Below are 65753 nucleotides of genomic sequence, written 5' to 3' on the forward strand. Positions count from 1 at the left end.
CAATGTGCAAACATAGCATGATTCAAAAAAATTGAAAATATGTCAAATGGTCCATCTTTACCTGTCTCATGGTCTATACATACCAAAAGAGTCAAAGCAATTAAAATTTCAAGAAACAATCTGCCTCCATTAGAAAAAATAGTTAGAAGGAAAAAAAAAACCCTGTGATGCTGCATTGCTACACCTTCATATACCTGAAAAAAGAAATAATGTTCCAATGACATGGGTTACTTGTCAAACACCTCCTTGGTTTGGTGTTTTGGTTAAGGATCTGTATCCATGGGTAAAAAGTTATGAGATCCAATCCCCTCGATGGTGCTACATCATTACATCTACATGTACAGGAAAAAAGAAAATGGGGTTCTAGTGATGTCAAAAACCTTAGTTGGATGTTATGGATCCATATCCACAGGTAAAAGGTTCTGAATTCACGAGTAATATAAGCCAATCCAATCAATAGAAAGAGGATTGAAATTTTGCAAACTGTGTGCCTACAGTGTTTGATTGCTGATATTTTTTGGGCATTTAACATCAACGGGCAGCGGGAGATGTATGGACAATGTGCAAACATAGCATGATTCAAAAAAATTGAAAATATGTCAAATGGTCCATCTTTACCTGTCTCATGGTCTATACATACCAAAAGAGTCAAAGCAATTAAAAGTTCAAGAAGCAATCTGCCTCCGTTAGAAAAAATAGTTAGAAGGAAAAAAAAACCCTGTGATGCTACATTGCTACACCTTCATATACCTGAAAAAAGAAATAATGTTCCAATGACATGGGTTACTTGTCAAACACCTCCTTGGTTTGGTGTTTTGGTTAAGGATCTGTATCCATGGGTAAAAAGTTATGAGATCCAATCCCCTCGATGGTGGTACATCATTACATCTACATGTACAGGAAAAAAGAAAATGGGGTTCTAGTGATGTCAAAAACCTTAGTTTGATGTTATGAATCCATATCCACAGGTAAAAGGTTCTGAATTCACGAGTAATATAAGCCAATCCAATCAATAGAAAGAGGATTGAAAAACAAGGGACTTCCACTCTTTGAGGAAGTTGCTTCTTCTTCTTCTTTCTTCACTGATTATTCTTTTTGGCGTGACCTTTGCATAAACTGTTTCACCAAAACATTACGAATAGGAAAGGCGTGAGGTTGCAGTCAAACTTTCTCAAACAGTAAAATTCCAACATAGTACAGTAACACCTCCTTCACAATCAACACCGTAACGTGGAAGACAAAAGTTTCTCATAATGGGAAAAACACTTCCACACTTTAGGATCATTCCCAATTAGTCTCTGAAAGTGGGAAAAAGACATCCACACTTTAGGATCCTTCCCAATTCTCTGAAAGTGGTCCCCAGATGTATGGACAATGTGCAAACATAGCATGATTCAAAAACATTGAAAATATGTCAAATGGTCCACTTTTTACCCGTCTCATGGTCTATACATACCAAAAAAATCAAAGCAATTAAAAGTTCAAGAAACAATCTACCTCCATTAGAAACAACAGTTAGAAGGAAAAAAAAAACCCTGTGATGCTGCATTGTTACACTTTCACGAAGTCAGAGCAATTAAAAGTTCAAGAAAAACCCTCTGTGTTCCTACATTGCTACACCTTCATATACAGGAAAAAAGAAATAATGTTCCAATGACATGGGTTACTTGTCAAACACCTCCTTGGTTTGGTGTTTTGGTTAAGGATCCGTATCCATGGGTAAAAAGTTATGAGTTCCAATCCCCTCGGTGGTGCTGCATCATTACATCTACATGTACAGGAAAAAAGAAAATGGGGTTCTAGTGATGTCAAACACCTTAGTTTGATGTTATGGATCCATATCCACAGGTAAAAGGTTCTGAATTCAGAAGTAATATAAGCCAATCCAATCAGTGGAAAGAGGATTGAAAAAGAAGGGATATTCAAAGGTAAAAGGTTCTGAATTCAGAAGTAATATAAGTCAATCCAAACAGTAGAAAAAGGATTGAAAAAGAAGGGATTGATCTAATAGCCTGAAAAGGCTTCACATAATGGTTGTTATTTGACACAATCTCAGCCCTCTCCTTAAACAACCCCCACATCCGAATAGAGGATTACAACCACACTGCAATTCCTTAACACCTAGACATCAATGTGTCAACTGCAAAAGGAATGTTTCTAAGTGAGTGATCAAGAGGTAAAGGAAACAGTCTTTGGCTGGTTTGCTTAGTGTCCAAGTTGGCACAACAAAGAAAGAATCATATTAATCTCCACTATTGAACAATGTCTCAAAGGAATTTCTAAGAATTCTCCAATCTAAAAACAAATAAGTGTGCGAAAAGCTAACAGTGTTATAGAACAGACATATATGAGATTCCCTTTTAACTGTGAGTAAAACTGCTATAAGATGCAAATATCAACCTTACTCATCAATCACATAGGACATTCTCAATGCTGCAACCTAGCAAAATTGCAAACAGGTTGAACGTGAGAATGGCAGCAAGTTTAAGCGGTTGGAGAAGTGATGACCCAAATTTAAATCCGGGCAGCACATTCTCCATGTTGGCACTGTTGTTTACGCATATAAGAAGCTAGATGCAAGTCCTGGAGGACTTTGGTAGAACAGACAATTCTCAGTTGCAGCTCCTAGACAAAGGTAGCACTGATTGCAAGCATATGTTGCATGGAGATTCATACTTTCTTCCATCCAAAAATCGGGACATTTGATGTTAAATGCCCAAAAAATATCAGCAATCAAACACTGTAGGCACACAGTTTGCAAAATTTTCCCCAGTCTAATTCTTCTAAGTTTTGGTCAATTTTGCTCAAAATTCGGTAGATATTTGTTACAATTACATATTTGAGTTGTGTAACCTGCATAATGCAGGTGTTCCAAGATTGTCTCAAGTGTTCAACCCATTTATGGAATCAATAATATATTTCAAACAAACGAAGATGGATTGCTAGAGTCCAGCCATAAAAGCTAAAATATTTGAAGCTTTCATTTGGAGTTGATTACATCATTTAGATTTATTATGACCAGAATCTAATGTGAGTGTCAAATGTGTAGGATGGAAAAAGTAAATGTTATGTGTATTCGCAGCAGAGCCAAAATTCTGGGAACTGTAATTTGTGTGGGTGGAGCAATGGCTATGACTTTCCTTCAAGGTCCTACTCTAGCCCAACTCTGGCCTCTATGGGGACAATCAACATCAGTTTCCAACACTAATACATTACACCGAGTGGAAACCATTCTACACGAGGGAGATTCACGCAACCAAATTAGAGGGTGTATTTACCTTATCTCAGCCGTGATAATGTTATCCACTACCATGATATTGCAGGACTCCCAACCACCTTGCATATTAAATTGATACCTAATTATAATCCTTTTCTGTGTTTAGAAGTTTGAGAGCACACAGTTGGGACGGAATGTCTCCTCTCAAATTGTTATAGGGCATGGACAAGTTCTGTAGACTTCGGCACCCACCAAGAGTGGGCGGAATAGAACCTTCGAGTTGATTCCAAGACAGGAGAAGCATCTTTAAGCGAAAAAGACTTCCCAGTTGATAGGGAATGTAGCCTTGAAAACTGTTATTTCGAAGGTCGAGCATTCTAAGAAACGAGAGATTAGCGAGAAGAGGAGGGATTGTACCTTGTAATCCCAAGCTGTTTACTTTGAGCGAAAGCACTCGCTGTGTGCGCGGACTGCAAAGGACTCCTTCCCACTCGCAGAAGGAAACATTGGGTTTCCAAATAGTGCGCAATGATTGGGATGGATAACTGGTAGTCACCGCAGACATGAATCCGAGCAGAATAGAAGAAGAACAGAGGTGGCGTTCTAATGGAAGGAGAAGGAACGGAACATATCTCCATCTCCCGCTGCCCGTTGCAGTACAATAATCTCTGCAAGTATAACAGCGACGATTACAACAGCAATATCTGCAATCCTTCTTTGCGCCGAGGTCCCAGCATGGGAACTGACATCAAATCCCTAGGGCGGTGCTCGGTTGTTTCGAAAAATTTTAACAGTTTGTTGCCATAGGTGGAGGATGCCGTGGTGAAGGTGGAATGTGTGATATCTGGAGAGGAGAATAGGGGTTTGAGCCGTAGGAGCAGGGTATTTATATGTATTTTATGAAACTTGTGATTGGTATTTGTTACACTATAATTGTTATACATCATAATGTTGTTTCAAGGTTAACAAGACAAACTGGATAGAATCATCAATGGATCTGGCTCTACTTAAACATTTGCTAGAGCTCAAGGCCTTAGGTCTGAAAGGTGTTGTCTTCGGCCAATGGACTTCTTTTCTAAACCTGTTGCAGATACCTCTTAGAAGGTAGGGCATTTTTTCAGTTACTTAGTTATTTACTTTTATTTTTGTTATCTGTTTATTAGGTTATTATTTTATTACCTGATAAAGAGAAATATCATTTATGGTAGTTATGAATATATAATTTGGAAACACGATACGACACACAGACGAATAAATGCTGCATATTGTTTTACATTGAGCTCCCAACACTCTAATGCATATTGTTTTACATTGAGCTCCCAACACCTTATTTCATTCGTAATGTTAGGTTTATGGATAAAAATTTAATTGCACTAAAAAGGAGATCATGAGAGTTCAGTCTAGTGACATTAGTGTTTTACTACACTCCAAAGGTATTTTGTTACATGAAACAACCTTCTTGAGATGTATAAGTAGTCTTGGAGAGGTTTCTGCTAATGTGTTCTACACAACTTATATGTTGCCATAGCAAACTTGTTTGTGAATGCATATTTCTAGTAAATTTTGAAGCTTTTCTACCGAAGTTGGCTATATTTGTACTTGCATTAAACATATGATAGTTATTAAATTTTACAGAATAAACTAAACTAGTCAAAACCCCATTAAAGAACCACAACCTCATTGAATTAGTCAAGGTCTGTTTCAAATTTGAAATCACACATATTCCATTAGCATCTATCTTGTTCCAACCATGAAATGACAGAGAGTGAATGAATGGCTACTTTGCTAAATATAGGATTGGGTAGCAAACCCAATGCCTCTACAACGACTTAGGTTGCCGCATGCTCAATAGCCTTGCACTTCCTGAAATCTAACCGAGAAGAAACATATATGATCCCATTGAGAATAAGATATGGACTGAATTTGGGGTCATGGGCATGCCCTTCTTGTGTAGTCTCGTAAACAGGTTGAACGTCAGAATGGCAGCAAGTTTCAGCGGTTGGAGAAGTGATGACCCAAATTTAAATCCGGGCAGCACATTCTCCATGTTGGCACTGTTGTTTACGCATATAAGAAGCTACATGCAAGTCCTCGAGGACTTTGATAGAACAGACAATTCTCAGTTGCAGCTCTAGACAAAGGTAGCACTGATTGCAAGCATATGTTGCATGGAGATTCATACTTTCTTCCATCCAAAAATCGGGACATTTGATGTTAAATGCCCAAAAAATATCAGCAAACAGTTTTTCAAACACTGTAGGCACACAGTTTGCAAAATTTTCCCCAGTCTAATTCTTCTAAGTTTTGGTCAATTTTGCTCAAAATTCGGTAGATATTTGTTACAATTACATATTTGAGTTGTGTAACCTGCATAATGCAGGTGTTCCAAGATTGTTCCAAGACTCATTACTGAGAAAAGAACCAGGTGCTCAAAGCTTCACGCAACCAAATTAGAGGGTGTATTTACCTTATCTCAGCAGTGATAATGTTATCCACTACCATGATATTGCAGGACTCCCAACCACCTTGCATATTAAATTAATACCTAATTATAATCCTTTTCTGTGTTTAGAAGTTTGAGAGCGCACAGTTGGGACGGAATGTCTCCTCTCGAATTGTTATAGGGCATGGACAAGTTCTGTAGACTTCGGCACCCACCAAGAGTGGGCGGAATAGAACCTTCGAGTTGATTCCAAGACAGGAGAAGCATCTTTAAGCGAAAAAGACTTCCCAGTTGATAGGGAATGTAGCCTTGAAAATTGTTATTTCGAAGGTCGAACATTCTAAGAAACGATAGATTAGCGAGAAGAGGAGGGATTGTACCTTGTAATCCCAAGCTGTTTACTTTGAGCGAAAGCATTCGCTGTGTGCGCGGACTGCAAAGGACTCCTTCCCACTCGCAGAAGGAAACATTGGGTTTCCAAATAGTGCGCAATGATTGGGATGGATAACTGGTAGTCACCGCAGACATGAATCCGAGCAGAATAGAAGAAGAATAGAGGTGGCGTTCTAATGGAAGGAGAAGGAACGGAACATATCTCCATCTCCCGCTGCCCGTTGCAGTACAATAATCTCTGCAAGTATAACAGCGACGAAAGGTCAGAAAATCACACACATTAGTTGAAATTTCTGCATCTATTCATAGGAGAAATAGGAAGTATATGCTAATTCAAACTTTGAAAAGAAACAGACTATGACAGAATATTAAATCGCAAGTCACGGTGCATAATAATTTGTCACCACCAATAGACTCATTACTGAGAAAAGAACCAGGTGCTCGAAGCCACACTCAGATTTTGTTAAAATGGAGTGTTGATCATGAACAGACGTCGCTCCACCATGGAAATCCAGATGCCGAGATTCATTCGAGAACGACGATGGACCGATGTGTCAGCTGGGGCAACCGACAGAGTTGCGTAACGGTAATGAACTGCGAAGAGTCTCATGGCCTTCCGTTTCATGGGCCATTGTCAGAGCCTCCCTCTCTGTGTTTTCCAGCTGGTGGAAAAAATAATATTTTTCTATAGAAAAAATAGATTAAATCAACGGCAGAAAACAACCCAATCATCTAACACACAGAATCAATGGCTCAGAATCGCACACTTCATATTTTAGGGATGTGGAATGCCTTACGGCGTAAATATATGGAAGATTATATGTGGACCAATAAGAATGTAAGAATATATCAAATTAAATACAACAATAAACGTTATGCTAACATTCTCGTGAGCGTTTCCGTAACAGACTTGCTGCTGCTATCTGGGTTGGGAGCTTGGAGTCTGAGTGGAGGAGCGCTGCGATAGCAACCAACCATCTCGCTCCTTTTCCCGTGTCATGGCGGACCAATAGACCATTTGCAGGTGCGTGAGGCTGACCTATATACATATAACAGGTGGTATCTGTGGCTTTTTACCCTCATACATGTTTCGTTCCATTTACTCTCGCCACGTCTCTACCCGGCTACACTTGCCGACAACCGGGATTCACGTCTGTAAGCCACAACCTGCATGAACTATTGCTTTGTATTCACTTTTCCTTCCGATACCCTCACAGGTGGCATCTATCTTCTATAAACTCATCTTTGTCATTTTCGGGAAGTTTTCGGCTCCGCGCACACTTGTGCGGGGAGTTTTGTTCTTACCAGCTTTGAACTCCCTCAGTGCTCTGTTTAGTTTGGTTTTTCCTGGCCCCGGGGCCGTTTTTGACAGTGTATGCATCGGTTACAACTTACTGGTTCTGTTTTGCTGAACACTATTGCGCGCTTCTCCCTCGGCTCTTGCTCGGTAGAAGGTCAGTGCTTCAAATTCCCCTTATAGTCATGTAATGAAATTGGATGCTTTTTAGTAAAATCCAGGTTGTAATGATTTTTTCAGGAGTATATAAGATATTACAGAATCCTGAGTTTATTGATAGTGCAGAAGAATACAAGCAGTAATCTAATTTCTTTTTAATATACTCCTGGTTTTTTTTGGAATTATTCATGTTACTGGGCTATCATAAAGAGATTCTATCCTGGTTATAGTTATTAGCGGAAGGTTTTCACTTCTAACACCATCCATGTCCTGGTCTATATCTTCTGAACGGTTATGGTCGTCTTTGAAAAACCTCAGAAAACATTTTATTGTATATAGACCATGCACTGATATTCGGTTGAAGATTGGCCATTGGTGGTGCATCTTCGAAATTGTTTGTTGCTGTATTGTCTGCCCGGGTGTTTCATCATGACCTGTATTTTTCTCCTGTTTGAATCTCTTCTGGTTTTTCCGTCGCCGGGCGTTTTGGCTCCGACCCATTTCCGACGCTTTGTCGTGGACTGCTTTTAATTGACAATTCAATTTTCCATCCTCCGTAGGCCGCCATTTCCTATTCTGCCTACCCCTCTGTGCATAAGGACTTCCTCAGCTGCTGCACTTGACCTTTTTTGACTATTTTTAGTCCTTGTTTATAAATCCTTTCCCGAGATCTCTAGGCTTTTTCAGTACTATCTCCTCGGTATTAGACTTGTACTTTCGGGGTTCTGCATAGATTTTTTTCAAACTCGGATAACAGTCGATATCCCGAGGTGGCTATCTTTCTAATAATGAATTTATTTGCCCTGCTTTGACTCGTGTCTTTCCTTATCCTATCGTCCTTGTTGCTGACGCCCTTTTCCTACTCTGAGATGGACATTCTTCACGTGGAATCCGACACGTCGGATCTGGTAAAAGCAGCTATGGAAGCTGAAGCTAATTATTTTGGTACTATTAAAGCATCCTACTGGTATGCCAAGCTGGTAGGGCATCTTCAATCATCCCATCTTGTTTCTGATTCGAATGCTGACTCTCTCTGCTCCCCGTCGCAAACTCAATCATCGTCCTGCTAAAATTACATCCCCCCCTGCTATATGTTTGGATGGTGTCAAACTGGCGGACCGTATTGCTAGCCTTCAATCCCGGGCCCTGATTGGAAAGTGGCACTTCCCAGACATGGATGATGGCCAGATTAGAAAATGGCTTGGAGCTCGATGGAGCCCTCTCATTGGATACACGCCCACCATTGTCCGTCTAATGCGAGACTGGTACAACTTCCATTTTTTGAAAGTTAAAGACCTTAATATCATTTGGGGCCTCCCGTGGGTGCACGGGCGGAGTTTCTTGGCCCTTCACAAATGGTATATAGGTTTCGACCCCCTCAGGAACACCCCTCAGAACAATTTCATTTGGGTCAAATTACCTGCTCTGCCTATTGAACTGTGGACGAAGGAATCCCTTTCCTTCATTGGAAATGCGATCGGAAAATTTGTTTACGTCGACCCCAGATGTCTAGGTGCTAAAGACAAAAGGGTTGCCTGGATACTGATTGAGAAAGACTATAGAGGTGGTTTTCCTGACCACATTGATCTGCTCTGGGGTAATTTATCTGCCAGTCAAAGGCTGGACTACTGGGGCGTTAATTTTAGGTGCTCCCTGTGTCATAAAACAGGACACTTAAAAGACAAATGTCCATGGATGTCGCAAGGAAAGGCATGGAAAAAAGTTTATAAGGTGAAACATAACTCCCAAGTCATGGCTATGTCTCCCAATAGCGAAGACGGAGAAAATTTCAAATTTAATTATGTATCTCCTTCAGCTCAAATACTCTCTCCGTCTTGTTATCAGAAAGTTCCAAGTACCCCGAAACTTTCGGGGGGCCTGGCCCTCAGACCTTTCCTCTCACCCAGGAACCATAAATCTTCATCCTTAACTTTAACGAGGTCGAATTCCATGGGAAATCTAAACGTTGTAAGTGGCCCTGTCTTTTCGCCCCTGCCTCCTCCCCCCGAACCATCTCACGATGTTCCTGTTGATTCACCCTCACCGGTGCCCAAAGATTTTTGCCCATCCCTAAAGGAGAATAACATCCATATTATCCCCTCGTCCTCATCGTCGCCTGTCAAATATGATCGCTCCCCTATCAAAGTTTACCCTTCTCCCTCCATTCATTACACGCCGAATCGCTCTGCCTCCAAAGGAAAATCCCCCATGTCCATCGCTTCCCCCACGGCCTCACCTTTCCCTTCTCCTTCCAACTCCATTGGCAGTGATCTTGACATGCTTCTACAGAAGGATTCTCTTCATTTGCTCCCCTTGACTATCCATAAACCCTGAAAATCTTCTTCTCCTGTCATCAGTCCTAATTCGGCAAAGAATATCACTGTTCGCCGTAAACACAACAGGGGCAGTAGACACTTTAGGGGTCGAAAAGGCACTCGAAGTCTGAATTATCAGGAATCCTCCCTTATTGATATTCCCATTTCTAATTATTCTGAATCCGGGCCTCTTAGAGCAGAATTGCCCGAGAAGAGTATCCAATGATGAATATACTTTCTATCAACATAAGGGGTCTTGGAGCTGACCCCAAGTTTATAGCTCTAAAAGATTTATTTTTCTCTTCTTCATACAAGTTGATTTTAATTCAGGAAACCATGCACGACAGACAAGATACTATCTCTTTCTTCAGGCGAATGCTTCCATCCTGGTATATGGCGGCAATGGAGGCGACTGGTCTCTCCGGAGGATTAGCAGTGCTATGGGATCCGAGGTGGATCTCTGCAAGAACTTTCCGATGCCTTGGGGGAATCTTGATTATTGCTAAATATAGAGGATGTGCTGACAGTATCCACATACTAAATGTATATGCTCCCTACAAAGACAGAGCTTCCTACTGGAACTTTTTTATTGCCTCCGGTATTATGGAGATTGAAACGCTCCTCATCGCTGGAGATCTAAATTGCACATTGGGACCGGATGAAGTTTGGGGGAAGGGGAAAAAAGCTGACTCAATTGGGGAGAAAATCAGGGAAGCAATGCTACAATATAACTTTGTAGACATTTGCCCAAAATCTTTGTCTCCCACGTGGGACAATGGAAGGTCGGGGGAAGCCTATATTGCTAAAAGGCTGGATAGATTCATCATGCATGAAAATCTGCTGGAGAAATATGGCATTCCGAGCTCTCATACCCTCCCTGTGTTCATTTCTGACCATCGGCCGATTTCTTTACAATGGATGGATCAAAATTCGCGGAAAAGTTATCCTTTCAAGTTCAACAGGTATTGGCTAGAAGATGAATCATTTAACAGCATGGTCCGCGATGTTTGGATGGCTAACAGTCCTTCTACGGAAGTTTCTCCATCAGAGAACTTGATTGGCAAAATGAGGAATCTTCGATCTAAAGTAAAAGAATGGCAGATCCAGAAAAAACAAACAAACTGTATAGAACTGCAGAAGATTGAAAAAGAATTAAAAGAATTAGCCAATGGTATGACTTCCCAATCCATTCCATGGAGCACTCGGGCACGGATTTGGGAACTTGGAAAAAAGAAACAGAGATTATTAACAATTGAAGAAATCTCATGGCGGCTTAAAAGCCGTGCCACTTGGCTAAAGGAGGGAGATAAAAACACTAAGTTCTTTCACCGTTTTGCAAGCAAAAGACGAGCTTCCAATTCTATATGGAAAATCAAGAATGAAGAGGGAGATTATTTGCACTCTCAAGAAGATATCTCCAAAGAAGCTGTCAAACACTTTAAAAAGGCATATAAACAGGATGCTAACAGGGAGATAGAAGATATTTTATGGGGCATAGAACCTTTCTCAAATATGTTTGATGAAGAGGATAATGCAAGACTATATGCTGCTGTAACGGAGGAAGAATTACTTACTGTAATGAAATCTTTTAAAAAAGACAAATGCCCTGGCCCTGATGGCTGGACCATAGACATTTTCATCCATTTCTTTGATATGATGAAAAGCGATATCTTGGGGATGGTGGAAGAAACCAGAATACAAGGGAAAATACATCATAACATTTCATCCACCTATATAGCATTGATTCCAAAAAGAAAGGACTCCCTTACATTTGCAGATTACAGGCCGATATCTTTATGCAATGCCATCTATAAAATCATATCAAAAATTATAGCTGAGAGAATCCGCGGCAATCTATCAATTCATATCTCAAAAGAACAACATGGGTTTCTAAGTGGCAGAAACATATTAGAAGCAGTGGCTATTGCTCAGGAAGCTTTACATTCAATGCAAACTAAAAATATTGGAGCTGCCATTCTTAAAATTGATCTAAAAAAAGCCTACGACTGCCTAGATTGGAGCTATCTGAGATGTTTACTTATTAAGATCGGGCTAAACGACCTGTGCACTAAATGGATCATGGCATGTGTGGAAGGAGTCAACTTTGCCATTCTCATAAATGGATATCCCACATCCTTTTTCTCGGCTGAAAGAGGTCTTCGTCAGGGATGCTCCCTGTCTCCCCTCTTATTCATTCTGGTCATGGATACCCTTAGTCTTCATCTGAAAAGAGCGGTTGCTGCGGGGAATATCGGCCCACTTTCCATATCCAGAGGTAACTCTTTTACACACAACCTTTTCGTGGATGATGTTCTACTGTTTGCTATGCTTTGTAGACAATCTTGGCATATAATGCATGAGATATTAAAATCATTTCAAAGGGCCACAGGCTTATATATCAACGAAGGAAAATCCACTTTTCACTTTGGTAAGGTTAATATGGACGAGATGGAATATATCTCTCAATTATATAACATTCAGGCAGTTTCCATCAAAGAGGGTATCAAATACTTGGGATACCATCTTAAGCCCACGGGTTACACCATTTCTGACTGGTCATGGATCATTAACAAATTTTACAAGAGAATATCAGGATGGGAATTTAAATGTTTATCTTTAGCTGGCAGAATGATACTCTCACAGTCGGTTCTTGCACAAATTTCTGTTTATTGGGCTCATCTGTATTACATTCCTTCAACTACCATTAAAAAATTAAACAGTTTAATGGCAATCTTTATCTGGGGAGGATGCAAGGAAAAGAGGAAATACCATCTTACAAAACTGGAAAACATCTCCTTCCCAAAAAAAATGGGGGGTTGGGGCATCATGAATCTTCGTCTCTTTGGCTTGGCACTATTATGCAAATCATTATGGCGAGCGGTTTTTGGAAAAAGTTTATGGAGTCAAGCTATCAGAATGAAATATCTTGGGAATGAAGATGTCTATTATTGGTACAGGAACAGATTTATGTGGTCCTCTCAAGGATCGGCTATTTGGAGAAGTTTTCAAAAGGTTCTTCCTTTCTTCTACAGGAATCTAATATGGAAATTACATACAGGAAACAACATTCTTATCGGTGTTGATGCAATCATGGGGGTAGAGATGGAACCCCCAATCGCTCCACAACTTCTCACGCTCCTACACCAAAAAGGTCTTTTCTACTGGGCACAAGTAATAAAAGGATGGAAGGATGCTATTCCTCGATGGAAATCAGATAGAGAGCTGGGCCTGGATGGAACAATGGCTGCCCAATGGAACAAGATTATTTGGACTATGAAAAATGTTGGGATTTACAAAACAGAGGACAGAGATAGCATTGTTTGGCAGGTGAAGAAAGGCCGGTCCAATGTGTTAGTGAGAGATATATATCTCTCCTTGATTGAACAGCGAAGGGAGACCTCCCGGAAACTTTTTCCATACTCTCTATGGAAGGCTGGCTGTCCTCTAAAAATAATACTGTTTTCGTGGCTAGTATATCATAATAAAAATCTTACATGGACAAATTTACAGAAAAGGAACTGGCATGGACCAGCCATATGCATAATCTGCCTATCCAATACAGAAGATAACATGCACATTTTTCTAAAATGTCCACTAACTCAGAGTTTATGGAAGCAGATGGCCTCTTATTTTGGTTTTCCTGAAACATCACATCCCTCCATAACAGATGCATATGAATGGTGGGGTTCACAGAAAATAATTTGGCGTCCCATTCCACTAATTGTCTTCTGGTTCATATGGAAGTGGAGGAACAAAAGGATTTTTCAAAACAGCAAGGAGGAATTTGGGCATATATTTGATAAGGTTATCCCCTTCTATTTTTCGATACTCCCTAACATTCCTCAACAGATGAAGCACCAAACTACAGTCTCAGACTCACATCAGCTATTCTTCCCACGGGCACACTTTGACGGAGCAGCAAAAGACGGCAAATGCGCATGTGGCGTTTATATTGGTATATCAAGTGATCTTCAATACTTCATGTTTTGGAACGGTGGCAATGGAACCAATAACAAAGCTGAGGCCATGGCACTACATGGTCTGCTTCTATTCTGCACATTCATGGACATCGGCCCTATCAATATCTATGGTGACTCCAAAATAATCATAGAACACGTGAAGGGAAATCAAACTATAAAAAATGACAGCCTTACTGGATGGCTAGGCAGGATTACTTCTCTATGGAAGCCTACACTATTCCCTATCACACATATAAAGCGTGTGCAAAATGAGCAAGCGGATGAACTATCAAAGAAGGGTATGCAGTCTCCATATGGTAAGTGGCAACTGAGTATCTCTGTAGAATCTTGTACATACGTCATTCAGCCTTTCTCTATGCCGGGTATTTAAAGTCGACAAAAATCTGGTATGCTTCATGCTCCTATTTTCTGGAAAAAAATGTCTTATGGCCAGGTGTTTCCATATTTTTGAAGTTTTTGAATATTTCTAAGATGATATGATCTCTATACAGACCTCATACTTGACTATGATCAAAGAAAGATGCAAAATTTGAAAATACCTTCAATTTAGGATACCATGTCCGGGATAAAATCTCTCTACTATCTGTATATACACGTCTTTTTTGAATATAATAGAAATACTATACAGTTTTTTCTTCTGAAAAAAAAAACAGACTTGCTGCTGCTTGGGTCTTGATAGCCGCAATGTCCAAAGCTTTCATTACAATTCTCTCCTCCTTTAAATTAAATTATTAGAATATTAGAGTGAAAAACTTTATTAATTTGAAAATTTATTCCACATAGTAAATTTTTATGAAAAAAATAATGATCACGATATTGAAATTTTCATGGTACACAAAGGCGATTACCTTTTTCTATTGTATAATTTGACAATTTGAAAGCATCCTGATCTCAGAAGGAATCGCCTGCAACTTACGACAGCCCCTAAGATCTAGATATTTGAGATCTTTGAGTTCTGCGATTTCAGATGGCAATGATTCTAAATGATGACATCCGCTGAGATCCAGAAATTTGAGATTTTTGAGATCTCTCATTATTCAAAATGCACACTGATTAGTATATAAATCAATCATCATATAAATACAAACATATTAGTTGCAAAATCAAACATATTAGTTGTAAAATCAGTGATGGGATACACAGTCATTAGTCTTTATTGAACATGCAACCTGACTTGTACGGTTATTATATAAATCAGTGATGGGATACACGTATCGTTAAATCCATACAGCGTCATCTTATCTTATCTCCCTTGCATCTTGGATTCATCCGCCGCCGGGGGTTGGCAACGCAATCCACGACTTTTGTCACTCTCACAAACAGGTTGTGCCATTACCAATCGCACGGCCAACCAAGCGCCCCCAGCCTAATAAGTCAAAAATGACTACTGGTTTTACCAATCATGAGCATTGGTATGCTTCCGCTGTCAAGTCTGTTTCGAGCGGGGAAGAAGAGCCAAGTATTTTGTATAATACTTTCAAAACTTTTGCACAGTTCAAAAGGCCAACTGATTAACATCCGCCACTTCTTCTCTGCGTCTGGAGAAATCCTGTCGGTTTGCTAGAGATTTAGAGAAAAAGAAATTCTAGGGCTTTGCCAGTCCTTTGTAGTGCTTTCAGTGTTTGTCTGTGAGAAATCGAAAGTAAATGAAATCCGATGACTCTGCCAACCGTTTCCAATCTCCAAGGAGGACGCCATCGCGCTTTTAATCTTGTATGTTAAATGCTTGAAACATCAAGTCTTTCGCTAAGATGGAGCTGTGGTATTCGGCCATCTTCAATTGCTTCTACTGCAGAAGGTTCTATGGATCAATTAGAGGTACGTGGAACAAATTAAGTGCATTTGGACCTATATATATGTACATGTAAATGCGGAATCCATATACAGATTGTCCAACTTTATAGATAATCAAGCCGAGCTTGCAGCAAATAGGTAGTGCTTAAACGCAGAAATTTTATCATCAATAACATCTTCGTTAAATCTGCAAGTACGAGGACATGTGCCCTAATGTATACAAGCCTCAGTAAATGGCAGAAGACTACGAAAACTTAGTCTAATTTTAGTTTGTTTTTCAATTCAAGTAATCACGCTCGAGCCGCTTTCATGATGGAAAGACACAGAGGAAAGACACAAATTTCACACAAACAATAATATGAGTGCTGGCTTTTGTATTGATAACTCAAAATTGGATGATTATAATGAATTCAGGGAAAGGTATTTAAATTTTTTTGTTAGTGACTGGCTCAAAATAACTTCATATGCATACAATCTAAATTTGATTTTTCTTAAAATATGACTTAACTGGAATTCACTCACACACGCCTTTTCCTAAAATATGAGTTAACTCCTTTAAATTTGATTTTTCTTAAAATATGACTTAACTCAAATTCACTCACACACGTCTTTTTCTAAAATATAGTTAACTTGAACTCGCTCGACTTGACTAATGACTCTCCAAATTTAGCCAACTCTTGCATGCAGGGTAATTACAATTTCTAACACTCCCCCTTAATTACGACCGTATGACTCAGCGTAACTCAAACATGACTCAACTATGTTTGTCAGGGTTACAATAGAAATTAACTCAATCATCACTCAAACATGCATGATGGTCTATGTCTCAACTAGGGTTACAATGATTCAAAACTTTTATAATTTTGCATTTTCTTTTTCTCTTCTTCCAAATTCTATATCCTCAAAATTGTTTCATTCTCTGTTGTGCGTTCTTGCCGTAGGTTCCATATTTCTTTACTTCTTGTTGTTGCAATGTTTCTTTGGCTTGTCTTGAATTTGATTTGAGTCGTTCTTCTACAACTTCCTCTTCAAGGATTCTTTCACTCATGGATTGTTGCCAGAACTCTTCCACTTCAAACTATGTTCTTTGCACTGCTTCTTGCGCTTCATATTTCTAATCTTCTTTCTGCCATATTTCTTGATAGCAAAATCTGATTTCTTCTTGAATCCATTGCTGAAAAATTATTTCAATTTTTTCATCTTTGTCTTTAGAAACATCCATCTCTTTCTTTTCACTTTCATTATTAGGTATTGTTTTTTTTTTCTTGTACTCTGCACAATCAAGATCAACGTTAGAAATATATTCATTATGCTCTACAGTGAGAGATTTATTCTCTTCTTCTTCCTTCTCTGCCTTCTCTACTTCTTTGGAAACCTCTGTTGTTGCAAACATGTTGTCTTCTACTTCGCTTCCAAACACAAGTGGACTTCTCTCACCAAATAACAACATATCAATAAGAGTTTTATGTTGCATTATGTGCAACCACTCATCACCAGTTAATGGTTCTTCATCAAATTTAACATCAACAATTCCAATTGTTAGATCCACCAAAACACTTGATGCTCTATTGATAGCTTTATCTATCCCAAACTCAGTTGTTGTTTGTTCATTCACACACTGCTTCATAACTTGTTGCTACAATGACAACTTCAACCTTCAATTCTATATCAAACATGGCGCTTACCATATTGCCATGATCAATCCTTGTTTCACAAATTTCATTACCATAATGTTTATCTACCCTGTGGTGGGATATTTGAGCATACGTGTGCTCATTGACAATTCCAAACCCATCAGTTGTAGTTGGATTCACCAATTCACATATCACTTTGCAGTAATCATCCACATGTGTTTCATCACAATGGGATTCACCATCATCTGCACCTTCCACGTTACAGTGGAGTCCTTGAGCATTTATATGATCTTGCTCTGCTTCAGACATAGAGGCTTTGGCTTCTCTCTCTGAAATCTTTGTTGCATCTTCTTCATCCATATGCATGTCTGCATAATGGGTTTCACTTTTATAGCCTTCACAACCATCATCCACTTTTGAGTGGGATTCTCCAAGTTTTGTTGTCCTCTCATATTCTTGTTCATCTACTCTCAGATCTGCGGCTAACGCAACAAATTGTGACACATCTTGTTGTTGCATGTCACTCCCCTTTGCACCAAATTCTTCTTCCAAGATTTTCCACGCTTCCTTGGAAGATGTAGTTTTTGCTACCTTGCACAAAAACTTATCATTCATTGTCTATTTTATAAAATTCATTGTTGATGCATCGTATACTTTATCATATCGATTATCATTCATTGTCTATTTTATAAAATTCATTGTTGATGCATCGTATACTTTATCATATGGATTATTAGACTCGTACTCAATTAACTCTTTAGCTCGAAGAAAAGTTAGCATTTTGATAACCCAATGATCAAAGTAAACATAGTAGGTGATAGTAGATCAAAGCTACACCAATCACCAATGATTTCTTCTTTATCTTTTGCTAAACTTCTTAGTTCTTCGACTATGGCCTGAACCTCTGTAAACATGACAGCAATCTTTGTCTCTTCTTTTTAATTCATTTTCTTAATCTTCTTCAATCGCGCTTTGTGACCCATGAGTGCTGTCTTTTCTTTGTCTTATAGCTACTTTCCTGATTGCATGAGGCTATCTTCCATATCGCCCCCGAAATATATATATATATATATATATGTATGTATATGATGTTTTATATATATGATGTTTAATATGCGCTTTCATAAGGCACAATCTTCACCCAAAACACTATCATGCTTGACACAATACAAAAATTTGCAAACCTATATACTTTTTCAAGTTCCTAACTAAACTCAAGTTCGATAAAATCTCTTTTTCAAAATCGTTGAACAACCACTTTTAGAATAAAGCACTTTCAAATTTTCCTTTTAAAAAACAACCCTTTCGAAATAAACTTTTTAATAAAAACTTTATAAACTTAGTTGATAAGGCCCTCTTAATATTGCCCTTCATATTTTTCTACAGAAACAAATCACTTTTCAAATTTTATAATGTAAATTACCTTTTCAACAAGCAAAATTTTAGGGGCTAATATTCTTAGGTGAGCTAATTTTCTATGTTCTTTTCCAAAAGAAAATCGTCAATTTCCATTTTTTTTAAGTGCTTCGCCGTAATTTTATAGTACAAAATTTTGTTATCCTAAAAATCTTTAGAATTTTATAGAGATTATATAAAGTCATTAGAAATTTAAATATCTTTAAAAAAATATCACCAAACCTCGGCATATTAAGAATTAAAATTTATCAAAATTTCTAAACTTTAAGATAAATTTTCATCTTTAAAATTTTCCATACTTTTTAATATATTAAAAAAATTCTTAAAAATCTTATTTAAACCACTTCAACTAAAATACCAAACTTTCACAAAGACTTAGGAATTGCCCACGTGACCTTTGACCTTTGACTTCTCGTGCTTTTCTCTTCAAAGCACTTGCTCACGTGACTTTATATTGACTTTTTACAATAGCCACCACACTCCAAGCAATCCGGCTAGGGCTGCAGCCCTATTCCTCTCTTTCGGCAGTCACGGCTGTGGTTAGATGATTACAAAGCATTCATTCTTCCATGCTATCATATCATTCATAGTTAATTAATTATCTAATTACAACCTATGCCCATGCAGTGTTTTCGCAGAATTCGAATAGCTATTGCTACCATCAGCCGATATTTGCATATTTAGTAATTGACTGAAAATACGCTATTGTAAAAATAAAAATGAAAGCGAAAGCATTATTATTGCTCGGTGGATTGTGTAGTTCCATATGATATGATGATGGGAGGATTTCTGATGATATGATGATGGGAGGATTTCTGTTTTTTTTGAAAATTTATCGATTCCAAATACTAAAACTCCATAAATCAATCAATTTCAAATACTAAAACTTCATTAAACTAAAATTAGTGATTGAAATTTCGCTTCACAATTAAATTTTTTTTTTTAACCAGAATCTGTAAGAAACTTTACACCATTTGTCAAAGGTCACATCCTTCCTGTTGCACCCATGGATTTCAAATTTCAATAACTTGTTTCTTTTTATAATTCGTACATTTTCATATATAAAGAATTTAGTAATTTCTCCTACCACCTAATATATCAAGATGACGGATCACTTTATGATCTAATCATTAACAGACCATATGTGATATTTCCTTTCAATGAGGGTGACTCTAATTGGACACGCAAGTTTCACTGACGTTTTCCATTTATTCCATTTCCACAAATCTGTTTTATAGGGCGTTGGATAAACAAATAAAGTTTGACTGGTCGCAGGTTCGTTGCTTGTATTTTTTGAATTTTCTAGTCAGTTTTTTTTAAAGACATGAAAAATTGTTGAATATTAAATTTGAATTTAATATTGGAAAATATAAAATTATAATAAGGTATATTAATAAAATTTAAAATATGATAATGTATGGTTTTTTTCAATTTACTTTAGATAAAGGGTGAGTAGTTATTTTGATTTAAAATTTAATATTTAATTTTGGCTCTAAAAAGGACTATTTCTTTTATTTGTACACTATTAATATTATCAGCTTACATCATGTCATTTGGTAAATTGAATGTAGGTGGGAGGATTTTATTCTTTTCTCCAACCACCCAAAATAATCTCAATTAACAATTGTAGTTTTGAAATTATTTAAATAATATTAATATATTAACAACTCTAGTTTTGAAATAATCTACTCTGAGTCAAAATAGGCATACAATTGAGAGGAATCTAATAATCCAACAAACTATATAGACAAACAAACTCATAGAAGACATCACTTTTGGTCAAGCGGTCCGAGCTGCAGATCGCCCATGGCTTCCGCGTCGGCGCACAAACGATGGCTCAGGCCCGAGGTCTCCCGTGAGGACCTCATTGCCAAGTATGTTCAGAGACTCGCAATAGTTATGGGCAACAATGAAGAAGCCAAGAAGGCTATTTGCTCTGTGTCCACCAGGCATTACTTCGCATTTGGATGTAAAATCCCTAAGGAGCTCCCTGAGAAGTTGAAGCCTCTACTCGGAGTGTGTTTCGTCTTTCCAGATTTGTACTTAGATCCGCAAACGAAATATTATGGAGTGGAGCACGAGATGGCGATGGCGAGGGTTTATGTACATAGTGCATGCGTCAGAGCTTTTATTTCTCCCAATGATCTGGGACACAATAAAGACTGTAGGGAGGAATCTCATAGCCTCCACAGCAGGCTGGAGGAGGGAGCTGCAATCGATGATGAACAACAACCCTGCCGAAAATATCAGCAGATCGACTTTTCTTCGGATCTGATTTATATCTATGAAGAAGGCCAAATATCATCAGACGGGTTCATCCAGCACACAAATCAAATGCTGCCTTGGTCAAATCTGAAAGCATTTACTATTTTTGGGCTTACTCTCTGCAAATCGGTAGATCTAGAGATAAAATACAAATCTGGGCTTTCTGGAAAACCTGACGGATGGAGGAAGTTGGGGCAGAAGTTGGGGCAGAGGAAATATGCAACGGAGATCTGGGCTGAGACCCTCGTCGCTGATCTGGACACGAGGAGGATTGTTCCGACAACACGCTTTCGGGGTTTTCCTTAGCCTAAGGATTGGGGTTTTCCACAGCATGAAAAATGGGGCGCTAGGACGAAGATTTGCGACATCAATGGAGCAGAGGTAGCTGTGATATATTGTTTGAGGGCAGAGCGGCACATAAAGCCACAGGATATGGCTTACCTTGGGCATGCATATGGCGATTACGGGTGGGTACCGCGAGCCTGCAAACAAATTGGCCCAGATCTACAGCAAGCTTTGGCGATTGAACATGAATGACAGGAAGCAGTGATCATCCCATCACTAGATCTTGAAGCCCCGGTAGCAGAGACGCTCGAAGGTAAACAAATTACCCTTTTTATCATATCAATGGAAGGAAACACAGTATGCATAAAAATAGGGAGCTGGGAGGAGATCAAAACCCTCAAACAGAGGATACAAGAAAGGATGGGCATTCCACCTTGCAAACAACTCTTGATCCATGCAGGAAAAGTATTGCAGGAGGAATACAAGCTAAAAGAATACAACATAGGCAGAGACTCAACTATCTACCTCAACACAAGACTCTGTGGTGGTTGCTCTGGTACAAGCTCCAAATGACTTTCTTCTTTCAAAGATGCAGTAAAAGGGAAGATGGGGCCTCAAATACAATCAGAATAGCAAGCCACGACTCCTGGTGCCTACATCGTCGAGCAAACAACTCAGAACCCTGCTCTATCGATCGCTATACCTAAGGTAAATGAAATACATGATGATTATTTATCAAAAGTAGTGATATGCAGATTTAATGGGTTTTGGCCCAAACCAGAAGCCCTAAGTCAATGGATTTACTCCATATGGACAGAAAATTGTGATATACACCTATGCTCAAAAGGTTTTTTCATTGTCAAATTCTACACGGTCAATGACAAGGAATATGCATTGAATGAGGGACCATGGTTCTGGGGTAATGCCGACCTTTTCTTAACATCATGGTTTCCGGAATTTGATCCAAACACCATGGTGGTCTCCAAAATGCTTGTGTGGGTAAAACTATATAACCTACCTCTACATTTTGGCACATTAAAGTATTAGTAGGCATTGGCAATGCTCTTGGGAAATTTTTAAAAGTAGACAATGAGCATCTTACCAAGGACATCTACAATTTCGCCTGAATCTGCGTGGAGGTTGATCTCAGTCAAGGGTTACCAGACCACATCCTCTTATTCCACAACGAAAAGCAATGGTCCTAGTCTCTTGATTATGAAAACACGGCCTTCAGATATCGCATGTGTCATTTACAAAGTGCTTGCCCACAAAATAAAAAAGACAGGAAAAGAAGACAACCACCAAAGCCAAAAGGATGGAATTTTTCATCCTCTCCGACAGATGAAATAGAAGAGGAAGAAAATGTAGAAACTACCACAAACACCACATTCCAAGAAGCAGAACACTCAGGAAATATCTTAGCTTTCAATGAACGAAGCCCCTAATTTAACTCACAAAATGAGGAGAACCAAAATTGCTCAAGTTTAGCTCCAAGGATAACCGATCCACAACAGAAAAGTGAGCAACTCATTTCAGGGAAAGAAATAGGTGGCAACAAGTGAATACACTCAATAGAAAACTCAGATTCTAACAAAGAAACCCCAACTACTACCAAAGAGGCAGAAATGTCCATTGTAACATCCACTCCCAACACTGGAGGTTCAAGATAGAAAGTGGAAAAAAAGAAAGTTAGGAAAGCATAGATAGTTTATAATTTATTGTTTTTTAAGATCCTGTACATCAGGACAAATTTATACAGCATATGCTAATTTAGCATCTACAACATGTAATTTTTCTCAATATGAATAAAATTACGATTTTTCCCTTAGAAAAAAAAACAACAACAACAACAACAACTCTAATTTTAAAATAATTTAAATAATATTATTTGAAACTATTTAAATAATAGATAGATTTTTATCATTTAAAATACACGAGAGCGCTTTTCTCTGCAACTTGATCTAGGGCTGGCGCTAGGGTTTTGACGGCAGGTATCATGATGGGACGTGTAGGGGGAAGTGCTGCCCCCTCCTACAGTGAAGTAGTCACGGAAAAAAACAAGGGTGTGGGTAAGCATAGTTTTAAGAAACCGTTGGAGAAAGCAACAGAGGTAAGAAACAAACCTCGGGAACAAGAAGGGGAGCAGTAGGAGGACACGAAGGAGAAGGAAAAAGGGGGTAGCAGTCAACAATCGACTTCCATAAGGACAACTGGGGTCTGCAAACCCAAGTCGAACATCATATCTCGGGTAATCTTAAGCGACCCAGCGCTACAAGCGCACAGGGATCATATGACAGAATATGCAGTGATATGCAAATTCATGGGGATATGGCCAACAAAGAGGGAGCTGCATGTATGGATAAGGTGCCACTAGAAGCCAAAGGGGGATATACAACTTCATCTGGGATCCAAGGACTTCTTCACAGTAGTTTTTACAAGCCTAGAGGACAAGGATAGAGTGTTCGAAGGAGGACCATACTTCTCTGCTGCAGCTGGCCTCTACATGCGGCCATGGATGATGAACTTTGTCCCGGAATGCGAGACATTTACATCGGTACTAGTATGGATCAGACTATACTCCCTTCCTCTTGACTATTGGCTACCAGAATCTTTGAAAGCAATAAGCAACAAACTGGGGCATTTTCTAAAGATCTCAGATGCGATCCTAAAAGGTAAATGCACCTCCTTCGCCTGGATATGCGTAGAAATGGATTTATTTGGAGCACTTCTGGATGAGATAATTTTAGAAGTATATGATGAAGAATGGGTGTAGGAGGTGGATTATGAGCACATCCCATTTAGATGTCGCAAATGCCATGAGCATGGGCATTTATATAGAGACTGCCCAACAAACAACATGGAGAGAAATATTAAAAATTCTAAGTGTTTTACCAAGGTTGGGGGCAAAGGGAAAGGCAGAAAGAGGCAGCAAAAGAAGATCAATGAGGAAAAACAATCGAGCCAAAACAGCTTCAAGATCCTAGAAGAAGAAGAAGGAACCAAAGAAACAACCAGGAAATGGAGAACATTATCACTGAGAAGGAAAAAGATGAAAGCATGGATGATATTATAGAAACCATGATGGAGATAAATAAGGACCATGAGATGACTCCAAGTGAGGCGGGAACGAAGGACCATGAACTGCAGGAGATTCTAGATAGGGAAAACATAGATCTGGAAAAATTTCTGACACAAGGAATGACCGAAGGAGTGGATTCCCTGCCAAAAGAGGAATATGACAGGGTTCAACAACTCTTCATATGGAGATCACAATCGAAGGGAACTGGAACCAAAAGAAATCATGAAAGCTAGGAATATAGAGGAGTCAAAATGATGGAGGAGACACAGGCACTATCTCCAAAGATCCCAAGCACGAAAAGAGGAAGGAAAAAACAGGAGGAGTTGTTAAACGAATGTGGGGAATTATTGATTATTTCAGGTAAGATGAAAGAGCTTACCAGTCACTCCTTTACTAATCTTTCTTAATGAAGCTCACAACCTAGAATATCAGAGGCATAGGAAGTAGAAGGAAACAAAGAAATCTCAGTAATAGAATAAAAGGAGAAAAACCAGATATGGTGTTTATTCAGGAGACAAAATGTTCGATGGATAAGAATAGAGAAATACATAACAAATGGCTAATCAGGTATGAGTATCTAGAGGTTAAAGCAAAAAACTCAGCGGGGGGAATTCTCACGCTGTGGGATCCACAAAAATTTGGAATCCTAGATGCTGAGGCATCTAGGAACTATCTTTCTTTGATATGTCAACCTTTAGGGGATAAGGAGACATACATGATCACAAATGTATATGGCCCTCAAAAGCAAGAAGAGAAATTCAAGCTTCTTACCTCCCTTGAGGAACTAAGAGCAAGATACCCTAATATGCCATGGATCGTAGCAGGAGATTTCAACATGATAAGATCTCTTACAGAGAAAAAAGGGGGCATCAGGCAGCTAGGCAGAGACTCCTTGGCTTTCCAGAACTTCATAATGAACATGGGGTTAGTGGACACGGAAACAATGAATGGAACCTTCACCTGGAACAACAAGAGGGGAGGGGCTTCACAAGTCGCATCGAAATTAGACAGATTTATTATCTCAGAGGAACTCTTTCTCTCAGGTCCTGCAATGACAGCTTCTATTCTTCCCTTTGGAGGTTCGGATCATTGGCCTGTACAGCTAGAAGCCACTTTCATGGGTACACCGAAAAATAGACCTTTCAGGTTTGAGAATGCCTGGCTCTCTCATCCAGAATTCAATAGTAACATTGATAAATGGTGGAAAGAGGATCTAAACATTCAAGGCACTAGAATGTTCATCCTCCAACAAAAACTCAAAAATATCAAATCCAAGCTTAAAGGGTGGAACAAAAATGAATTTGGCAATATCTTCAAAGCCAAAAGAGAAGCTGAGCAGAAACTCCAGGAAATCAATCGAATCAACATTGCAGAAGGCTTTACCGAGGAGTGGAAAAAGCTAATGCAATCCTTGCAGGAAGAATGGGAAGATCAATGCTTGCAAGAGGAGATTTTATGGAGATAGAAATCAAGGATACAGTGGATTAAAGAGGGAGAAAGAAACATGAAATTCTTTCACAAATCCACTATGGATCATAGGGCACACAACAAAATCACAAAGCTCAAAGACTCTCAGGGGAGAGAAATTTTCTCTCACAAAGACATGGAATCTCTCCTTGTACAACATTTTCTCAGTATTGCAGAGGAGCCTTTGGAGGACAGATCCAGGTTCATCAATCATTTCACTCAACACATCCCTCAGTTGTTCACCAGAGAAGATAACCATAATCTTAACAACCCAGTGTCGGTAGAGGAGGTCAGTGAGGTAATCAACGAAATTCAAAATGGAAAAGCTCCAGGCCCGGATGGTTTTAATGTAGAATTCTTCAAAGCATGTTGGAAAACAGTTAAACAAGACATCCTTGAGGTTTTGGAAGACTCAAGAATATCCAAAAAGGTTCTGAAGGCGTTCAATGCATCCTTCGTAGCTCTGATCCCAAAAAAGGAAAATGCCATGACTCCGGATGGCTTCAAACCCATAGCCCTATGTAATGTGGTGTATAAAATTATTTCCAAGGTGATAGCCAACAGACTCAAGCCACTCTTACCAGCTCTCATCTCAGAGGACCAAACAAGCTATGTGGAAGGAAGACAAATCCTCAATAATATTATCCAAGCTCATGAGGTGGTACACTCGCTCAAAAGAAACAAACAAGCTGGTATGATCATTCAATTAGATCTAGCGAAAGCCTATAACAAGCTTAGTTGGTCTTATATAAGAGCAGTTCTAAAAGCCTATGGCTTTGACCAAAACTAGATAAGATGGGTTACGGCACTAGTTACCACAACTAGTTTCTCCATCTTGCTTAATGGTGCTCTTTCAAGACTCTTCACACCCTCCAGAGGCCTAAGACAAGGGGATCCGCTCTCACCCTTCCTCTTTGTTCTCATGATGGAAGGGCTTGGTAGAGCGATTAAAATAGTTAATGCCGAAGGAAGAATATAGGTCATCAAACTCACCGTGGATGGAGCGACAAACACACATCAACAATTTGTGGATGACACAATGCTGCAGGGCTTACCCATAGTCAGGGAGGCCAGAACGATCAAACAAATTTTGAATGACTTTGCTATGGCTGCTGGCACAGAGGTGAGCCTCAGCAAATCAAAAGTTTTTTTTCTTTAATACTGACATTGCTATTCAAAGGAATATCACCAAAATTCTTGGATTTCAAAGGGACCAGCTACCTTCCAGTATTTTGGAATACCTCTCACAGATAAACCTCTCAACAAGGAAGTGTGGGAGCCAACTATAAATAAAATGCAGGACAAGATCAGAAAATTAACTTGCATATCTTTAAACTTGGCGGGGTGCCTCGTGCTCGCACAAGCTATATTGCAGGCCATTCCCATATACATGTTTTCTACTCTTCCTGCTTCTAAGGGAGTCACGCAGCAGATCAGGAGCATATAAAGGGACTTTTTATGGGGAAAAGGAGAATGAAAAAGAAATGGGCTTTAGTAGCCTGGGATAAAATCTATAAACCCAAGAGCCACGGTGGCTTGGGGCTTCATGATCCTGAAACCATCAGCAAGTTTTGGGGAGCTAAAATCTGGTGGAGATGGATCAAGGAATCGGCTACTCCCTAGGCTAAGCTTTGGAAACAAAAATATTCCAAGAATTGGTAGGAGAAAGATCACATTAGATTGTTAGGTAACATTAAGGGCTCCCATATTTGGAACCTTGCTTGGGAAAACAAAAGTATTGTTCAGCAACATAGTTTCTAGGAAATTCAAGCTGGGAATCTAGCACGATTTTGGGAGGATAACTAGCAGCAGGAACCCAACTTGTATAAGGATGAATTAGCAGCTCTCAAGAATGACACAGACAACAAAGGTCTACTTATGGTGAAAGACTTCTGGAACCAAGAAAGGAACAATGAAAAATGGAGAACTTGGAAGGATCTAGGCCATAATGAAGAGAGTCCTCTGAGAGCCCAGGCAGACTCTCTTACCCAGGAACTAGAGCATAGAAGGATTCTGGTATCCTCCTTGCCTGACCAACTAAGATGGGGAAAGAACACTGAAGGCAACTTTAATCTCAAAGAAGCAAAACAGGTAGTAACAGGATTTAACTATCCCAATCCTGATCAAGTTTGGAAGAATCTTTGGTAGAGCCCTCACTGGATGAAAATAAAATTATTTATTTGGCTAGTTCATCAAAGAAAAATCTTAACTTGGGAAAATCTCCTGAAAAAAGGCTTCACTGGACCATCCAAATGCTACCTTTGCAACTCTCAAGAGGAGACGATGGATCACCTTCTTAACCTCTGCCCTTTCACCTCCACTGTGTGGGACTGGGTGGCAACAATATTTAAACATACTGATAGGGACAGACTCAGCATCTCCAACACTTTGAGGAACTGGAGGAAAAACTTCTCGGGGAATGAAATTATTAATAGAGCCTGGACCCTGGTTCCAGGCTTTGTTATCTAGAATGTATGGAAATAACGCAACAGTTAGATCTTCAAGAACAAAGCTAGCAATCCCCAGCACATAATTGACCAAATTTTAAGGCAACTTAAAGATATAGTCAATAGCTTGCTGAGGACTCTGCCTAAGGACCCTCCTCTACCCCAAGATGTGAGTACTCTACTACATTTGGGTCTTCAATCCATAAGCCCACAAGGCATTATCAAGGGAGTGAGCCAAATAAATTCAGATACAAACATTTGGAAGCCTCCTCTTCATGGTTTCTTAAAGGTCAATATAGATGGAGCATCTAAGGGCAACCCAGGGTTAGCTGGTTTTGGAGGTGTTATAAGAGATGAAGAGGGGAAAATAAATAAAATCTTTCATGGCCACTTGGGGAAGGCCACTAATAGCATGGCGGAACTCATGGCCCTAGAGCAATGCTTGGAAATATTGGTGAATTCAGATTCACATAATACCATCATTGAAGCAGATTCAGAACTGATTATTAGAGCAGTGAAGAAAATTTGCAATGGTACAACATCGGATAAAGTGTCGAAATAGTGGAGGCTCTCCAAGTCTTTCACCGTATTCACTCCCATCTGCAAACCTTAAATACTGTAAGCTTTGTCCATGTGAAGAGAAAAACTAACATGGTAGCAGATCGTTTGGCAAACAAAGGAGTGATTAATAAGGAAAGGGACACCCAGCACGTCTGAGAGCTATTACCCCTAGGGAAACTGTTTGAGGATTGTCTCTGTCAGGCTGCCAAGATATGGAGCAATGGGAAAGGTGGAGAATAGAGGAGGAAGACCAAGGATACAGCGGCGTGAGGAACAATTCTGGAAGTGATGTAGGTTTGTCTGTTAATTAATCGTTGTATGGATCAATGGAAACACAACGATCAAATGAGGAGATTTTTCATCTCAACGATAAATGGTAATCACTGATTTTGTTGGGCAGAGGTTCTCTGGCTGATTGGTGATCGGGGTTCAGTGACCGCAGTGGGAGGGCAATGCACTGGATTGTGGACCCGTCATTTTCTCATGGTAGAAAATGTAATTATTTTGAGTTACGACTATATGTGATTTATATTTGTGTTAGACTTTTCACCCGTTTAAGGGGTTGGTTCCATTTTTTGTAAAAGGTTTAAGCCATTTCCGCTTTAGTTAGGACATGAGGACCTTTTTGGGTAAACTCAAGGTTTACCTTGTAAAATATGTAATATTCTTATTGCGGTTAATATAAAGATTCCTTCTTACTTGACAAAATAAAATTATTTAAATAATATTAATATATTTATTTTTATGTTTAATTTTTCTTTTATAATACTTCGATATATTATTAATGTCTCTGGCATTTTCAATGGATAGATAATCAAATTTCCTAAAATTACCAATTCTATTAATACTTTATTTTAACATGGATATATTATAAAAGATGTGTTATGTCAGCTTCCCCTCGGGACCACATTACATTCTTTTCGAGGGTTTCTTTTATTGATGGACAGTCTTTCGAGAAGGGTGGTACAACGGACGGACGAATGACAGCCATCTACCGAGAGGATAACTTACCCATACCACGGGACGGGGCAAGGTTGACGACGGTATGAAACCCGGTACGGGAACGAATTATACTGTTAGTGAGTCATAGCGATTTCACACGAGCACCTAAAGGTGATGGCAGCCAGTCGAGCATGCTTACGCATCCTCTCGATGGCGGCCCTCTCCTCTCCCTCTCCTTAACAGTCGAGCACCTAAAGGTGATGGCGGCCTTAACAGTCGAGCACCTAATGGTGATGGCGGCCTTAACAGGGGGAAGGGAGCGAGGCCGCTGAAGGCGGGTCTCCTCGATGAAGTTATCAGGGGGAAGGGAGCGAGGCCGCTGAAGGCGGGTCTCCTCGCGTGGTTTTATTTTTATTATTAAAAAAATTTAGGTAACAAAAATTTAGTTGCATTTATTTTATAGATGTATATAAGCTCTATATTTCATATGCATTAACGCAATGTTATTATTGTTGTTGAGGAAGGATAAAACCTTAGCATCATATTAATTTTGATAAATAATAAAATCTCATTTCATCTCGAAAGACTATTTAAAAGTGTAATAAAATGATGTTTTCCATGGGATAAGTTGTTATTGCAATTTTCAATATGAACATAATTGAGTGAAAATTTTAATAATAATAATGAGTAAAAGGGGTTCTTACCTTAGTTCTCACATGTGTATATCATAATTTTTAAATTTCTATTAAAAAAAAATACATAGCCTAATTATATAGTTTTCGAAGAATTAATAAAAGAATCATTTTCAATGAAATAAATATGAAGAGAACCCAATGAAAATTTTAATAATAAAATTTTAATAATAACGAGTAATAACATGATAACATGAAGTTGATTATAATTTTAAATTTATAAAATAAATTTAATTAATTAATTTTTAAAATATATATCTCTAAAAATTTGTTATAAGATTAAATGAGTTTATTTTTTAATAATTAATATTAATATTATAAAATATTTTAAATATAAATAAATTAAAACATTATTTTTTAATATATTTTGAGAACCCATAATTGGGTGGCAAATGGAAATGGTGAGGTTTAAGATTTGGGTGTTTAATAGCACATCTACGTGGTATTAATGAATTTGAAGTGTGGCATGTAATTCTTGTTTGGCACTTTAAGGAGGAACATTATGGAGGTGATCCAGAGTAAATTGTTATTCTTTGAGTGTTTGTACGCATTTGTAATTGTTGGGACTTGGAAAATATAATTCCTACTTGTTTTTGGTGTGCTCATCAATTTTAGAATGACTTTGTTCCTATGAGTTAGGAGTTTGTCGAGGTCTATTTGGTTGAGAGATTATCTCCAACTAGTTAGCTTCTTAGATTGGTGTGTAGTTGAGATATTCACTCAACCAAGAAATTGTATGTTCATAATAGACTAGCTATCTTGAGACATAGCTTGATGTACTTATATTGTATTATTATTTGCATGTAAATACAATTATGAGTGCATTTAGAAAAATTTTGTTGGTATCAGAGCCCGTGGGCCTCGGCCTTAGCCCTCCCGGGCCGAGGGAAATAAAAGAGTATATTTGTATTGCTTTAGATTTTTGTTTTTCCATTGGATTATTAAATTTCTTGTGGAGCCGATTGGAGAGGAATCTAGTTGAGTTGTGTCATGGAGCTCGTGCAAGAATCATGTTGCAGATATCATGGTTGGGAGAGGTTTTCAAGCGCATTTGAAGTTGTGCGAGTGTGACTGCCAGCAACGTCGAAATCTGCTAAGAGTCGTAGATATCTTGTATTGGCGGGCCAAGCCTTTGTAGTTTTGTAAATAAGATCAAGAGCCAACAGTGATCTACCTATGTAGTGTTTGTTGTGATTTGGGCACACATTCTACCTGCGAGATTGAATGGCGTGTGTTTTTTTTTTTTTTTTTTAATGTGTAGTGTGATGGTGCTACCAAAATGTTAAGTAACTGCTATGGTGACCACCTGGTGAAATGTGCGATGGTGAGTGGAGAGAGTAGGCTGGATGGTGAAGTGTCCGCCCACCTATAAACTCTGATTAGTTTTTTTTGGTTGAGACTTGCAATTTCCTGCGATATCATCCAGCGAAGAGCGAATGGTCTGGAGAGAGAAGAGCGATTGGGTTGTGTGAACCGCATTGTTGTGGAGAGGTAATCCACGTTAACCAGAGGATGTGTTTACCTATGTTCTGCAGATCGATTATGCTAGTATGTCTATGATTGTGACAACGTTGAGGAAGAGTCTACAGATTGTTGTGGTCACCTTAAGAACGATGGCTTTGTTCACATTTGTAATCCAACGACTAGTCAGAACTGTGGGAAAGCAAAAAAAAAAGTACAATTGCTTGTAGTTGAGTTGTGTCGTGGAACAATGTGAGTTTGGAGGAAGGTTGTATATGATCTCCACATCACATAATGAGTTTGCCATGCGTCATGGTGACAGAGGACGATATTAACATTGCTAGCTTGTTGGAACTTGCAGTTTAGCGATGTGGATCTGTCAAGTTCATCATGGCCCCAACGTGATTAATGATTCATGATCATCGCAAGGCAATGTACAGAGACTATAAGCGAGGTGCATGGTCTGATAGATGGATTCATTCTGATATCAATTTTATAACATCAGAAACGTGACTTTGTGACCCACCACATTGTGACATTCTTGATCTCTCTTTTAATCTGTCTGGGTAGTATGTCGCGGAGGAAGAGGGTAGAAACAGAAGAAACATCATGGAAGATTACGAAACTAAAGACAAGAAATAGGCAGCAACAGATGTATTATTTCAATATTCACAATTTGTAATGGCATGTATTGGAGAGGGTGTGCATCCTATTCAATTAAGGATTCATCTAATGAAGGAACTATCAGGTATGTCAACTTCTTTGAAGAAGGAATGCCCCTGACACCCCTCTCTTGTGCATTCATATACACCATCTCCTTATGTGAATTTGCAAGAATTCGTTGATTTGAATGATATAAACGGGGCAATTTCTTCGAAAGAGCTTCACATTGTTCTAAGAAACCTGGAAGAGCACATCACAATGGAGGATTGTCAATTGATGAGTAGATAGAAATTTGGTTGTTTGCTTGAAAGCATGGTTGTTTATGCATGCTTGGGTAAATGAATTTTTTTTATGATGAAACTTAGTATTTTGGAATTAAAACAATATACATATTAGCCACCTCAATATGAATTTATTTTATTAGAATTGGCTACTCTAACAAATGGCAGGTTAAGCATGGAGTTTCAAGACTTAATTGGCAAAGACAAAGATGCCCAAGATGTGAACAATTTCCAAAGATGGGGTAAAGGAGAAGAAACAATGATTAAAGGATGATGGATAACCAAGTGAAATTTTGTGTGAGTTTGTGGAATAGACTCACTATTAAATTATATTTTGTGTCACATACATGTATAATTAAGAATGCAAACGTAATGTTTTGTAGTGGTACTTGGAAAGTATGTACTTGGTAACTTTACAAGTTGGAGTGTGTATTGTGCCTGAGTCACTTTTGATGTGGACCTTATGAGGCATCTGTACCCCCATGATATATGTGGTAGTTTAAAAACCACCTTGTAATTGCAGGTTTGTGGTCAGCGAAAAACCACTTTGGAAGTGCAAGTTTGTGGTAAGCTAGAAACCACTTATGAGAGTGTATGTAAGTGTAGGTTTGTGGTAAGCCGGAAACCATTTTGCAATGTAGGTTTGTGGTAAGCCAGAAACCACGTGTGAGAGTGAAGTGGACAGGGATCCTTGTAGGCATGGTTTAGGGTCAGCCGACAAAACCTTGGGCATGGTTTAGGGTAAGCCAATAAAACCCAGAGTATGGTTATGGGTAATCTGAGAAAACCCATGATGATGATGATGATGGAGGGGGTTTTGAAGGTACAGGTACAGGTATGAAGATAATGGTCGATTGAACCATGTACATGAAGGACATCCTAGTAAACTTGCGGTTGCAGCAGTTGGTACTCATGCGTTCTGGTAGATGGTTATATGGACGTTGACATATTTTTTTAATCGTGTTTGTAAACACCAAGACCACAGTTAGACTTTGTTGATTGAGATCAAGACAAGTAGTCATTAAAGGGGGGACTTGGAAAATATAATTCCTACTTGTCTTTGGTGTGCTCATCAATTCTATAATGAGTTTGTTCCTATTAGTTAGGATTTTGTTGAGGTCTATTTGGTTTAGATATTCTCTCCAACTAGTTAGATTCTTAGATTGGTGTGTGGTTGAGATATTCACTCAACCAAGAGATTGTATGTCCAAGATAGACTAGCTATCTCGAGACATAGCCTCATGTATTTATATTGTATTATTATTTTCATGTAAATACAATTCTGAGTGCATTTAGAAAATCTTTGTGAATAGAGTGTTCAAGAGAGTAGGGAAGCTTATCAAGTGAGCCATTCATATTCTTTGGCTTGGTGTTGCACACAGTGAACAATGGAGAGGGGAGGGGAGGTGATTTTTTTTTTCCACTGGTAATACAGAATGTAATTTGGGACCCTGACTCACGACGAATTCCAGAGAATAGAGGATTTCCTAGGCTTGTGAGGGGGGTGGTGGTGCTTGTAGTTGGGTTCTCTATCAGTGGATACTGGTGATATGGCCCCCTTCTTGCGGGTATTACTATTTTTATTGTCCTTATCTTTTTTCAATCATCAGTTTACGTCATTTGATTGGTACTCTTTTGTGGAAGAGCCGACGAATAAGGGGCCTCTAAAGTCTATCAATGGTCCTGGTGGAATTTTCCATGTATCCACTCTTTTATATTTAGTTCATCAGTTTTAAGCTCTGCAGGTTTTGTTTTTTATTTATGATTAGTGTCATTTTGTGGCCTTGGAGGGAAGTGTGGGCTAAGTAAGACGGTTGGTGGTCATTTGGGGGCATTTAAAATTTCCTTTATTAGTTTCTAGGCGGAGGAGGAGTTGTCAAGCGATGTGTTTCGGTTTGTGGAGAGGTGTCATTTAATCGGTTTTGTGGATGAAGACCCCCGTGTCTGGTTAGTTGGGTTGGTGGGAGGAGAACCCTACATCATGGTCTGGTGCTAGTATGGGCTTTTTTGTGTGTTTAAGCAATGGGATTGTGCTTTGCAGGTACACTGCCCAGGAATCGTAGAGGTTTTAATTGACAAGACTTGTGGTTGGTGTCATGGGGTGGATAACCCTATCTCTGGTTTGCAGAGAAGGCAAGTACCAAAGAAAACCCTTACCAACACACCAATGATGTGTCAAAGAGGATGGCCCCAAAGAGGTGTGGGACCTCTAGGGCATGGAGTTGTGCATCTAGTCATCGAACAAGATGAAGGGGGTGAGTTGGAGCAGCTTCATAGCATCTCCCTTGAGCGCGTGGACCTTCCCTCCCCATTTGACTTCCTAACGACTTAAATTTATCAAGTGTTATCAATGGTAAAACAACTGGCTCATGATAGACACAAGGACCGAAATCATGTTATCATCTTCCTAAATGACATTTAGCATAATCAATGGCATATTCTAGATCGACTGGACTCCCTTCGAAGAGGTCAGAAGTGACTATAAGAGCGGATGGATAATTTCGAGAGGAGAACGACACACATGGAGTCTCATGTGCACGATGCACTTTTCCAACTTGGTGAGGGTATGAATGGCGCTTAGGCTCCAGCCAACTTGAATGGTTAGTGGTGAGGGTGGGATTTATTCTTATTTTTTAGCAGTTTTGGTTCATATGGGTTATTGATATTGGGTCTACTACCTTTCTTCTGTTGATGATTGTGTGTTTTTTCCTGTACTTGTTGGTCAACATATCTAGTAATAGTGAAGCCTTATTTATTTTGAACATGTGCACTCCACGATGTAAATTTTCCATTAATTTAGAAACTATTGATGTATATATATATAATAAATTGATTTTATAATGAACATTTTTTTTTAATTAAATTGTTCAAAGTTATAATCAATACGTGACAAGATTTGATAATAATTAAAGTATATACAGAAACAAAACAACAATCGCCATCGGTCTTGTTCTTCTTCATAAGTTATCTTCCATAGACCTTATGCATTATCTTTCATCCTGCCTTCTTTCACCTCTATTTCTCATGTAACATCACAACTAGTCGAATCTAAATCCATTTTTGTTTTGAGTGTATATGGCAAGAGAACAGTTTCAAGAAGATATTGTTTCAGAAGGATCTAGTAGCCATACCTTTATAAAAAATAACCTGCAACAACATTGAATTTTTTTTGTTTGCAATAACTTTCCATCTTTCCCTTCTCTTATTCTGTAAAGACCCTCTCTCTACATCATTTTTCTAGTAGCCATACCTTTATAAACAATAATCACTTTACATCTTTCCCTTCTCTTATTTTGTAAAGACTCTCTCTACATCATTTTTCTTTCTACATCATTTTCCTAGTAGCCATACCTTTATAAACAATAATCAATTTCCATCTTTCCCTTGTCTTATTTTGTAAAGACCCTCTCTCTACATCATTTTTCTAGTAACCATATATTTCTATAAAGACCCTCTCTCTACATCATTTTTCTAGTAGCCATATCTTTATAAACAATATTTCTAGTAGTCATATCTTTATAAACAATACATCATTTTTCTAGTAGTCATATCTTTATAAACAATACATCATTTTTCTAGTAGCCATATCTTTATAAACAATATCTCTAGTAGCCATACCTTTATAAACAATATTAAAGATAAACAATATTTTTATTGAGTAGCCATATCTTTATAAAGAATATTTCTGGTAGCCATATCTTTATAAAGAATAATCATTTAACAATCATCGTCATATATGTATTCCATATTAATTATCAAATACTCCTAAACAATACATCATTTTTCTAATAGCCATATCTTTATAAACAATATTTCTAGTAGCCATACCTTTATAAACAATATTAAAGATAAACAATATTTTTATTGAGTAGACATATCTTTATAAACAATATTTCTATTGAGTAGCCATATTTTTATAAACAATATTTCTAGTAGTCATATCTTTATAAAGAATAATCATTTAACATTCATCATCGTCATATATGTATTTCATATTAATTATCAAATACTCCTAACATTAGTCCTTCAAACTATTACATCAGATTATAGGTTATATATGTATTGCATATTAATTATCAAATACTCCTAACATTAGTCTTTCAAAATATTACATTATAGGTTATATATGTATTGCATATTAATTATCAAATACTCCTAACATTAGTCCTTCAAACTATTACATCAGATTACTTGTTTCATTTAAGTGTTTCTCATCCTTAATGTTTGTTGCATGGACATTAGATATAGCTATATAAAAGATTATTTTTCCACTTATTCTAAACGTTATAATTTGTTTATTATACACTGAATAAAACCATGGGTTCATATAATCTTAGAGATTTCTATGGGTTGGAGTATGAAATTGTATCTTTTCTTAGATCTAAAGAAATAGGTCAACTGTCCAAGACTCAGAGGCAACTAGCAGGAACCAAAGCCTGCCCCCTCAATTTCAGGGGTCATGGTTTTCCTTGAATGATAAATAGGCCTGCATTTGCAGATAGAACGAAAGCCTGCCCCCTCAATTTCAGGGTCGTGGTTTTCCTTGAATAATAAATAGGCCTGCATTTGCAGATAGCAATCAAAGATGATTGTCCTCAATGTTAAAATTATGATAAGTTTTCCCAACCTGTAAAAAAATTCTGGAACCTCCTTCCACACTTTAACGAGAAACTCCACCAAATAGCCACGTATAAGTTTTATCTTGAAAGGTGTCTATTAAAAGAAGCTTGATCTACGGCTCCTATGAAACCTAGGGTTTTCAAGAAGGGTTTAATGTCTTGTGACAATTTAAATTGTGTCATTTGGTTTTCTCCTGTTCTCCACTAGCCTTCCTTTAACTCTCACAATTGGCAGTGGAGACGAGGCAATAACAGGTGTAGCATGAACGCCAAGCTACACTTCCTCCAACTTTCATTAGTAAATCTTTGTTGTTGCTACCTGTTGTGAAAGGAGGTTTTTCTCAGTGGCATAATATCATTTCTTCATAGGTATAGTTATCGCTACAGTCTCGGTAAATTCTTCATTCTTACCATGTAATTTCTCCTCCATTCACATTATTTATATATAACTGTGTTTTTTGTTTTTAATTCACAGGTTGCAGATCCAGGGTTTGAGCTCATTTTAGTGTGGTCATGAAGGAATACAGTTGAGTACTCCTTTTGTTAATTTTACAGTAAGGTTCTTTTGCTAATTTTACAGTACGGTCATCGGTAGAATCTCTTGTTGTAACCCTACCATTCACAGACATAGGGTATCTCTGTATATATTATTCCTTTTAAAAATGAAGACAGGGTTTTCACCGAGTCAGAAACCCTAGCAAAAAAAAATTATAACTCTCAGTGAGGGTTGTTCAACTACTTGTTATTTTATTTAGGATACCTAGCAAAAAACAATTATAACGCTCAGTGAGGGTTGTTCAACTACTTGTTATTTTATTTTGTTATCCTATGTTGTTGATTGCCAGAAATTCCTATGGTCATTTTGCAAAATATGTCGAGACTATTCTTTGGTTTCTTTTTCGAAATATCTAGTGAGGATTTTGCAATTTGTTTCTTACTTCTTCTCTAAAAGACTGTAACATACTTAGTGTAGTTAACTAATTTATCGGGGTTTTCCATCGGCCACCGTTGCCAGTTTTTTTTTGTTTTTTTGGTTTGGGTTTTTTTTTTTTTTTTCATATTTGGCTCTCGTTGTAACAAAAACTTACACTGTTCTTATTAATATTAATTTGTTATCATATAATTCCTCTGGCACTAATTTTCTTTTGTTTCCTGCCATCATATTATAGCTTAAGCATTTATTACCGATATTTAAATATTTGATGTTTATGATATTGTTTAATGGTTTAAATTAAATCTTATTCTTAGGGTTTTTATATAGTTTACGGGGACGGTGATTGGATTTATATACTCTATACAGGTTTTTGGATAGAGTGATAGGGTGTTTTGACACTCTTTGATATGAAAAGTCATTGCTTCAATGATGAAGATATAGTTTTTCCAAACTTATATATAATTTTTTATATTCAAATTCAATATTTAATTTCTCTTTCTTACTCTGATTAATTGTGTTTATATTACAATTATAATTTCATATAGCTTCTGCTAGTCATAGCTTAACATCTAAATATGATAACTACACAAATCTTAAATGTGTTCTATTATTGTTTATTATTTGTTAATATATGATAAAGATGGCTCGGTGCTTACATAAGTACTATGTACAGTTAAATTCTAACCGAAATTTGTAGAATTACACAAATCTTTAAATATGTTTCACTAATTTGTAGAATTACACAAATCTTTAAATATGTTTCACTAATTTGTAGAATTACACAAATCTTTAAATATGTTTCACTATTGTTTATTTTTAGCGAATAATAAAGTTGGCTGTAATTTGTAGAATTACACAAATCTTTAAATATGTTTCACTATTGTTTATTTTTAGCGAATAATAAAGTTGGCTGGGTGGTTATATAAGTATTATGTACAATTAAATTCTAAGCTAAATTTGTAGAATTACTCTTTCTTTATAGTTCTTTTTTTTATACAATCTAGTAACCTTATTCTTAAATACAAAATACCATAACAGTGGACAGTTATGTAATTGAAATGATTCAAATTTTATGAAAATAAAAATTTACTTGCTCACTTCAGCTTTATCAAACTCGTATATTTTTTGCAATTATAAAAATATTTTCTATTATCTTTCAATTTTCATTCCTTAGAATAACATGGCTACGTATTTTTTCCATACTTATTTATTCTTACTTAACTCATATTAAAAATAAAATTTTTTATAATTTCATGTATTCTATTCCTTAACTACATTTTTTAATCAATATCTCTACATTGAATATTACATATGTTTCCCAAAAAAATAAATATTTCGTAGGGTTGATTTTAAGTAATTTATACTGATGTCTTTAAAGAAAAAAATATTTCGTATGGTTGATTTTAAATAAATTATTCTGCTGAAAAAATATGCCAATCATTCCTTCGATGTCTCCAAAATACTTTAGGGTTGGTAACTCCATTCCGACTTCTTCAACCTATACGAGAGTTCACATTGTTTTCCAAGTTACACATCCACTCTTCACTGATTTTTACAGATTTAGAGAGAACCCGTTACCGAATTTTTCCTTGGTTTCATTTCAATAAAAAAATTATAATCTTAAAGTAAAAAATAATTTATAGACATTCATGTTTATTGTAAAATCAAACCTTTTTCAATTCCAGAACATTATAAGATTGTCTATATTTTTTTTTTGGCTTCATATTCAAAATAAAATGTTTTACATTAATTTTTTTCCATATTCACAATAAAATGTTTTTTAAAACAAAAGAAGTTAGTAAATAACATACTTTGTAATTACTTGTATCAATGCATTGTTCGCTTCAATACGAGCTTTTAAAATAAATAACAGATTTATAAAAAACTAGTTACCTTATAAGATTGTCTATATTTTTTTTTTCGCTTCATATTCAAAATAAAATGTTTTACATTAATTTTTTTCCATATTCACAATAAAATGTTTTTTAAAACAAAGGAAGTTAGTAAGTAAATAACATACTTTGTAATTACTTGTATCAATGCATTGTTCGCTTCAATACGAGCTTTTAAAATAAATAACAGATTTATAAAAAACTAGTTACCGAATTTTTTCTTGGAATTATAATCTTAAATTTAATGTAAAAAATAATTTATAAACCTTCATGCTTATTGTAAAATCAATTTTTTTTTCAATTCTAAAACATTACAAGATTTTCTATATAATTTTTCTTTCACTTCATATTCAAAATAAAATGTTCTTCAACATAATTTCTCTTTCATTTCATATTCAAAATAAAATGTTTTTCAAAACAAAGGAAGTAGGTAAATAACATGTTTTGTAAGTACTTGTATCAATGCATTGTTCTAGCTTGAATATGAGCTTCTAAAATAAATAACATTTATCTATTTCTTGAGTTCTCTTTTGCTATTTATATTCACATGCATAATTAAAGCATAAACATAAAATCTAGAATTAAGACTAATAACATAGAGGTATATTATTTATTAAATAATGGCATCCAACAGAGGTTTTGTTACTCAATTTCATTCCCCTATTATATAGAAACAACACATTTATATTTTTCTAACAAAAGAATAAAATTAATATTTGACATATTTTTATATATAATACCTTAAGTAGACACACTAAACTATGAAATGATAGGGAAATAGAAACAGATTTTTGTTCTTAACATGAAATAATAAACAGAGTTAGAGAACATCGGCTTGGTAATAATTTTGAGAAATATATGGTTAATTACTTGGCTCCTCCCCACCTTAACACAACAAACAATGCTTGTCCCCTTGAGCAAATTAGGCCTACAAAAAAAAGTTGTCCATTATTCCTTGCCTCTCTTCACTCTCTCTAATTCTACTCTCAAAATAATTGAGACAAAATCTGGAGAATTTTCAAATAATATCCTTCTACCACTCTTTGGGTGGTTACTAACTGCCTTCACCTCACCAACGGGTGGCAATAGTTAACTACTCATTAATGAGCTCATGTTTCTCACTTCTGAGGACAACTTCATGTCTTCTAGGAAACATTTAATTGGCCAATATCATAATTTCAAAATTAAATCTAATCACCCAGATTAAAAGCTTAGGACTTGCTAATGGATAATAATAATTTTCTGAAATAAAATTGCATCATTTTTCTCTTTTAGTCATTTGTACTTAATTATTAATTTCCTAGATTTTTCTTTATTCAAAAAATAGAAACATCTAATTAGAACTTTACATCAATTATTATCAGCATTAAATTTTGCTGATAATTAAAGTTTTTCCAATATCTTTCACTTTAACAAAGAATAGAATTATGCACATTTAATTACAAAATTTATCAATCGAGGAGATATCACATCCTTCCCTGCTTGAATTTGACATTGTCCCGATGTCAATTCTAGTTAACCCAACAACCACATTGTTTTAGGGTTATTCAGGCATCTTCCAAATATCTATTGCCAATATGCCAACCCAACAATATTACTACCTTAGGACTATTCAGGCACTATTCCAGCATAAATCAAAACAGTTTTCAGCTGGTATTAAAACCTAAACTTAAAGTTCACCAGTTGGTTACTCAAGATTCAATTTTTTTTTTATAGTAATGAAAATGGATAGATTTTCTTTTAGGGTACCTTCCATTTTTTTTTAAATCACCATTGTCATGTTGAATTGTTTTCATTGAATTTTTACTTGAGTTATAAGTCTATAGCATGACTTTCCTCTATTTTAGAATGTGTACAACATTCTACCTGTACTTCTACATGTACATCATTCCAAATAATAATGTGAGTTGGTTCACATACATAATTCTTTAACAAAAAAAGACCTCTGGTTCACATACATAATTCTTTAACAAAAAAGACCTCTAGAGGCATCCAAAAAATTATCAAGGACCAATTTAAATCTTCTTTTAATTATTGTAGAAGCCCCTCCTAAATGGTGGGCATCATCAACAAATTGAGAGTGATTTATATTTTTTATTCCATGAACAAACTTAAGACTAGGTAAACACTCATGGCTTCTTGCAAACTCCAACCTTTTACTAAGAGAGTCAGCCATTATGATATATAAAAAGGGGGACAAAGGGTAACCTTGACAGAAGCCACAAGAAGATCAGAAGAATCTCGTTCTCCTTCCATTTACTAATGGAGATATCCAAGGTGAGTTAATGGAAAGGGAAACCTAATGTATAAACTTTCATCAAAACCAAATTTTGACAGAACCTTTAATAAATAATCATGTTTAACCTTGTCATAGGCATTAGCCATATCAAGTTTAATGATCATGCCTTGGTCTTCTCTTTCTTGACTAAAATGAATTACTTCCTAGACTAGGATAATATTATCAAATATTTGTCCTTTATGCACAAATCCATCCTGGTTCTCAAATATTAATTTTGGGAGAACAGATTTCAATCTTGAGGCAAAAATCTTTGAAATGACTTTATAAGAAACTTCACACAATGATTTTCGTCTGAACCTAGCAAAATAAGATGGATTTGTTTCTTTTGGGACCAATGATAGGAAAGAAGTATTAATTCCTCCACCAATGAAATTGCATTTTAATTAGTCAATCATTCTACAAAAATCATATTTTATTACCTCCCAAAATTGATGCTAAAAGTAAGTGGAAATCTCGTCCAATCTAGGAGCTTTATCAAGGTTAAACGAGAACACCGCCTTTTGGATTTCTTCCTCTGAAATTTCCTTCACAAACATTAAATTGTCTGCATGAGAAAGAATTTCAGGGACATGTTCTAGCATATATTGTTCTAACTCAAGGCTAGTGGGATGAGTGGTGTTGTACAACTCAACATAGTAGCAGAATGCCTCCTCTTTGATTTTTTGAAACTCAAAACTTTATTATAATTGATCACTAATTCCTTGATGTTATTTTTCCATATCATGTTCCCTGCTTGATTATGAAAAATCTTCGAATTCGTATCTCTTACCTGGAGCTATAGACTCTTGGATTTTAATCTCAATTCTTCTTTCTCTTTATTCAAATCCTTATGAAAGGCTCCAAATGATTTATTTTCCTCAGTTAGCATCTCATAAGTAACAAAAACTTCCTCTATTTTGGACTAAAGGGATTATATTCTCATTTTTTATGCTTGTATAGCAGATTGCCTATCCATCTTTTACTTGCAGACGCACTTCTTCAAGGCTTTCTTAAGGATCTTTATATTCTTCTCCAAGATTGAAATCGGACTGCCTAGGACCCATACTCTCTAAAATTTTCTAACCAAGTCGCTAAAACCTTCTTTTCATGGATTATAGTGAAACAAAATAGGGCCATAATCCTCATCTTCTAAAATCTCTAGTTCAATAGGGTGGTGTTCAACTATTCCAAGGGAAAATGTGTGAGGATACCATAATATTTTTTGTCAGAAAGGAATCAAGAATTAGAAAGCGGTCTAGTCTAGCGGCTCTATGGCCCGAGCCAAATATCTTATTATTCCAAGTAAACGTGTTGGAGGTTGGTTTAAAATTCAACAAGTTTATGATTTGCATAAAGTCTTCCATATTTTCTTGAAATTGATATCTTACTATAGAACCACTTTTCTTCTCCCATTAATGCAAAGTAGTGTTAAAATCCCCTCCAAAAATACACTATGAACCAAAAGGGGAGTCTCCCAAATCTAATAAAGAAGCCCAACACTATGATTTTTCTCAAAAACGGACCAGCATGTATAGTTTAACAATAGAAAATACTTGATTTGGAGGAATATGCAGAAACTTTGTTGTCAACCAATGAATGGCTGATCGTTGGTCCAATAGTGTGAGCGAAGATTGAGTCCATAATGTGCAAACTCCACTAGAGGCTCCATGAGAGCTCACCAATAGGATCTTGCTACCATGCCATATTTTAGGATATTTTTGAAGGATCTCTTGATCCCCATTTTACTCTCTTGAATCAGGATGATTGGTGGTTTCTCCTTATTTATTATGGATTTCACTTCTTCCATTCTTTTTTCCAACCCTAATCCCCTACAATTCTAGGAGATAACCTTCATTATTTACTATTGGTGTGAGTAGCCCTTTGTGAAGGGGTTGAGGTTCCTCCTTTCCTGGTGTTCTTATACCCTTTGATTTTTGGGTCCAAAATCGATTGGGTGCCCAATTCTCTATATTTTCTACTTTCTCTATTCGGATCTCTCAGTTAGTCTTCCTTCTATCCTTCTTGTGAAGTCGATCCTACTCTATTCTCTTCCCTACCTCTAATTTATCATCAACAGAGCTAACAAATGTAGACCTTGACTTAATATTTATGGGAGAGGGGAACTCTTCATTGTCTGAGGAAGACTCTTTCTCAAGTTTCACAAGGACTAGTTCATCCTCAAAGGGAAACATGTTCTCATCAGTCTACTTCATGATTGGCTCCATTGTCGATTTGGGGTCAACTCCCTGTGGGGATGGAGGATTATTCTACAATATTTTCCCCTCTTCATTCACCATATTTAGGGCCTCGTAATTGTTACTACTCTCTTTCTTCCCATTTATTTTGCTAGTCCCTTCTCCATTTACTAGGCCAACTTTTTTGGGGAAGTTAGCCATTTCTCTTTGTTGCCATTTTGATCATGTTTCCTAGGTTGGTTGTTGGTTTTCCTTTCTGGATATTTTCTTCTTTTGTCTTTCTAGGGATATTCTTCTTTTGTCTTTTTTCCATTGGTCCCCCTCCTCGACTTGTTTATGTTGTTCCTACTATTTTTTTTGCAACTTCTCACAAAGTGGCCATATTCATGACATGCGTTGCATTTAAATGGAAGTTGGTTGCACTAAGATCTAATTCTACATCCTGGGATGAGGGTGATGTGTGATTTCATCCATGCTCAACATGGAGTTGACATGTGTCCTTTAATAAGAATAAAATCAAAGTTCTAAGAATAAACAACTTATAATAAAATAAAAAATATTAAATCATTTATTATAAATTAATTTGAAAACTCAGGTAAATTGAGATTTTGTTTAAACATAAATGGGTATCAATATCAATTTAAAATAAAAACAGAAAAATGAAGTTGTATTATGCAAATTGGAAATGGGTATCAATATCAATTTCAAAATAAAAACAGAAAAATGAAGTTGTATTATACAAATTGGATTACTAACTTCTGCATTTTTGAATAAGATAGTTGGATAAGCTCATTTGACAATGACAAATTAATAAAAGAAAGAAAGAAAAATATTAAAAAAAAAAGGAAAGAAAGATACATTTATTCTTATAATATTTTAAGAAAAAAATCCTTAAAGTCGAGTCATAAGATCACTAAAAGGAAAGAACCACACCATCTGACAGCAATGAAGTTTAAGTTTTTGAGAGCTCAAGCAACACAAACAATGAAGATTCCACATACTACAATTAAATCTAACTAATGGCTCTTTGTGTTGGCTTGCGGGGTTAAAGTCTTTCATATGTGTCTGGTTGGCTTAATAGAAATCAACTCCCTGGGTTTCTATCTCCAAGGTTGACATGATAGAAATGCAAGGATGGCTTCACATCCATCTGTCAAGATTGGGAGTCAAACCTTTTGTTAGAAGTGTTGAACTTGAGGAAAGGTTTCCATCTCAACGGATTTAATCCCTCTCGACACATGATAGATCCGGATTTAGACGGATCTAAGTTAATCGTAGTCCACCTTGTGGATGTGAGACCATTTATCCAAGATTAGATTTATGGTTGCTAGAAGTACTTTATCTAGATCCACTTCCACACATATCTGTGCATAGGAAAATAAACCCTCATGCGGCTTGGCTCTATCAATATATTTTCCCAAGGCATTATCAATGCTTTTGAAAGTGGTGTCATTCCAACAATGCAAAGGAAGGAAAGGGAGTTGCACCCAAAATAAAATTTCCTACGTCACGTCACTTTTGGGATTAAAATCTATAATTCAGTGATCTAGATATAACCCTTGAGCACCCATAAAGTATGGACCACTTTGGAAAATCAAGTCTTAATTTGCCTTATTTTTGAAGAAGAAGGTAAGAAAACCCTTCCCACAAAAGGAGGATGAGACAATACCCTTGATCTTTGGCTTCCAAATTTTCTCACCCAAATCTTCACATAATATGGGGAAGGCTAGATCCCCATGAACTAACTAGGTCGTACTCTGAAAGTTACAAAGCTTGAGATCTCTCTTGGGGGCATAGACTCCATGTTAGGTATTTACTCTAGCTTCTTAACAAAGAGGGTCAACTTCGCCTTTTGGTATTTCGACCTGTTGGCTATGATATTGAGGAAGGTTGACCCCCATAACTTGTCACCACCCTACTTCAGAAATGATATTGAGGAAGGTTGACCCCCATAACTTGTCACCACCCTACTTCAGAAAACTCACAGTGATTCATAAACCTTTGAATGCTCTTATTAACATTGCTTTTTAAATCATTAAAATTTATATTATTATTTTAATTTTATTTTGAAAAATTAATATATTTAAAAAATAAGTTTTTTGGGTTTATTTAGCTTTTTTTTAAACTATGGAAAACCTATCATAACTTAGTTGTCAAACCAATAGTGGATTACTGAATGTGAGATGACTCATTAGTGTTATTTATGGAAAACCATGCTATCTAGAATTAACCGCTGGTGGTTCCTAATGGAAGAGGCTTTCGCTATTGTCAAATACCTCTAAATCCTAGGTGGTTAACTTACTTCCTTAAGTCCAAAAAAATCAAACTCTTAACCAAATAAAAATAATATTAAGACTTACTCCAAATCTATTTTAAATTATTATCTTTATTTTTAATTCTAAATAAATTTTCAATAATAAAAAATTATTAATTCATAACAACCTATCATCTTTGCTCAATACCCCACCATTTTGTGTTACACTTTAGAGTAAAAAAATAAAAGAAAAAACGAAAAAAAATGTACCCCTTAAAAAAGGGGTCCCGCATCAAGTAGGGATAGTAGAGTCAACCTCTTAGTTTGAAAAAGAGGTTAATCTTAGCAAGTAAGTATTTCAGGGGTCCCTTCAGATTCCCTCTTTTACTTGACTAAAACCTCACCTCTTCCTAAGGTCACCTCACTGTAGGGTGAATTGGCAGTGGGCTCAACCAAATAAGTGACTCCCCAGAAATCTTGAACCCAATAGCCTGTCCTCTCCATGGTGAGTAATGACTCGCCGAAGTTACTGGGGTGTAGTGAGAAGGGGATGGTCACTCCCCGAAAATTTGGAACCAATAGTCAGGCATCTCTACATTGAGTGATAAGGGCTTCACTTAGTTGTTAGAGATGGATGGGTTTTAAACCGAGGGTTGTTAAAACCTATGATAAGGCAACGGGACTTCCATCCAGGGTATGGCAATGGGAGGTGGCCAACCACTTGACCTGAACTCGCCTTAAGTAGCCTGATAGGGTTGGTATCTAGAGCTAGCTTGGTACTGATACGGGTTGGTAGCCATGAACCAACATGTACTGAACTCACCTCCGTATCTCCTTAGCTACAGGTTGGTAGCTAGATAAGGGATGGTTGCTCAAGACCCCAACTAGAGGGTTGCAATTGATCATCTACAACATGGTACTATTTTGTTGAAGAACCTTTTCACCCCTCAGGACTTTTCCCCTTGCAGTGTTTTCACCTTGCGCCATATTAGGAGACCCCATCAATTTGCGCCATATTAGGAGACCCCATCAATGCGCTGGTCACCTTTTCACCTCTCAAGACTTTCCCCCTTCACCTTATCGGGAATTTGTTAACTCTTTTAAAAAAAGGCTCAAATCTTGGGGGCATCAAGACTCAAGAAAAAGCCCCATCAAAGATCAAAGCTCAAGGGTGAAGGAGGGGCCATCAAAAATCAACCCTCAAGGCTCAAGGAAGGGCCCCTCAAAACTTCAACCCATCGAGCAAGTTCTTTATTCATTTTAGTAGTCTTACCCGACGGGTTCAAGCCTGGATGGAGTATCAGCTCGGGTGAGAGGAATGAGATTTTTGGAACGTGCAAGGTATCAACCCCCGATCAATGGGATAGTCTGCACTCTCCCTTGAAGCGGAGGAAACTAAGTACCTGTATAAATGATAAAGAGCATATAACGGCGGAGAGAGGGTAGGGAGAAGACTTTGAATCCAGATGCATGTCGCATGAAATTTGTCTCCAGACGGGTCCAAGATGAGCCAACGTGTTTGCTTGGGATCAATTTCTCATAGCACATAAATTTACACCTGTCGAATTCACCATCCAAGATATGATATATAATAACGTTTTAGTGGGAAAAATCGTGTGTGTAATGTTGAGGGTATTGAAGCATTTTAGTTGACAACACAGTGGAGAGGGAAGCCAAAAAGCATATTATCGGAATTGTAGATTAGATTGCCGGTGATCGCAAATCTCAAGTAAAATGCTACATGCCACGAGTTCAGGAGCTGTGGCAATTAAACAAGGTAGTTCAGCTAAGTCACTTACACGAGGCAGTGCAGTCACCCTACTCTGGTGTCTATCGTTAGAATATTACAAGCACGCTGGGATAATGTAAGCACTCAGGCTGATAAAACACAGGAAGTTTGTTTCAAGTACCGCTGTGTTAATAACTCTGATTGGTGATTTACTGTGTAGCAGTTGAATTCGTAGTAGGTGAAGGCAAACAAGCGTAATTATATTTTTCACTTACTATTTCGATGGAATTTTCTCTGATCTGCTTATTTGTTCGTTTCCTGTGTATGCAGCAGCCTTTTGTCTCAACTATTTTGAAACAGATGGAGGGATTGATAATGAAAATTGGGGCGGCTAAATCGTTGGGAGTGACCAGAAATGTAGCAGCAAGTGGACCACTGAAGAGGCAGGTGCGTTTATACAGCGTGCGCTCGTCGGTTGTAAGAATGGGGTCTGAAGGCGAGGAGGAAAGGGCAAGCGCTGGCGAGACGGTGGTACCGGGTGGTACTGGAGGCAAGACCCTCGAAGCCCAGGAACGCCTTGCACAAGGTATAATTATAATTGTTTAACACTGGCATTAATTTAGTGATAAAGCTTATTATAACTGTTTAGCGTTGCCATTAATTTAGTGATAAAGCTTCGTAATTTGTCTTGATATAATGAGCAGATCGAAGCAAAGGTGGGCAGACTAGGAAGGAACAGCTGGGACATGAAGGGTATCAGGAATTGGGGCACAAGGGAGAAAGCCGCAAGGAGCAGCTGGGGCACGAAGGGTTACCAGGAACTCGGGCGCAAGGGCGGAGAGACTCGTAAGGAACAGCTGAGGCACGAAGGGTACCAGGAATTGGGGCGTAAGGGCGGAGAGACTCGTAAGGAACAGCTGAGGCACGAAGGGTACCAGGAATTGGGCCGTAAAGGCGGAGAAGCAAGAAAAGAAGAGCTGGGACACGAAAGGTACCAAGAACTGGGGCGCAAGGGCGGAGAAGTAAGAAAAGAAGTTCTCGGACAGGAACGGTATAAGGAGATGGGCAAGAAAGGAGGAGAGACTGGTAAGGAAAAGCTTGGCTACTAAGTCTATCAAGACTCCAGTAGCAGCAGCAAGGATCAAGGCTACTTAACCGGCTCTACAAGTTAAAAAAGTATCCATTCGTCTGTGTAATCATATATGTGTAATTAAGAGCTTGTCATAATTAGGTTAGTATCACCGAGGGCGATCGAGATTGAATTTTGATGTGGTTTTATCGTCATTAAACGCTGCATTTTGTAATCACCAGCAGCCGCCTCCATAGAATACTCTACTTCTCCTCACTTTTAGTAGTAGCTTGGTAGTAGAAGCTAATTAGGTACCAGCAACGCCGAGTCTTGTTCGGCCACTTGTAGCTATGTATGTGCATATTATTTTGACTTTCTATCCCTCCAATTATTTTGCCCAATTTTTTTTTGCCCAAATTCAGTTGATGAGTTCCATCTTTAAAGACGGCATACTAATTTCTCAGGGCTCAGTTGATGAGTTCCATCTTTAACCCTCTTCATAAAATTTGTATCTTTAACTGTTTTCATAAAATTTGTATCTTCAATCCTTCTCATAAATGAAGTAATTCTACATTTCGCATAAATCAACTAAACCTTCTCATGAACTAATGCCACATTACGCATAAATCAACTAAACCTTCTCATGAACTAATGTTACATTACGCATAAATCAACTAAGTCGCTCAGTTGAGTTTGAACGTCTCGGTATAGAATTTTTAGAACCTCTTTCATAAAATTCGAATCTTCAATCCTTTTCATAAAATTAAAGATTATATCTTCACATAAATCAATTAACTTAAATAAGTCGTTGCATAATGCACAAATCAATTAATTTATATAAATTATACAAGTCGTTGCATTATGCACAAATGCAATATAAGTCGTCGCATTATGCACAAATGCAACCAACTAATTTTCACATTACTACTTCTTTTTCGTCTTCAGACGAAAAACACCTGCTACATTTTTATATATACCACTGCATATATAGAAATGTTCATAGTAATAAGTGTCAATATGGATGTATAGAAATAATATGGATGTATAGAAATGTTCATATCCGTATCAATACGGATATTATCTGTAGAAATGTTCATATCTGTATCAATAATATCCGTAGAAATGTTCATATCTGTATCAATATGGATATTATGTAAGACAGTATATCGATATGGATATATGTAGAGGAGAACAAAGTTGTGGAGCCTGCTGCGTGAATGTGTGAGGATGCTAGTGCTGTTTAGTAACTCTGGTGTGAATGACATTACTGGATATATAGAAATGTTCATATCCGTATTGATATGGATATTATCTGTAGAAATGTTCATATCTGTATCAATATGCCTAGTTACCAGAAACGGGACAATGTCCACCGTTCCCCCGTTTCTGGCAAAAACCTTCCTTCGGAGAAACCCAACCTTCCTTCGCAGAAACCCAACCATATTGCGTAATGTCCACCGTTCCCCGGTTTCTGGCAAAAACCTTCCTTCGGAGAAACCCAACCTTCCTTCGCAGAAACCCAACCATATTAGAAACGCAATAGAAACGCCACTGTCCACCGTTCCCCCGTTTCTGGCAAAAACCTTCCTTCGGATAAACCCAACCATATTAGAAACGCAATAGAAACGCCGTTTGCAACGGCTGTTTTTGTTTTCAGTGGCAAGAAACAGTTTCCCGCGAAAGGAGAATTTTGTTTTCAGTGGCAAGAAACAGTTTCCCGCGAAACGAATTCTCCTTGACTTCGGGTTGTTTTCAGTGGCAAGAAACAGTTTCCCGCGAAAGGAGAATTTTGTTTTCAGTGGCAAGAAACAGTTTCCCGCGAAACGAATTCTCCTTGACTTCGGGTTAAATAGAGTTTAATTAGCAAAACCTTCCTTCGGATAAACCCAACCATATTAGAAACGCAATAGAAACGCCGTTTGCAACGGCTGTTTTTGTTTTCAGTGGCAAGAAACAGTTTCCCGCGAAAGGAGAATTTTGTTTTCAGTGGCAAGAAACAGTTTCCCGCGAAACGAATTCTCCTTGACTTCGGGTTAAATAGAGTTTAATTAGCAATTGATGGTTAGTTTGCTGGAAGTTACACATACAAAGGCTTAATTCCAGTTTAATTCGCAGTTGACTATTAGTCTGCTACAGTTGATTGTTACTTTTCTGGAAATTAAACCTACAAAGTTTGATTGTTAGTTTTCTGGGAATTAAACATACAAAGTGCTTTTCTGGAAATTAAACATACAAAGTGAGAGCACTCCAACTCCGCTGCAGTTGATTGTTAGTTGCAGTTGATTGTTAGTTTTCTGGGAATTAAACATACAAAGTGATTAGTTTTCTGGAAATTAAACATACAAGGTGAGAGCACTCCAACATATTGTGAGCTTTCTGGAAATTAAACCTACAAAGTGAAAGCACTCCAACATATTGTGAGCGAGCATCTGAAGAAAGCACTCGCTGTATTTTTGAGAGAACAGAGGGTATTGTGAATATTGTGAAAGCGCTGCCCAAAAAAACACCAGTTGCCATTATTCTAGTTCTAGACTCCAGTGGAATAGCAATATTATTGTCTCAAAAAAATTTATTTATTTAGACAGCAGTTATATTTTTTAGACAGTAGTTATATTTTTTTAGCTAGTAGTTATATTTTTTTTTAACTAGGTAGTGATTCATTCAAGTAAACCAGTGGTTTTTTTAGGTGTGTAGTTGCTCATGTTTTTTCAAGGATTTTTCAAGGGTTTAAGCAGAAAAAGATAGCAAACCCATCACTCCTCAGATGCAAGTAAGACATAGATCAGAGCCAAGCAACTTCAGAGGCAAGCAAAACATAGATTAGAGCCAAGCAACTTCACGCCCCCTTCAAGTTATAGATCAGAACCAAACAACTTCACGCCCCCTTCAAGTTATATTCAACAGCATTGTCAATTCTATTGTCAAAAGGTACTGCCTACAAACTCCAATCTCTGGTTTTTTCTTATGAATGTTGATTCCAGACCACATAATTCTCTCAATCTTTGGTTTTTTCTTATGAATGCTGATTCCAGACCACATAATTCTCTCAAGTTATAGATCAGAACCAAACAACTTCACGCCCCCTTCAAGTTATCTTCAACAGCATTGTCAATTCTATTGTCAAAAGGTACTGCCTACAAACTCCAATCTCTGGTTTTTTCTTATGAATGTTGATTCCAAACCACATAATTCTCTCAATCTTTGGTTTTTTCTTATGAATGCTGATTCCAGACCACATAATTCTCTCAAGATTTGGGTAGGTGAGGTTCGCTGGAATCAACTGTTCATATCGTAATGGACTATACCTGTGTTCAATGCATGTATATGTACTCCATTAAAGTGATTCTGACCGCTGTGAGATTTTCTGTAGCTCATACCACTTCAGTGATATTTTAATTCACATAACATAAATCAAACTTGATTGGTTAGTATATATGGTTTGAATGTAAGTTTCACCAGAGTTGTTTTTACGAAATATTAAAATTTAAACTACGGAGTTCAATTCTCGAGAGTACATTCAAGGCAGAATATGGAAAATATGGGAAAAGTATAAATACCGCATATACCTATTCTGGTCATTGTCAAAAACAGTGAGATTCATGAGCCATATTTTCATTACAGGTGGAAAATAAGGACAAATTGCCCTCTGTTTTAGGTTTATGTGTGTTCTTAGTTACTGCGTCCTAGACCTTGTTACGATAAGGTCGAATCATGGTGTGAGCCTCTGATTGACAAGCGTTTTTCATACCAGCTTTCTTCATCCGCGTCTTTATGCAATAGAGGAAAATTCTGGTTTTTCATACCAGCGTTTTTCATGCTGCCCCAAATCTGAGGAATGAGGCCGCAGCTCTTATGCATGCCTAGAGGCTCAACGGATAAACTTGTCTCTGCGTAGGTCTCCTTATAATTTATAAACTAAATCAGTATTTACAATTGCTTTTTTATATTGTTCACCTTTAATATTGTGTTTTTCCCTCTCTTCTTTTCTTATATGCGAAACCTCCAAATTTCGTTTATCGTACCGTTCTGGTAACATACTTTGAAAGCATTAGCGAACTAGAAGCACCTCTCAAATCGATATGCTGGAGGTTTGTTAGCCTTCCGATGGAATCGGGCAGTACCTTGATGGCTTTGGCATCCGCTAGAGATAGATGTTCAAGTCGGCTCAAACCCCCAAAAGAGTTTGGAAGCCTCTGCAAACTGGAAGCACCTCCCAAATCGATGTGCCGGAGATTTGTTAGCTTTCCGAAGGAATCGGGCAGTAACTTGATAGATGTGGCACCCTGTAGAGATAGATGTTCAAGTCGGCTCAAATCGCCAAAAGAGTTTGGAAGCATCTGCAAACTGGAAGCACCTCCCAAATCGATGTGCCGGAGGTTTGTGAGCTTTCCGAAGGAATCAGGGAGCGACATCATTTCTGAAAAGTTTTTTAACACTAGGTATTTCAAAGAGCACATATGACCAAAGTCTTCGGGCAAAAATTTGACTGTGAGTTTTTCGGCACCTCCATAAGATATGACGATCCTTTCGAGGTGCTGCAATTGCCCTATAGATTTTGGAAACTCAGAGAGAGGAGCGTAGATATTCAACTCTCGCAACTGGAGAGGCCCCTGCAATGTTGACGGTTCAACCATAAGACATATTATTTATGTGATGACTGTAGTCTAAAAAAATGGATTAAATGAAAAAGAATGAAGACGCCTATTTGCTTACTTGATATTGATGTGGCCACAGGGAGTTCAATTTGGGGCCACTCACTTCTAAGACTCTTAAATTCTCCATGGGAATCCAGGCAGGCAAGGAAGAGTCGTAACATCCATTCCAGCGGAGCCATAGGAGATGTGGGGACTGCGCCCTCTTCAATATGCTTTTTAAATCAGAGTCTTCAGCTGCAACAAGCTGCAAATTCCTGATACCACAAAATTTCGAATCATCGAATGGATCCACCCCATTCCAAATGTCTTTGGTCGGCCTCCAGTCTGTATTTATGTACATTTGCCAATCTTCAATCCGGAACACATCAAAGCTATTACGGGTGGTGATTCCGCGAACTTCGGTTATTCCCTGTTCATCGATGAGAATTTTATAATAAATTGAACTATTTATAAAGAAACTTTTGAGATTGAAATTTAATTAAAACTGGCCACAATAGTTGGAATAATTGAAGCACTTACAGAGTGGGTTAGTGCCAACAAATCATCCCTGATATTGGTTCGATGCCAAAGACGACTGGACATGGATCTTTGCTCTGCAATATTTCTTGCATAATCTCTAATGTGATCGTGCATTCTTATTTTGCTTTGGCTATCCACCTCCAATAAACATTTGTCCTCTAAATTTCGAAGCCCCACCAAACCCCATATTCTTATTGCTTTATCTCTCTGTTCTCCTAGGAAAAAGCAAGCAATATCTAAAAATATTTCTTGATCTTTTTTAGTGAGCGACTCATAACTTACTCTAAGTCTTTCCTGTATTTCGCTGGGTGGTGTCTGCTGAAGTAGATCCAATTGTTCTTCCCAGTAAACTTTATCTTCTTCTCCACAAACAAGGGCCCCAACCACCTTCAACGACAATGGCAATCCATCACATGCTGTTAGAAACCGATCTACAAGACCTTCAAATTCCTGCGGCGGTGGAAGTGGTTGATGGAAAGCATAGGAGCAAAAGAGCTCTCTGGAGTGTTTTGTATTTAACCCTTTTAGACTATAGATTGAGGACTCTAACACCCCTGAGCTTTTGAGAACATGCTTGTCCCTAGAGGTAATCAAAATCAAACTTTCCGGGCTAAGGATATCTTTTATTGGCAGAAGCACTTCTAGCTGATTCACACTATCTACATCATCTAAGATTACAAGAGCTTTACAAGATGAAAGATACCTTCTAAGTATCCCTACACCTTCACCAGGATTCTCAATTTTGATATTTACATGTTTCAAGTCCTCTATCAGCTTGCTTTGCAAATAGCCTAATGAAAATTTAGCTGAAATTTCTCTAACATCAAATAAAAAGGAAGATTCACTGTAATCGGATCTCTTACTGTTGAAAAATGTTTTGGCCAATGTAGTTTTTCCAATTCCACCAAAGCCCACAATCCCCACAACCCTGACACTCACCGGCTGCTCGTGTTGCTGCAACATTGTGGCTTCAAAATCTTGTAATTTGTCGTCCACTCCAGTTGGATATTTTGCGACATACAATGGTGGTTTTGAAACAATTTTCAAGGCGCGTTGCACGACCCTAGTCAAGAGCTCCCCCTCGTCACTGTTCAATTTCCAAAGAGAAAAGAAATAAGAAGAGCGAAATCACGATGTAAAAGATCAATCAAGCAATTTGAAAACTACAACAGAATTGGAATTGGCAAAGACTGAGGAGATCCTCACTCTTCTTGCAGCTCGAAACCGCTGATATTCGCCGCTTTAAAAAGAGCGTCTGTCCAACTGCGAATGGTGTTGGAGTCGTAGCGCGGTTTTGCATCAACTGACTTTTTCTGTTTAAGTCCCCGCAAGGCTTCAGCGTATGTTCCATCTCTGGCTGTCCACCGGAGTTCGTAGGGCTTCACTTTGTAGAAGACAGGAAGAATGGTAGCATTGGAATTGAGCATAAGAACCAGCTCATCCAGGCACCATCTGGATTTCGCATAGTTTGGAGAGAAGATAGCGAAATGAAGAGAGGCGACTTCAACAGCGGCACGAATTTGAGAAATAATGGGGTGTCCTTCCCGCAATTCGGATTTGTCGAAAAAGACTTTCAATCCATGGTGCAGAAGTCGATCGTAGAGGTGGGTGGCGAATCCCTTCTTTACATCAGGCCCCCTGTGATTAATAAACACATCATAATAAGTATAAGGAGTGGAGTTAGAACAAGAGGGCGCAGAGGAGGAAGACGCAACAAAAGGTTGGTTTGCCATTGGAACTGAAATCTAAACAAAAAAGGATTGATCCACTGAAATAAAAACACGATATTGCCGCTCACACACTATAGATTCTAGATTAGTGGAAACTGCAACCAAGAATGCGCTTCAGAAAACTAGATTATATTCATGTGACGGCCCCTGGTTGGGAAGTTTCCAAAACTACTCAAAAATTCGATCCAAAATTTATGGCCTAACTGGTATGATTTCTGAGAAATGCATAATCGTCAAGACACTAATGGCCAGAAACTGCTAAGAAGATGGTGTGAATCTGATACCATGATGGATGGATTTGACCTGATATTCACAATGACAAATACGCGCTTTGCACTTTGCCATGGATGTGATGTGGCTCTTGGTGGAGGCAGATAAATTAGTACCTTTAACAGTGATAGGGAACCATATTTTCTTTGTGTGGGCACCCACACAGATGGATTAGTGCGTTTAACAGTGATAGGGCACCATATTTTCTTTGTGTGGGCACCCATCGCAAAGGTTAAGTTACAGGCGTGATAGTGGCAGATTACCGTGGATGTTCAACACGACAACGTGTACGCGTTGAATAGCGCGCCATAATTCAATAGATTCGGCCGACCAAGCACGTGAAGTGGAATGATTGCACTCCACACTCGTGATAAATTTTCATTGTATATGATTCCGCCGACCAAGCACGTGAAGTGGAATGATTGCACTCCACACTCATGATAAATTTTCATTGTATATGTAGGATATATTGTGTTTAGTTGATTTTTTATTATTTTGTTTTCACTAAAAGAAATTAGTGACATTTTACCATATTTAACATTAAAAATTAAATTTTATTATTTTTTAATAAAGTTTTAATTTATTTATTTTGAATTTCATTGCGTCATTAGTTCAATCTCTTATATACTTCATCACTGATTGTAATTGAAATTCAACATTAGTGGGTTTTTAATAAGGTGTACGAAACACATTGACAGAGGCCACTAAAACTTTGAAGTTTTGTAATACAAATCTTATTTGAGATTTAATAAGAAAACTTCAAATTCAAGTGTAGTTCCACTCATTTTTATTATAAAATTAATGTACTTCATAATAATTTAAATAAAATACTTATAACTAACCATCCACTATCATATAATATTTTTTTTATTATAAATTTAATTTAAATGCTCATGAATAGTTGTCCATTATCATATAAAAATCTATTGTTTTAATATAAATGTAAAATAATTGTGGCCATAAATAACAATCCATTATCATAATTGATTTTGGAAAACTATTTTAGCCATTAAAGTCTTGGCTATTAAAGTTTTTTCATTGTTGTACATAATATCTTATGAATGCGTTATTTTTTGGAAAACTATTTTATTCGTGGGAATATATCTCATTGTTGTATATATAATCTTTATTTATATTAAAGAATCTTTAAATTAAAAACAAACACAAACACCATGAGCTTCATTAGATGGTACTTGCATGCTACTTTTAAGATTAGTGATGTCTTATAATGGGCTTCAATGTTTTGCATGCTACTTTTAAGATTAGTGATGTCTTATAAAGGGCTTCAATGTTTTGTAAATTAATTAGTGGATACATATTGTTATCATGTCCATAAATTTAGGAAAACAATTATGGAAATAGTTTTGTTTTAAAATGCTAATTAATATGTCAAATAAATTATAAATATATTTATATCATTTAAAAATAAATAATATTTTTAAATAAAAATCATATATATATATATATATAATTGATAATATTAGGTTGATCTTTTGACCTGGAGGAGGAAGGAGTGGGGAGATGGCGATCGGATTAGGGTTTCAATGTTTCACGTGTCTGCATCCTACAGCCACTGAAGCTCGCCTGCCCCTGCCCCCGTAATCCTTTACGGGTCATCTTCCTTCCGTTTCTCCCCACTCACTCCTTGGATTTGGGTTTCACCACCGACTTAACCCCTGTTGCTGTGGTTTACTTCTTACCTCCTCAGTCTTACCTCCTCAACCGTTTCACTGACCTTCACCGTTTGCAGTTAGCTTCTGTCCTCTTTTGGCAGTTGTCATTGGAATATTTTGACAGTGATGGATGAGTTGCACGATTTCGCGGATCCTTCACAGGATGTGCCCATCTGGACACCCACCAGGACCACTGCAGCCGGCTTATTTCCGTTCATGTCTAATTTAACCGACGAGATTGATGCCCTCCCTCCCATTTCTCGCTCCCGCATACTGCCTGTATCCCTTCCGGAGGACGCCCCTTCTCCCCCTGAGTTCATTACCCAGCCACTCTCGCCGCGCTCTCTGGCTTTCACCGACCCTCTGTCTAACCCTATCGGCCAATCTCTCGAAGGAGAACCTACCCAAAACCCTCCTTCGTCTGTGGCTAGCATCCCCTCATCTGAACGACCCTTGGGCTCTGCTGTTCTAGGCCCCATTTTATCTGCTCCCCTGAACATTGCAACTCCCCCTCTCGGGAATTATACTGGAATTGGACCTATCTTGGGGATATTTGCATCCATTCCATCGACTTCGGCCGAGAATATTAGGGTTTCACCTTCTTTGAAATCTGCTCAACTTACCTCAGCTCCAAAATCATCAGCTGCGAGGATTTTTGGGGTTTCAAGGTAAAAAAGGTGTTTGAAGCTTTGGTCTAGTGCGGTGCTCCTCAACCTCACAGAGGACACACAACTTCCGACTGTATGGACACAGCTGAAAAGGTACTTGTGGGCTGGGTTCGCAGCCAACATTATAGTGTGGAGAAGGTACAACAATGAGCCTTGTAGGTTTGGGGAGAACATCTGAAAGACATCCCGAAGGTACAGACATTTGCAAAAGGGTGGTTTGACTTGCACTTCAGTTGTCTTGCGCATACAACCTGGGTGTTATCCATGGTCTGGCACATCGATCAGGCCCCTGTTTTACTTCGAAGATGGACACCTCTATTTGATCCAGAGCGGGAGCGGGTTGATGCTAGTCCTATATGGTTTCGCCTTCTCGCACTGCCTCTACATTTCTGGACGGAGGACATTTTCAAGCGGATTGGGAATTCCCTAGGCGTTTACCTTGCATATGATGGCTCATTTCAGTCTTCCGGGCAGATGGCTTATGCCAGGATTTTGGTACACCTAGATCTCTCGGAGGGTTTACTAGAACACATTGACATTCGGTGGCGGAACAACACCAGGAGACAACTGCTGGATTATGAGGGTGTGCCATTTCGATGTCGGCGGTGCCACAAGGTAGGACACCTCTATAAAGACTGTCCTCTATTAGGCAAGACTCAAAAACAGTGCCCGATACAGGAAGCGGCGGCCCAACCGCCCATCTCACAGGACATTCAACCACGGAGTCAGGCATCTACAGAACCGCAAAATATGGCTAAAACTGAGGACCTGGCCGAAAGGCAGAAGTCTCCATCAGAAAAGACCACGGCACCCCCACAGTCGAAGAAGCGAGGTTGGCGTCCTCACCATCCTCAACCGCCTCCACCAGCTCGTCCACAAGCGCCATCTGAGGGCTCTCCCTCGCGGGGTATGAATCCTCCCTTAATCTCCGCTTCCACTTGTTGCTCATCTCAAATTGACTGCATTATATCTGGATCATCTTCTAGTCTTCATTCCGTGAACCCATCCAGTGTTCATTTGGGTTTGGGTCCGATCTTAGAACCTTCTGCCACCATTCCGTTCTCATGCCAGGTTACGGCTTGCCCCATCTTCTCACTAGCTCCATCCTCGCCTTTGCCTTCCCCCCTCCCCCATCTTCATCTACCTATCAGGCCCCCCCTTCTGCGGGGTACATGACTCGCTCAAAATCCAAGCGACAAGCCCAGGACCATGTCGGGCTTGATATTATCCACTCCCCCCTCCCCCTAAGCTGCATAGGGGCAGACCCTCCTCCCTATCAAAAGCCCAATTTACGGCAGGAGATGAGATTGCATTGGGTATACAATCTACTATTCCCGGGACACTTAGAGCCAGAGAATCCCCTTCTGTACCCCCTCCATGAAGATCTTCTCATATAATTGTAGAGGGCTGGCTAGGCCGGATAAAAAACTAGCACTCCGTCGTTTACTTACATATGTATCGCTGGATATTATCTTCCTACAAGAGACCCTGGGACCAGCAATTGACATTACACAATCTCTACAAAATATGCTTCCTGGGTGGACATTTATTGGGCTTGATGCACATGGGAGATCTGGGGGATTAGCCTTGGGATACAATACTCGTTCTATCAAGATGCTCAATTGCTGGGGAGGAGCTGGTCACCTTGGTGCAGACATTAGATCTGTGGATCTTGGAATGAATTTCAGGATTTTTAATGTTTATGGGACTTGCCATAACAGACCTACTTTCTGGCAAAGCCTCCTCGGTTCTAATTTATTCTTGGATGACCACCTGATCCTTGGTAGGGACCTCAACTTTTCCATCGGACATGCTAAGTCTTGGGGACATAGAGCCCAACAAGACTCCCTATCAGATTACTTCTTATATGTATTGGACTCTCACCATTTGATTGATATCCCCTCTGCTAAAATACAAGCGACCTGGAGGAATAACAGGACTGGGGAAGACGGTTTGGCTCGTAGGCTTGATCGCTTCCTTGTCAAAGAAAAGGTTATTGATTTGGGTTTTCATATCCGACAATGGGTTGGAACAGGGGGGATCTCTGATCATCTACCCATTTTTTTGGAGATTGATGGAGGGCGAGTAAAACCTAGAGGACCTTTCAAATTCTGCTCTGCCTGGCTTAAGGAAGAATCCTACATCAGTATGGTCACTGATTTCTGGAAAGCCAACCCTCCTGGGGCGAGGGATGACAACATCAAAGGGTTTATACACAATCTTACAGTATTGAAGAAAATGTCCAAACAATGGGCTCACAATAAAAGATTACAGGAGGAACACTCCCTCAGAAAGATTGAATCTGATTTAGCTGCATTTGAAAATGATCAAGGAGGAATATTCATATCTGAGGAACATAAGGAGAAGATGGCGTCTCAATACTCTGCCAGGGCAAAAATACTTAAAGATAGGGAAGAAATCTGGCAACTAAGAAGTAGGGCCATTTGGATGCATGAAGGGGACAAAAATACAAAATTCTATCATAAATTTGCCAATGGAAGAAAGGCGATCAACACCATATGGCAGCTACAGAATGACCATGGGCAGTTTGTTAATACCTTCCCACAACTGGCTGAGCTTGCGACTTCTCACTTCAAGCGCATATACAGTGCCCCAAGGGACACTAACCTGGCAGAAATCATCAAGGTAGCACAACTCTTCCCTAGATTTGTGGATCAAGGGGAGGGGGGTGAATTAACAAAGGAAGTTACTCTCGAAGAATTGGAGGCCACCTTAAAGTGGTTCAAAAAGGATAAAAGCACCGGACCTGATGGATGGTCGATAGAATTCTATTTGGCTTTCTTCAACATTTTAGGTGGAGACCTGCTTAAAATTGTTGAGGACTCAAGAACTAGAGGATATCTTGAGACTTCTATCACTTCTACCTTCATTGCACTCATCCTGAAGACAGACAATCCGGCCTCCTATGAGGATTTTCGCCCCATATCACTCTGCAACTGTATATACAAGATTATTGCCAAGATCATTGCCAACAGGATGAGACCTATCCTTTCCAACCACATCTCACCGGAGCAATTCGCCTTCCTATAGGATAGGCAGATACATGAGGCTGTGGGTACTGCTCAGGAAGTATTACATACTCTACACACCAGGCGTGGCAAAGGTATGATTTTGAAGGTTGATTTATCAAAGGCTTTCGACAGGGTAAATTGGTTATATATTAGAATGCTTTTAACTCATTTAGGATTTCCATTCATGTTCATCAAATGGATCATGAGTTGCATAACTAACATCCCTTTCAGCATCCTGGTGAATGGAAGTGCATCCCCCTTTTTTACATCTGAAAGGGGATTGAGACAGGGTTGCCCCCTATCGCCTTTGCTCTTCCTTCTAGTTATGGAAGGTCTCAGCAGACTCATTAATGAAGAACATCGAAGGGGCAGATTAAAGGGCATAAAGATAACAGAGGGTTGCATCCTGACCCATCTACTCTTTGTAGATGATATCCTTATATTTCTCAATGGCAGTATTGGAGACCTTAGTATCATCAAAGCCACTTTCTCTCTATTTCAAGTGGCTACAGGCATGCTCATCAATGACAGAAAGTCCACTTTGACAACTGTTGAATGTACTCCACATGAGATCTATTTTGCTCTTCAACGTTTTCATTTTTCTCAGTTGCAGCTGTCTGAAGGCTTAAAATATCTGGGATACAAGTTGAAGCCTTTAGGTTATAAGATCGCTGACTGGACTTGGCTCATCTCCAAAATGGAAAAAAGACTTAATACCTGGTATCTCAAATATCTCTCGCGAGCGAGCCGCCTCACACTTATCAAAAGTGTCCTAGAAGCCACTCCTGTTTATTGGATGTCTCTGGCCTGGATTCCCAGAGGCATTCTCTCTAGAATACAATCCCTCTGTTGCAGATTTCTTTGGCAAGGGAACAAACAGGGCAGGACTTTTGCTTGGGTCAGGTGGGAGGCCCTGAATTTACCTAAAAAATGGGGGGGATGGGGCCTCAAAAAGCTTGAAGATTTCTCCTCAGCACTTGCTGCTAAACTTGGTTGGCACCTCGTATCTGTAGACAGCCTTTGGACGTGGGTTACCTCTGCAAAATACATTGCCCCGATGCATACTATGGACTGGATTAGAAGACCCCACCAATGTACTTCGGGGATCTCTATCATCTGGAAGGTTGTCCTCAAGGCTTTGAACCCCATCAGAGAGGGTATCACATGGAGAATTCGTTCAGGAAATAAGGTTCGCATTGGACTCGATCCGTGGGTGGGTTGTGGGAATATGCACCGACTCCCCATGGATCTCATCCAGCATCTCCATCAACAAAACATTACATATATAGCACAAATTGCAGACTCGGAGAATACCTCTTTCCTACAACAGGCTTGGAAGTCTGCTCATCATTTAAACATTCCTCCTGTATGGATACAACATTGGGAAGACTTCACTCTGGCCCTTACAGAAGCCCACATTCGAATCCTTGAGGGAGATGATGAGATCATATGGGCCCTTTCAAAAAATGGCCGATATTATCCCAAAGAAGGATATTTGGCTCTGTCGGCATCGAGAAAGCCTTTGATAATCGCCGACTGGTGGAGACATCTTTGGAAGCTTAAAGCTCCTCCCAGAACAAGGCTATTAATGTGGACCATCCTCCGGAACAAAATCCCGACTGGTGATAATCTCCTCAAGCGCGCACATTTCGGCCCCCATTGGTGTAGCCTATGCAAGAGTGAAAACGAATCTGTTTCCCACTTGTTCCTTGAATGCACAGTAGCTCGTAAATTGTGGGAACTTATTCTCCCTTCTATCGCCCCATCTGCAAATTGGACAGGCATAACTATTCCTGAGGCCTGGCAGTCCTGGTTTATTACAACATCATCGCATAAACTCCGCAACCTCCCCCTACTGATTTGCTGGGCAATTTGGATTGCCAGAAATAGATTAATATTTCAGGATTCAGCGCCGAACTGGTCTGTATTGGCTGCCAGAGTCATGGCTGATTACTCCCTCATCCCGGATGATGCTTCACCACGACGCACCCGTATATTTATACATGTACAAATTGATCATAACAAACCATGGGCATCTTTTTACGGTGCTGCACAAGAGAGAGGATGTGGTGGGGGGGCTATACTGCATTTAAACCAACAACTTTCTTTTAGGATGCTTATAGGCTTCAGAAGAGGCACAAACAATTTTGTTGAGCTCCTTGCTACAAAACACCTCATACATTTTACATTGGAAAAAACTACAGAGATTTACAATTATTTGGGGATTCCAAAATCATATGTGATTGGCTGAACAGGAAAACTAGATGCTCTACTTATACTTTGAATCATATTTTGATGAAACTTTGAGATCAATTTCATCTTTTGATTCTTTTACATGTAACCATATTTTCAGGGAGCAGAACGGGGTTGCTGACAACGTATCCAAAGGAGCTGCGCTCAAGGAGCCGGGCATCTGGTTGATTAGAGAATACCATGATGGAGCATACTACCAATACTTCCATCGGCCATTCATGGACTTTCCTACTTAATTTCTGTTATATATCGGTTTTGTTATGGACAGCCACATAACATATTTTCTTGTATGTATATATTAACAGTTTGATTAGTATGGATAAACAATATGGTAATTGTTTGGCTTTACAGCCTTATATATTGTTGCCTCCTTGCGTGGATCAAGGCAACAAATTTTGTTTTTTCATGTTGTGATCTGAATATGCTCTGCATCTACAGAATGTAATTTCTTTATCTTAATGAAATTACGATTTTTCCTTGTGGGAAAAAAAAATTGATAATATTAAATTTTGTGATAAATATTTAATATTTAATTGTAACGTTATTTTGTTTAACCAGTATTGTTTAGTTTTATAATTTAGTATAATCATTTTAAGATAAATTTAAATAATAATATTTTATATTTTAATATTTTAAAACATATAAATAATAATCATTTAAAATTTAATAAATGTGATCAATAAAAAAAATTATATATAAAAATATAAAACATATCTCAAATATATTTAGTAATTATAAATTTATTTGATAAACATATAAAAATTAAATATTTCAATAAATTATTTTTTAAGAGTGAACCAGTGTTTTATATATAAAATCAAAATTATACATATTACATAATTTAGTTATAATTAATATTATGCATATTACTTTAATTTAATTATATTTAAATAGGTGAGAAGTACTCGCTGCTACTATGTAGCTTGTTTCAAAATATGATTTTTTCCAATTTTAACATTGCTTAACATTATTAAACATAAAATATAAATATTTAATACTTTTCATATAAAAAAAATAAAAATTAATTAGTAATATTTTATACAAATCAAAATAACTAAAATTTCTTAAAGATTAATATCGCTTACATTTCTCACTTTGAATATCATATTGGTTGATGTTGATATTTTTTAATATATTTTTGTTTCAATAAGTTAATTCTATGGAGAAATATATTTTATAACCTCATTGAAAG

At 37.9% G+C, this 65753-nt stretch overlaps 1 protein-coding gene, 1 long non-coding RNA gene and 1 pseudogene across 5 annotated transcripts; 2 read left to right on the forward strand and 1 right to left on the reverse strand.

Moving 5' to 3' along the window:
- Positions 1-7287: 7287 nt before the first annotated feature.
- Positions 7288-37937, forward strand: LOC149149645 (uncharacterized). Its single transcript, XR_016263790.1, has 2 exons — positions 7288-7507; positions 37886-37937. It is a non-coding gene; the product is annotated as an uncharacterized LOC149149645 (long non-coding RNA).
- Positions 37938-48849: 10912 nt separating this feature from the next.
- LOC149149646 (uncharacterized) lies at positions 48850-50182 on the forward strand (annotated as a pseudogene). Its single transcript, XR_016262530.1, has 3 exons — positions 48850-48930; positions 49023-49278; positions 49397-50182. The product of XR_016262530.1 is annotated as an uncharacterized LOC149149646 (transcript).
- A 3109-nt stretch (positions 50183-53291) lies between these two features.
- Positions 53292-56963, reverse strand: LOC149149647 (disease resistance protein RPV1-like). Of its 3 annotated transcripts, none has more exons than XM_089441312.1 (5): positions 56738-56962; positions 56142-56573; positions 54936-56022; positions 54475-54825; positions 53292-54371 (listed from the first exon to the last, which is right to left on the reverse strand). In XM_089441312.1, the coding sequence occupies exons 2-5, from the start codon at positions 56360-56362 to the stop codon at positions 53775-53777; spliced, it is 2256 nt and encodes a 751-aa protein (XP_089297438.1). In that variant the 5' UTR covers positions 56363-56573; positions 56738-56962; the 3' UTR covers positions 53292-53774. The 3 variants fall into 3 exon arrangements, with proteins under 3 accessions (XP_089297438.1, XP_089297437.1, XP_089297436.1); XM_089441311.1 differs by having other exon boundaries at positions 56734-56962; XM_089441310.1 differs by having other exon boundaries at positions 56142-56963.
- Between the last annotated feature and the right edge of the window lie 8790 nt (positions 56964-65753).

Source organism: Pinus tabuliformis, chromosome 9 (assembly GCF_031772625.1).
Source record: "Pinus tabuliformis cultivar Carrire ecotype Pingquan chromosome 9, CPIR1, whole genome shotgun sequence".
NCBI lineage: Eukaryota > Viridiplantae > Streptophyta > Pinopsida > Pinales > Pinaceae > Pinus > Pinus tabuliformis.

What these genes read in the sequence shown, in the direction of transcription:
- LOC149149647 (XM_089441310.1), bottom strand. Translation starts at nt 56,668, where the DNA reads ATGGCAAACCAACCTTTTGTTGCGTCTTCCTCCTCTGCGCCCTCTTGT. An exon ending in GGTTTCGAGCTGCAAGAAGA is followed by an intron (nt 56,023 to 56,141) that starts GTGAGGATCTCC and finishes GAAATTGAACAG; the next exon opens with TGACGAGGGGGAGCTCTTGA. An exon ending in TGTTGGCACTAACCCACTCT is followed by an intron (nt 54,826 to 54,935) that starts GTAAGTGCTTCA and finishes ATCGATGAACAG; the next exon opens with GGAATAACCGAAGTTCGCGG.